Below are 72,089 nucleotides of genomic sequence, written 5' to 3' on the forward strand. Positions count from 1 at the left end.
ACCTATAAGCTCCCAGAGTTCCCAACTCCTTCAATGCTACTCTCGGATTGGCACCCATGCTTTCTCGTTCTTCTTCTTCTTCTTGATGGATTTCCTCTCTTGGGGGACTTGAGCTTGAGGAACGATTGGCAACCCTTATCCTTGTTATGGTCCTCTCAATTTCCGGATCTAATGGCACTAAATTTTGATCTTGTGCCCTATACATACATATCTCAAAGCAAAATATCAATATCATGGCTACAAATGTAGCCTAAAAGAAAGAAAATATTTTTGTATTTTTCAAATTAAATGGAATAGACTCAATCAATAATAGCAAATCACCATGCCATTCCCGGGCAACGGCGCCAATTTTTACGCGGGTGAAACCTAGGTCGTTGATTACTAAGATTCCCCTATCAAAACCAAATTTATAAAACCAAACCCAACCCTAAGTATAGGGATAAGTCCGGGTCGAACCCAAGGGAATGCGGTATTTACTAAGGTCTCAAGCTAAGCTATTCTGAAATCTTAAAACAATAGGGTTGGTCTAAGCTATGCTATCGAATCAACTCAATCAAAGCTAACAAATAGAATTCAAATATCAAAGCACTAGGGAATTTAGGATCTAGATGCACTCACAATAAACTTGCTAATTTGTTGGGAATTTGATCAATCAAGCAATGCGAGGGAAAACGATATTTGCAGTCAAAATCACTCAAAGAGCTATTTCCTAAGGTCAAGCTAGATCTCTCTACAAATAACTTCAAAGGAAAATCGCAAAATAAGATCAATCGATAATAATAGCTTCCAAATCAATTTTTTCGTGTCATTGAAAACTACTATGCAATCTAGCTTGATAATCAAGGTTACCTACTCCTCTTCAAATCAAACACATGCACAAATTTCATCAACTAATTTAATCACATCATCTAATCAATCAAAAACCCCAAATTAGCTATAGCTTATCATTCATAAATGCTTCACCACTTCCCTAGCAAAGGAACTACTCACTACACATTGTAAATTGAAAATCATAACAAAAATAATCATCAAATTTATCATCAACATTGCAATTCAAATATTAACAATCAAATCAAACAAACCATAGAAATTCAACTATATATCAAGAATCAAACATAAAATTGCATTGAAAAGGAAAGAATTCTTACAAAACTTTGATCAATATCAAAGAGAATGAAGATCAAATGTAGCAATCATCAATTACCAAGTTTCTCTCTCTAAAATCTAAGAACAAAGTTTCCAAAATCAAGAGCTTCTCTCTCTAAAATTCTAATCAAAATCTATTCAAAAACTAACTCTAATTAATTCTCTCTCTAGAAAATGAAGAAATTCTATGTATAGTAAAACTAACTAAGGAGAAGTTAGTTAGACGTCCAAAAAGAACCCCAAATGGCGCGGCCTCTCCTCTCAATGCGCGGCCGCAACAAAATGGGTACGAAATAGGGGGAAGCAGGCTGCGCGGCTGCTCCTCCCTCGTGTGCTCCCGCGCCTAGGAGCAGGGGAGTTTTCCTCGTGCGCTTGTTGATGCTCCCGTGCTCTCCACTTGATACATGTTGGGAGAGGCAGTCACTAGAGGCCTTCACAGTGGGTTCAACACCGACTTTGATGTCCACGCAGCATGAGAGCGCGGCCTTGAAGACTTGGCTTTAGCACTCCTTCACTTTTGAGCTTCAAGAGGATGAACCGGGTTGCATTTTAAGCTTTGTATACCTCGAGAGAACGCCAATGAGCTTCTCGAACATCACCAATCTCCTAAAATCAAAGAGAAGCAAACAAGTAAAGGAGAAAAGGCAAAATAAACTAAGAAATGCAAGAAAATGAGAAAACAACTAAGGAAAGCACAAACTAGAGAAATTACAAGTAAAACTAAAGAAAAAGAGATAAAAGAGATACAAAAGCAATGAAAAACATCCTAAAAGAGGCTAAATGAGTGCCATAAATGACACACATTAGCGCCACCTGCTGTTATAATGCCGCAAGCTATTTTTTTTTTTTTTTTTTTTTTTGAGATTTGGCTCATGGAGCGCTTGCGAATTGTTGATGAACCACAAAATCTTGAGGCTAAAGGAATAAGAACATTCCCTAGTCATCACATTCTTTACAAGCATAAGAATAAAGAAGAATGGACGTCCTTTTTCTGTCACGGGATTCCTAACATACACTTTGTGGTTCCTTGGTGGAACACAAGTAATATGATTGGGAATATTTCAATTGTCCCTATATCTGGCTTTTAGGCCTTTCTAGTACTACTTATATTTTTCCTTGCAGGGTTATGAGACAATACGAGATAAAGCAAAACATTCCTCCACAGAATTGTGATGCTCCCAAGGATGTGAATTTTAGGGCCGGAAAATTACTCGTTGGATTGAGTATTGGTCTAGTCTTCCCAAGTGGGTGGTACAAAATCCCACGGCAAGCATAGTGCTATCTTCCTTTTACAAGGCTTGGATGAATGCGGCCGACAAGAGAGAATTAAACAAGGCTCATCAACAAAATCAAGCCGCCTTGGCTCGCAATCCAACCAAGCCTTTGATGCAATCGGCCACCAATACTCTTCCTAGTGGCCAAAACAAAGGAATGAGAAGAAAATTAGACTTCTCCACACTCTAAGGCTCGTCCAAGAGAACCCAAAAGAAAGGTTGCTCCTAAACCCACGCAACAAGGCATAAAGATCAAGGAACCTTCATCAAATCCTTGCAATAAGGCTTCTTCAAGCTCTAAAGACAAAGGAAAAAGGGTTGAAAGGGCTCCTATTCCTAAATTGAAGAACAATGTAAGGGTCAAAAAGAAGGTAAATGGAGAAAGCAATAAGGTTTCCGAAAACACAGTAATGGAAACTACTCCTCCTTCGACTATGATGATTGAGGACATAGTAAAGCCTTAGGGTGTTACACAATAATAATTGTTTTTTTTTAATAAAGTGTAATCACTACTAGTTTTTTTTTATTATTTATTATCTAGTTCTACGATGCTCTTTCAAATAATATTAAGTTTGGAATAAAATAAGAGCTCTTTTATTTATAATATCGAATCAAAAAGATTGCCTACGTATTCGTATTATGAAATCAGGTCTTGCGTAGTTCTTTGCGAAAAAGTATTTTATTATATTTTTTATTATTTTTCTTTAATCCTACTTGTAGAAATTAAATGAAAAATTGATCAAACTTTGTTTAATAATTTAAATCAAAGTTTAATTTGTTGTTTTCCGAGTATAAGTAATGTTGGATACGCCCTTATTTTATCGCCAGTAAAAATCGAAATTTTATTCGAGCGTCAAAAATGTTAGGTTTGCAGTTCGTCATCAAGTGGCACGAGCAACATCAAAGGTTGCGCGTGCCTGTCGCGCACACCTCATTTGGATGTGTGCGACGTCCGTGCGCAACCCTTTTAGTTTCACTCGGCACCTGTGCCATGAGTGTAAATTTTTTTTTAGTCATTATTATTATTACCCCCCAAGTGTGAAGAGTTTTTCATGAGGTTCGAAAAAATTTGAACACTTTGAATGACATATTTTGTGGCTACCCCCCCCCCCCCCCAAGTGTTGTGAATTTTACCGTGGGATTTGGTAAAGTTCATAACACTTAGAATCTTTTATTTGGATGCTAAGAGACATGATTGTGAATTATGAATGAACGAGTTTATCCGGATTTTTATATGTAATATTTTTTTAAGTCGATCAATATTTATTAGTTGACGGATTTCATAGCCACCAATATCCATTAATCGAATGGCTCCTCCTAATAGGATTTCAATTACACGGTATGGTCCTATCCAATTAGATTTGAATTTTCCTCTTGGATCAGTTGGTGGACCCCTAACCTCTTTTAATATAAAGTCACCTTCTTTAATGTTACGGGCTCGTACCCGTTCGTTAAAGTGTCGCACAATGCGTTGTTGGTAGACTTGTACATGATGCAAAGCTTTTAATCGTCCTTCATCGAGAAATAAAAGCTCTTCATACCTGGATCGCACCCATTCGGCCTTCGGTAGCTTACTTTCGAGTACGATGCGTAGGGGTGGTATTTCCAGTTCAACTAGTTGAACTACGTCCATGCCAAAAACTAAGGAGTATGGAGTTACTCCTATTGATGTTCGTATGGATGTTCTATAACACCAGAGAGCGAAGTGTAGTTTGTTCGGCCAGTCTTTGTAATTTATCTCCATTTTCTTAATGATAGCTGTTATATTTTTATTTGCCGATTCTAATGCTCCATTCATTTGGGGTCGATATAGGGACGAATGATGATGTTTCACTTTATAACGAGCTAAGAGGGTCTTAACTTCTGCTTTGAATTAAGATCCCTGGTCACTAATTAGTTCATGTGGAACTCCATATCTACAAAATATGTTTTATTTGAGAAATTTTGCGACATGTTTAGAAGTGATGTTAACTTAAGAAGCGGCCTCGATCCACTTGGTAAAGTAGTCGATGGCTACTAATACGTACTCGTGTCCTCTTGCTCCTGTTGGAGAGATTTTACCAATTATGTCAATTCCTCAAGTCAAAAAGGGTCAAGGGGAAGTGAGATTATACAGTTCGGATGGTAGAAGGTGTTGTAAATTAGCGAACATTTGGCACTCCGGACGTTTCTTGACATATTAAATGCAATCATGTTCCATTGTTGACCAAAAGTACCTTTGTCGTGAAATTATTTTAGCAAGCATTTTTCCATTCATGTGAGGTCCACAAACACCTTTGTTAGTATCCTCCATAAGGCGTGTGTATTTGGGTTGGTCTACACAATAGGCTTTGACCATTAGGTCCCTTCTTGCATAATTAACCATTTACTAACCCATTTTGGGTTGCGAGCGTTCTCAGAGCATGCTGATCTTTTGAAGAAGTATTTGCAGGATATGTTCCATGGGTAATATATTGGAGGATATGATCATACCAAGGATTTTCTCCTTCAATGTCATTTATTTTTTCTATTGCGTTGCAATAAGCTGGTTCGTCTCTTCTGTCAACGCATAATGGCATCATATTTAAGTGATCAGGAATGTTGATCATCAAGGCTAATTTTGCTAGCGCGTCGGCAAATTGATTCTGAACCCTTGGGAGATATTTGCAGTCCATATAATCAAAGTGCTCGATGAGTTTCTCTAGGTGTGCTTGGTATAATATCATTGTGGGGTTTTTTATTTTCCATTTTTTGAGTATATGATTTATTATTAAATTGGAATCTCCATATACCTCTAATTTTTGCACACCTATGCTAGCTGTTGCTTCTAATCCAATAATGCACGCTTCATATTCAGCAGCATAATTAGTAGCCTCAAAGTCTAGTTTGACAGAGATTGGAGTATGTGCTCCCTCTGGACTTATGAGTAACACTCCTACGCCACATCCTTCTTTATTGAATGCACCGTCGAAGTACATTACCCATTTGTCATCTTGTGTCATGAGAATCTCCTCATCCGGAAATGAGTAGTTTCTGCATGACTTGTGTGAATAGGGTGTTGAGCCAAAAAATCGGATATTACTTTTCCTTTTATTGATTTTTCAGGAATATATTTCAATTTAAATTCGGCCAACATCACCAACCACTTGGATATTCTTCCTTGTATGGGTGGTTATTCAAACAAATACTTTATCGGATTATGTTGTGAAATCACATGAGTGGTGTGGGGAAGCATGTAATGTCGCAATTTTTAGTTGCCCACACTAATGCTAAGCTTGTTTTTTCCAAGGTGCTATATTTTGTTTCGTATTGAATAAATTTTGTACTTATATAGTATATTACACATTCTACTTTTTCTACCTCTTGTGCTAGCATGGTTCCCGTGGTCATATCTGTAACAGTGATGTATAGTCTAAGAGGTAGTTTGGGTACTGGTGGTCCTAAAACTAGCAGACTTTTGAGATAGACTTTGACTTTCTTAAAGGCCTCTTGCCATTGATCGCCTCATTCATGTTTTTCTTCCTTTTTTAGTTTTTTGAATATTGGCTCGCAAGTCATTGTCAATTTATTGATGAATCGACTAATGTACTGTAACTTGCCAAGGAATCCCCTAATTTGATTTTCTGTTTAAGGGGGAGGCATATCAACAATTGCCTTTATCTTAGAAGGATCGATCTCAATGCCATGTGTGCTTACTACGTATCCGAGTAACTTGCCAAAAGTTACTCCGAAAGCGCATTTTTGTGGGTTTAATCTCATTTTATATTCTTTTATACGAGTGAAGAATTTGTGTAAAGCTTTTATGTGTCCCATTCTATCTTTAGACTTCAAGATCATGTCATCCACATATACTTCTATTTCTTTATGCATCATATCGTGCAAGAGAGTCGTAGCCGTTCTTTGGTACGTAGCTCCCGCATTTTTTAGACCAAATGGCATGGCTATATAGCAATACGTACCCAAGGGGTAATAAAGCATGTCTTTTCTTCGTCTTCTTTTGCCATTAGAATTTGGTTGTAACCTGCGTATCCATCCATGAAATATAACATCGCATGTTCAGCCGTGTTATCTACCAATATGTAAATATGAAGTAGAGGGAAATAGTCTTTGGGACTAGCCTTGTTGAGGTCCCTAAAAGTCAACACACATGCGAACTCGTCCATCTATTTTAGGGACTAGGACGATGTTTACTACCCATTCTGGGTAATTACATACGCGAATGAAACCTGCGTCTAACTATTTTTGTACTTCTTTTATTTTCAAAGCGACGTCAAGTTTCATTCGTCGAAGTTTTTTTTTTTTTTACTGGTTTGGAGGTAGGGTTCAAGGGAATGGTATGTTCCGTAATTTCCCTATGTATTCCAAGAATGTCCTTGTATGACCAAGCAAACACGTCTTCAAATTCTTTAAAGCATCGATATGAGGATTGATTGCTTTTCCGGATTTAAGGTTAAGCCAATTTTGATTTCTTTCTTATTTTCATTAGTTCCTATATTGATTGTTTCAGTTTCTTCAATTGTAGGATTCTTTTGTTCTCGTTCATTCATTAATTCAACCAGTTTCTTAATGTTATCATCTTCATTGGACTGATTACTATAGCATTCAAAAGATTCAAGAGAAGGTATATACTTGGAAATAGAACTCATATTATTGAAATCAAAAGAAAGTACATCAAGAGAAGAATCCTTTTTGGGATCCTTGTCCTTAGAAATAGAAAAAAAGACTCAGTAATGGCCACAAAGGCTTAAATTTTTCTTCCTTAAAACCTAAACTAGACTCATCATCGGATTCTTCGAACATCTCTCCTTCGCCTGTGGTGATCTCCAGCTTGTCACCTTTATGGTCAATCCACTTGAAAGTCTTTCTCCATCCATGCTCGAAAGTTTCGTTGGAAGGGGTAATCAAAGAGGTTGGGTCGAAAGCTTCATTCTGGATGGCATTTTGATTGGCTATTGTAGCAACATGGTTTCGCTCTAGTCCAAATAGCAAGTTAAATTCTTGCCTATCATAGCACCCTGGAGTTGGGTATTTTGATTGAACGATTATGAAGTCGTCATTCAAGAAGTAGCAATCATGGAATATCTCAAATCCAGGCTTCTTGATACCTTCTAGAACTAATGGTTCTAGAAAGTCATAGCATAGGTAATTTTCTCCCTCCCTAACGAATTGCTTGTTGAGAGTTTGATTATCGGATGGGAGTAAAGTGATTATCCCTTTCTTGTTATTGTCTCTACGTGCTTTAATCTTAGCATCGTGAGACTTGAGTTCCTCTTTAGTTGGTTTATATCCCAATCCAAATGAAAAGCTTTTCTTTGGGATAGGAAGTAAAAGAGGTTTCTTCATTCCTATTCCCAAGGGCATCCCAGGAAAGTAACTACTCTTAAATGTGATGTTGTTTACTATTGGGGTGGAATATGGATCAACTTGAATTCTTCTTTAAGGCTTCCATCCATTTCTAGTGTGCAAATTGCCTCTGCGGCGAATCCCCACATGTCCTCTTCATCATTATCGTGGTTTATTTCTAAAAGGGATTGATCATTTATTGCGACTTTGATAGGAGAATCATGTATAGTTATAGAAAGACCTTGATAGTTCAACCTAATCATTTAGTGGAGTGAAGATGGTATTGCTCCAAGTTCATGTATCCAAGGACGTCCAAGAAGAAGGTTAAATGTAGTTTTAATGTCCATAACATGAAATTCAACAATCTTTTCTACTGGGCCTGTGGTAACTGGTAGCTTAACAGTTCCACACACCGATCTCCTTGAATTGTCGTAGGCCCTAATGCTTTGTGTTGTTGAATGAAAGTCTTTTTCTGGATCTAGGCCTAAATATGTCGCAGTTTGTAATGGGCATACATTCACGGCGGACCCATTGTCACCTAAATTAAGAGGGATGTTGTATCCCTTACACCCCACAGTTAAGTATAATGCGTTATTGTGGGTAGTGTCTTTGAAGGCAAATCATCACTAGTAAAGGTGATTGACTTGTTGGATTTTTCGCTAGTAAGCAAGCCAACAAGATCTTGTGGAGTTGTGTCCATACTTAAAAACAAAGCAGTTAGAGCATTGATTAGAGAATTCCTATGTTCTTTAGAAGTACTTAGGAGTTCCCAAATGCTAACATTCGCCTTAAATTGACGAAGTTGTTTGACTATTGGATCTTCTACCTCAGGTGGAGATGGTATTGTATTTTGAATTTGATTTTGATTAGTTGAAGATCCATTTGGTTGTGCTTGGTAAACTCGCCCAGAAAGAGACACCTCGTTTGGACTAGTTGTGGGGTTCATGAACCAACTTTCTTCTAAAGGCTTTGAATGTGCCTCAATTTTGAGATGTTCCATGCTTGTGATTTCCCCAAGAAATGATCCCGATCAAGCGTTCCACTTGTTTATTCTTGGAGACAAGGTGGAGGTGGGACAACAGCATACTTAGAGACATATAAGTCCTTGAAGTCGTTGTCCCATAACCCACACACTTCATTAGTTGATCCTATGAGTGTTGTGGTTAGAGGTTTCCCTATGGGAGTGATATAATGGACAGACTAAAATCGTATCACCTAATGAAAAGTAATTCCTAAAACCACTAACTAAAATAGATAAGGAAGTAGGGTCGAATCCACAGGGAAACAATGTCCTTTTATTTATAATTAATTATTATAATCTAAATTATCAAGACACGAGGAAGAATTGTGAGAATTATGCTATGACAATAATTAAACTAAGTGAATAAGCAATAATAAAAAGATCTAGGGTCATAAGTTCACCAATAATTAATACTTCGGGATAAAACATAACAATCAATTATTAATGCATAAATTAACCAGATTATAAAGGGCTTTCTCTACGTGTTATAATCACATAATTAATCTAGCGGTATTAAATCGTATCTCTCGAATCTTGACTTAACCATTTATAAATTAACTTGCCTATTGAAACTAGGCTTGAATATTAATTCTCATCTCTCGAATCTTGAATCAATATTGAGTAACTCATACAATTAAACCAGCGCTAATCTAATTGCATAGCATCATACACAATCAATAGAAAATTAACCCACAACATTAACAATCAACAATAATAAATCATTCCTTCATATTAATCATGGATCCCTAAGAACCCTAGAAATAAACTACTCACGTAAAATTAAATTTAAACTAATAAAAGCGATTAAAGAAAACATAATAAAAAGCAAGAATTAAAATAAAGAGAATAATAGTATTAAAGTAATAAGAAAACAAAATATTAAATCTTGATGTGAACAAAGAAACGTAGAAAAGAAAGCAAAACGAAAACTAAACTACGAAAAGCTAAGGGCTTGTTTGGCATCATTTTTGGTTTTCAGTTTCCTGTTTTTTTTTAAAACCAAAAACAGGAAACAAGAAAAAGGTATTTTAACTTTTCTGTTGTCAATTTTCAAAATTATCATAATTTTAATAAGTTTATATAATTTTTTATTCATTATGGGACATGTATCATATACTTTTAAAAAACAAAAAACCAAAAAATAGAAAACCACAGCAATGCCAAACGAACCCTAAACTAACAAACTAAAACTAATCTAATATAAACTCAAACTACCTCCTAAAAGCTACGTACTACTACATCCTTTTTATAAGGATTAGGAATCTTATCTTAATAATAAGCCTAGGAAAAACTAATCCCAACCAAACTAAAACTCTTAGACAAAACCCAAAAGCTGCGAAAAATCCCACCTAAAGGCTGCCAAATAATTGGGCCATTATAACAGCCCATTAAATACAAATCAGCTACTGCAACACAACAACAATATGCATGTCCCATCAGGATTGGGCCGCCCAGTTTCTTCTTTGAACGCTAATCAGATCATTGGGCTCAAATTTCTTCTTTGGTTCGTGGAACTTGTAAAATCTTGGACCTCCTCATGTATCGATCCCTTAATCACCGAAGTAAATTTCTTTAACTTAGTCTTGAGCTTTAAATATTCAGTCATAAAATGCGATCAAACTCCAATATTTTCGTAGTGGCTCAATAAGCTCGGGAATTATCATAAATCTGCAAATTCTTACAAAATAATACCAACTCTACAAAAACACTAGGAATCGTATATTAGTATTAAAAATAGATCCGTAGAGCTCAAATAAGCACATATATGACCATGAGACGGGTAATAAATATATGTATAAAATAGACTCATCAATAATCCTAAGGATCGAATGTATCACTTCTCATATGGTCCTCATCAATGTGAAATATTCCCAATGGGAAAATGTTATTATTGGGTTTAGGCGTGGGAATTTTCCCATCGTCTACTAAATCTTGAATTTTGTGTTTTAGGACAAAGCAACATTCAGTATCATGTCTTACACCTCTATGATAAGCACAATAGGCATTGCCATCCCATTGAGGATTTCTCTTTTCCGGGGAAGGGATTGGTGTTGGCCCTGTTGGTGTGAGCAATCCTTTTTCACTTAGTTTTTCCAATAATTCATTATAGCTCATAGGAAATTGCGTAAATCTTCTTTGATCACCTTTTCAGTGGGTCATTATTATTATATTGCATTATGCTATTATATTGCTGGAAGTCGCAAATACATCAATAGAGGATGAAATGTTATCATTCCCTTTTTTGTAGTTATTCTTAGGTTGATGATGATGAGGCTTGTTTGCCTTTTCTTTAGCAAGATCATCTTCAATCCTAGTAGCCACATAATAGACCTTTTGAAAATTGTCTAAACCAAGGTGGCGTAGATGTTTGTTATACTTTTCATGACAATTGTCAATGAATTTTTGTACCAATTCGAGTTCTTGTGGCCTTTGAGCAAGATGGGCCGCCTTTTCTCTCCATCTACCATAGAAAGCAAGGAACCTTCGTCGTCACCTTGCTTAAGCATTTCAAGTTCATGTAAAGTTGATTTGAACTCTACGTTACTCTCAAATTGGGTGATGAAAGCCGAGACTACATTTATCCATGTGCTTTTGAATTTGGCATCTAGCCCATAATACCACTCTCTCACGGCTGGGTCTAAAGATAAAGGAAATGCCAAAGCATAAAGCTTAGGATCAACTCCCTTTAAAGCTATGGTGCCAGTAAAACTCATTAGATGATTTTTTGGATTATTGGTCACCTTGAATATTGGTAAGTCCGTAGCTATGAACTTTTCTGGTAAAGTGAGTCCTGTAGGAAGAGCAAACTTTTCTGTGTCAAAGTACTTGTTCCCCATCATAGAATGAAGAACAAGCTTCTCTAACTACTTCTCTGGTATGGATAATTCATCCATCTTTTGTTGCAAAGCCAAAGCCTCGGCATTTTTCCTCTCAGTTTTTTTGAGTTTCTTGATTCTCCTCTCTTCAGCCTCTTGAGCCTTTTCCTCTCTCATGCGAACAATCTCTTCTTGGAGTTGTTCTATGGTTGACATTGTTGTTGGACTAGAATGAGTTGTCAAAGGGAGATGGTTTGAAAGGAGTGAATTGTTTGATGGTAAACGTAAAATGCGAGCGCCCAGGAGTCTTTGTTCCCAAGCTTGGAAATCAGCCCTAAAAGGAAGTACGAAGAGTTAAGAAAATTGATACGCTTGTTTATTTTTTAGAAAAAGAAAAAAAAAAGGAACGAAGAAAAAGATGCAAAATACATTCGAAAGAATATCATCACCTTTTAACAATTCATTAATAACGATATTATTTGCATGAGCCAATTATCCTTGAAGAATCAAAATGGCCTCGTAACAGAAGGCGCACGTAAGATACTAGGTCGCGTGCGGATGGCGCGCACAACCCTAGTACTTGCGTTGGGTGTCACTACTAAAAATGAAGGTTTTTGCGACTGTCGCAAACGATCGCTGAAAATAGGAAAAGCGGTCGCAAAAAAACAAAATAACGACCGGTTAACAGTCGCAGATTTTTTAGCGACCGTTTTCATTATTTTCAACGACCGGTTGCAAAACGATCACAATTTTTATTCATTGCAACCGTTTTTTTGACCGGTCGTAAAATTTTCAAATATGCGACTACCTTGGGCAGTCTCTAAAAAAAATAAAAAAAATATATATTGAATGCACCGCACTGCCCAGCCCATCCCACTGCTACATCCAACCAGAAAGTTCCACCACAATCGGCCTCTCACCCTTAAAAACCTCTACCCACCACCACCCTAAAAAACCCACAAAATCTAACAACAAAAAAAAAACAAAAACAAAAAAAATAAAACAAAACCCACATTGCACAAAAATCAAAAACAAAAATGCACAAAATCAAACAACAAAAACCAAACAATATCTCAACCAGGTATTAAACCAATTAAAAAGCATAAATCAAAAACAAAAAGAAACCAGAAAAGAAAAAAAATTAACAAAAATCAAAAAGAAAAAAGACCAGAACAAAAATTAACAAAAAATCAAACCTAAAAAAAAATATAACAAAAAATCAAAAATAAAAAAGAAATTAGAGGAAAAAAAATTAACATAAATCAAAAAGAAAAAAGACCAGGAAAAAAATAACAAAAAATCAAACCCAGAAAAAGAATTAACAAAAAATCAACAATAAAATCAAAAATTAAAAAAAAAAAACCAGAAAAAAAAATCAACAAAAAATTAAAACGAAAACCAAACCCAAATTGAACAAAAATCAAACATCAAAAAATCATGCTTCGAACAAGGTAATTCGAACAAAAACCCAAACAAAAGTTGAATAAACAATCAAATCAAATTCGAACAAAATAACTTATAAACACGAAAACGTACCTCAAACCCCGAATTGACTTCGAAATCACCTTGAATTTGGTTTAATAAGGCCAAATTTGACCATGAAAACTCTAGATCTAGAGTTTTCATGGTTGAATTCGACCTTAAAAACCATTAACTTGTTACAAAACCTACGCATCAAACCAAGCAAGAGAAAGGAGAAGAGGAAAGAGAAGGGAGAAGTTCCCAGACTTACCAACACAAAGAGAAGGAGAAGAGGTGAAATTCGTTGAAAGAGAAGGAGAATAGAGGAGAAAGATGAGAAGCGTGAGAAGAGAGAGAAAGAGAGAAGAAGAGGAGAAGGAAAGTGTGAGAATACAGAGAAATGAAAGAGAGGAGAGAGAAAGGAAAGAAGAGAGAGAAAGAAAAGAGTGAGAAAGAGCGGCTCTTCACTGAATTAGGGTTAGGATGCACATCTTTTATACCTTTATTTTTTGAATAAAAATAATAACAATTTTGCGACATCTTTTAGCGGTCGCAATTAATTTAATTTTGAATTATTTTTCATATGTATTTTATTTAAAAAAATGTTTAAACACCTTTGCGACCGTTTTATATCCCAAAAACGGTCGCAAATCTGTGACCGCTTTGAAAACGATCGCAAAATTGCGAATGTATAATAATCGGTCGCAGATTTTATATTTTGCTGTCGTTTTTGTAACGGTCGTAAAAAAACGGTCGCAATTTGACCGAATTTTAGTAGTGTGTGGTCGCGCAACTTAGTGAATTGCGCACGCCGCCACTTGTTCGTGCAGTTTTTTTTTTCGAACAATTTGTTTGTTTTTTTTTGGTCTTTTTTTGACTTTTTTTTTCTTTTTATGATATCCTTCGAATGTGACTCAAAATTACGAAGGGAAAATTTCGCAATTGGGAACCTAAATCAAAACTAGAAAGCTATCCTAAACACGTTACAAATAGTCATGTAATCATGTAAGCATAAAATAAAGCCATTGATCCACATAATGCCTTTCTAAGGTCGAAGCTTGGGTGTCCAATGGTACCATATCTTAAGAAACGATGCACAAATCAATTACTCAACGCGTTGACTCATGACATAGTCCTCCCAAGATTTTGTTGGCGAAATCGGTGGGATGATTGTTATTGATTTCGGGATAGAAGCCTAGTGTTGCCAACCCCCAGTCAATGAGCCAATCCCCAAGGGTTATAGTGTGCTATGATTATGCATGATGCAATGTTGCTTGTTTGGTTTTTACTTTTGTGAAAAAGGAAGATATTATGCGTTCAAGTCTGGCTCTCTAACTAGAGATTATCCAAGTTAGTTCCCGTTACAACCCATAGACAACCTAGTGTTGGAAACCTTGGACCGTAACTAAAAACTAATCTTGTAACCTCTAAGGCCCCAGTGGAGTCGCCACTGTAAGGAGGGTGTGCCCATTGTAGGGGATCCTTCTCCTTTATGCCCATGGCCCTTTAAAAGCCTAGGACTTTACATTTTTGAAGGTGTATTAGGATTTTAATTCCCGACTGTTTGGGAGACCTTGAATTAGAGTTGATCCTATCATTATGCTTTTTTGTAAGAAACTAGTAAGGAGTCGCCAATGAGTTTTAGGAAAACTCATAAACCTCGTTTATGCCTTTCTCCCAATTAGAGTTCAAGGGATATTTAGCATGAATCATAATAAGTTTACCCATGCCCAAATTGGTCTACTTGTACCAGAAATCAGTTCGGGAGCGAGGGTACTAAAATAACGTTCCTTTTAGGGAGGAGTCGCTATTCTAGCCCTAGTGCTGCCTCTGCTAGCTCTGGACAAACAATTCATGCAACGTGATACCTAAAACTAAGTTAGTTGATTTTATTTACAAACATTAATCACGTAGGAATTACATTGCAAAGTCATTATTCTTTATTAAATTCAAATTCGTGAAAAAGAACGATAAATAAACAAGATTCGCCTTGACTTAGGTGATAAAATAACAATTAATTATTCCAATTCTAGTCTTGATTAACGCAAGAAGCTATTTGAAATTAATTAATTAAAAGTTTATTAAAAGTGATCAAACAACACTAATTAATTGATTTAAAGTTATTTAAACAATAAAAAGAAAGTGATTTATCTAAGTGATTGGGAAACTAACCACTTTTCTTTGCTAGATCTTCATTTAGAACACTTATGGACTCGTTCTTGTTCGGGAACCTCCACCGTAAGGACAAGTAATAAGAGGGGTGGGTGTTTAGGACAAGAGAGTTGGTAGTACACATGTTCACAAAGTTCCTCCAGTTTTTAGGGTTAATTTCTGTGTGGTTAAGCTTCGTATTAAGCCCCTACTTATAAGTAATGAGTGCATTTAGGGTTTTAAGCATTCTGCCGCAGCAGGTCGTGCACGCATCGCAGAAGGTCGAGTGCGCCTGCCGTGCGCAAGTGATTTGGATGTGCTGATAAGGGCAACACAACTAATTTTCATACGCGCGATATTATGGTAAGATTCGATTCAGTATTTTCACAAAATTCTGAATCTTCCATGAGCGCATCACTGGAGGTTGTGCTGGGTGCCATGCGTAACCTTGTGAGTTGTGTGCGCTAGGCCAACATGACTCGTTGAGTTGTGCGCGGATTTTCCTGCGGCAGCTTTGGTTTTTAACCTAGGGACCCCTAAGTCGGTCAAAATTAGGTTTTAACTTCGGGTTTAAGCCTAATTATTGATCGGGCTTAGTTAATTGGACTTTGGTTCATTTCATTTCGGTCAGGCTAGTCGTTTTGTATTTTTATGACTTAATTTGTAGTCCGATCTTATTAAAAATTAATAATAATCTTATTAAAAATTAATATTTAATAATTAATAATAATAAATAAATAATATTTAATAATTAATATTGAATTATAATAATAATAATAATAAATATTTAATAATAATAATAATAAATAAATAATTAATATTTAATAATTATAATATTAATATTAATAATTAATATTTAATGATTATAATATTAATAATAATAATAATAATTAATATTTAATAATAATAATAATAGTAATAATAATAGTAATAATAATAGTAATAATAATAATGATAATAATAGTAATAATAATACTTAATAATAAAATAATAATAATAATAATAATAATTGATTTTTTATAATAAAAATTAATATTTAAAGATAATAACTAATATTTAAAGATAATAATAATTATTAATTTTTAATAATAATAATAATAAAAATAATAAATATTAATTTTTAATAATAATAAAAATAATAATTAAATAATGTGTAATAATAATTATAATAATAATTAATATTTAATAATAATATTTAATGATTATAATAATAAATCGATAACATTAATAATAGTAATAACAATAGTAGTAGTAGTAGTAGTAGTAATAATAATAATAATAATAATAGCTATTATTACTATTATTATTATAGTATTATTAGTAGTAGTAGTAGTAATAATAATAATAGTAGTAGTAATGATAATAATAGTAATAATAATAGTAATAATAACAATAAAGATAATAATAATAATAGTAATAGTAGTAGTAGTAGTAGTAGTAATAATAATAATAATAATAATAATAACCTTATGGTCTTATCAGGGGGTGCAACAGGGTGATCCTCTTGGCCCTTTGCTTTTTGCTTTGGTTCTCCAACCGTTAGTGTGCCGAATTAGGGATTCTTTTGACTTATGTTTACATGCTTGGTATTTGGATGACGACACTATTATTGGTGACACCTTGGTGGTAGGAAAGGTTATGGATTTGATCTTGGCGGAGGGACCTCGTCTCGGCCTTCATGTCAACGTTGAGAAAACGGAAGTTTTCTGGCCCACGGAGGACCCTCGTAGCCGTCTCATAGGTGTCTTTCCTCCGGATATTGCTCGTCCTGTGCATGGTGTTACGCTGCTTGGTGGTCCTGTCAGTGCTGACTCCGCTTTCTGTGGTGAGCTTGTTTCGAAGAGAGTATCGAAGACTTTTGTGCTACTGGATGCTGTTGCTAAGCTCGATGATCCCCAATGTGAGTTGTTACTTCTTCGTGCGTGTACTGGGGTTTCCAAACTCTCCTTTGCTATGCGCACTTGTCCCCCTCGTCTTTTTGAAGCGGCCCAAATTTCTTTTGATGTGGCTCTTCGAGCATCTTTAGAGCGCATTGTGACTGCTTCAGGTCCTGGTTTTGGTGATTGGCAATGGCGACTTGCAACCTTGCCCTTTGCTTATGGTGGATTGGGTGTTTATTCAGCGGGTGATGTTCGACACTATGCTTTCCTTGCGTCGCGTTTGCAGTCTATTGGTCTTCAAGCTACCCTTCTTCGTGATTCTGCTTATGGTGGATTGGGTGTTTATTCAGCGGATGATGCTCTATGTCTTTTTAATGGAACCGTGGAGACTGACCTTATGCGTAACCCTAGTAAGATCGCTGCCCCCAAACTCATGAAGAAATTGGCAGATATATATTTTACGAAGGTTACTGCTTCTACAACATCCACTTTCTCCTTATCTCCGCGTCAGGTTGCCTTATGGAAGTCCCAGCAGAGGGATCACACTTCGGCCTGGTTGCGAGTCGTCCCAATATCGGGGTTGGGTCAGACTATGAACGGTAAGACTTACCGTTCTGTTCTTTGTTATAGATTGGGCGTTCCATTATTCTCCGTTTTGGCACCGTGTTCCTCTTGCTCAAGGGTTTTCGACGGGGATATTTTTGGGGATCATGCAGTGTCCTGTGCTGGAATGGTGGGTATTAAATATCGGCACAATGTTGTTCGTGATACCCTTGTCGATATTTGTTTTCGCTCTGGGATTTCTGCGAGAAAGGAGGTTAACGTTGGGTTAACGGGAGGACATGACGGGGCTCTTTGACCAGCAAATGTGTTGCTTTATTCCTGGGACAGAGGCCTTGATGTATGTGTTGACTTGATGGGGTCTTCTCCATTGACACAATCAGGATTGTCTGACTTCGTTCCTGGTCGCGTTGTGTCGGTTGCGGCTCAGCGGAAGCGGGACAAGTATGGCACGCGTTGCAGGGCTATTGGCTATGGGTTTCTTCCTTTCTCCTTTTCTTATTTGGGGGAATTAGAGAAGGATGCTGTTGCGTTGCTGAAGAGGATTCAGGCGTTCACAAAGACTCAGGATATTATTGGTGCTCGTGCAGCTGCTCACATCTTCAATAGGATTGGATTCGCTATAGCTAGAGGAGTGGGGGCCCAGATTGTATCTCGGCTCCCCACTAATTTCTTGTAATTTGATTGACTTTGTAGGTTTTGTTTTTAATAATAATAATAATAATAATTATAATAATAATAATAATAATAATAAATAATAATAATAATAATAATAATAATAATAATAATAATAATAATAATAATAATAATAATAATAATAATAATAATAATGAAATCTGCTATGCTCGGCTCGGCTCTGCTCTGCTGTGCTCTGCTGACACCTGCTCTGCTCTGCCCAAAAGCTCAAAAGAACAGGGCCTAAAAGCATTTTTACCAAACCTAAAATTATTTTTCCTATCTAAAACTTATTTTCACTTATTCCTATTATTTTTGTAAATAAGTTAGATATAAATGATAAATGGATCGTATTTTAAAGAACTTTTTAAAATAAATTTTAGGACGAAAATAGTATCGAGTTATAAGACATTTATTAAAAGTTATGATTAATTTTGTATGTATGAATTAGAAGTATATTGATAATAAAACTCTATACAACATTTTTATCTTTAAAAATCTATCAAAACTTCGCTTTCCTAGTATCATATGTGTCAAAATAATACCTATTTGTCGCCTACGTGGCGTGACACTTGGCAAAAAATTGAAATGCCAAGTGTAGCTGTCTCATGACTTGGCTACGAGACTGGCTTTATGTATTAGTGATATGATAAGATATAATTTAATTAGAATTAGGAAAAAAATGATAGTTTGTCTGGTTATTTTGAATTAATTAGTAGATTTGCTTATTTTGGGAATACCAAGCAAAGATCAACTTATTTATAACTATTTTTTTTAAGGAGATTTCTAAATTAAAAAGATGTCAAACAAGCTATTATTACCTAGTTTTGATACTATTAACTCTTCCAAAAACTAATAAACCCCAAAACAAGAAAAATAAAAGCAAAACGAAACGCCTATAGAGGAAGATGGCGGCGAGATTATCTGCTCTTCGGTCATCGGTGCTGCGGCCATTGCTACGCCGGCAACAACTTCAATCATTGTCATCTCTAATTGCTCCCCAGAATTCTTCACTCTCTTCTATTTCTCAATTCACTCATCCCATCCCAATCTCCAACCTCATCATTCCTGCCGCTGCATGTGTCTTCTCATCCTTCTCTTTGGGTTCTAGAACCTACTCTTCCGACTCAGGTACTCCTCTTTCTCATTATTATGCATATATTACAAAAAATGATTTACACTTTGTTTGGATTGAAGGAATCAGAGGGAAAGGAAGGGAAGAGAAATTGAGGGATAGATAATCTCTCATTTGGATAGCAAATGAGGAAGGAAGAGAATTGGAGGGGAAAGAAATAGAGGGATAGAATAGCAAGAAATTGATCTCTCCAACAATGGAGAGATTTGGAAGGAAAACTCTTCATTCTTCCCTTTTTCCCTTCCCACCCCTTCTCTTCCTTCCCCCTAATCTATCCAAACACATTCTTATTGTTTATGTTGTAAATTTGTGTATTTGTGATTTGTTGCCAAAATATAATACGGGTATTTAGAAATTTAAATAAAAGTTAAAGATTTACACCATTGAGGAGAAAAATGTGGATGTCCATGGATTGGGTCGGTTTGGGGCTGAATTGGGTTTTTTTTTTAGGATGAGTCGTGGGTTGCTGCAGTTCTTGCGGCTGCTTGTGAGCCAAATTGGTTGTGCTGATGTTTGATTCAGCGTGGGAGGTGCTGCAGGTGAAGGAGGGTGCGGTTGGTGGGGGTTGCGGCTGCTAAATGGAAAGGTGCGTTGCTATGGGTGTTGTGTGGTGGGCGAGTGGCTGTTGTCGCCCTTGTCGGTAAGTCGCTGCTGTTGTGTGGCTGCTTGCGGCTGCATTTGAAGTGGGTTCCGGGCGCTATTATTGGCGTGGGTTTGTGAGATAGTTGTGGCTGGTGGTGCATGCGTGTGACTGGTTTTGGTGAGTTGAGTTGCTGTGGGTCTGTCGGTGGGTGCTGCTCCGTGGTGCTGATTGTGCTGCTGTGGTGGTAGTGAGGTGGTGGAGTTATTGTTGGTGGAACAGGGGAGCAGGGGATGGTGATGTTGGTTAGTGTTGGGAGCAGGGGAGATGTGGTTGTGGGTAAAGGCACTTGCAAACTACTTGGAGTGACACATTTGACTCAAACCCGGAACACTGAACACGACCTACAACAAAAACACAATAAAACTTGGGAATCATCAGGAAAATAAATAGAATAAAGAGGAACAAAATATAAATAAAATGAAAAGCTATAACACATCAAAAACTTAAATAAAGTAACATATAAAATAGAGAGAGACGAGAGAAAAAAATTATTAACTAAAACTAAGACTTAAAACATTAGAAATTAAGAAACATAAATAAAATACGACATAAAATTCACTAAAAAAATACCAAAATACTCAAATTAAACGATAAAAGACGAGAATAAGAAAATAAGAGTTTAAACGAGGGAAATTATAGGAAAAATAACTAGAAAATAACCCTCAAAATACTCCTAAAAGTGACATAAATGTCTCTTATCGTAGGGTTACTTCAAAGTTGAGTCATGCTAAATTATTGTGTCCGTATGAGTCAATCCTCATCTCACTTAGCTTAAGTATATTTAAGCCTCTTTTTGTTGTTTCTATGTGTGTGCCTGCACTTTATATGGAAGATGAAGCTGCGTTGTGTTGTGTGTATGTGTTTGCCCACACTTTATTTGGAAGATGTATTCATTATTGAATTAGAAGGGAGGGAGTGAGAGAGCTAATTAAGATAGATTTGACAATTTTAAGGGCATTAGCTGCATTACATCAAGACGAGATTATACTTGGATGCATATTAACAAAATATGGTAGATTAAGCAATTTATGCTAATTGCCTCTATAAGAAAGAAGACAAGGGACTCATAGTAAACTAATGGACTACCAATTTGTTTTAACTTCACTACAACAAATTGAGTTAATTGACCTTTGTGCCATGACAAAAATCTTGGCACAAGTTTATAATTTCCGTGGCTAAGCAATTTTGCCACGGGAATATTGAATTTACGAGAGGTTTTGGCTAGGAATTTGCCACAGGAAAATGGATGGTGTGACAAATTGATTTTTCTGCCGTGGGAATTGACGTGGCAAACAAATTCTCTTACCACGAATACTAGTGTGGATAACAAATTTTTTTGCCACAAATACAACTATTGCTAATAAACTTTGTTGCTACAAACATTACCGTGGCTAATAAACTTTTTTTTCCACATATACAGTCGTGGCAAATACCATTGATACTATACTTCCGTGGCTAACAAAATCCCTTGCCACAAATACTACCGTGGCTACCCAATTTGCTAGTTATAAGCTTTGTTGTGGCAAAAAAAAAAGTACACATGTAGCTAATATTTAAAACGACATTTTTTTTGCTTAAATATGTCGCATCTGTTATTATTGAAATAAATATATAACACCTAATAAATTTGGAATAATACACATTTGATATCCATACAGGCATACATACAAACATACTTGAAATTAGTATGTCTCAATGTCTCATCACTATTTACACACACACAAAAAAAAAAAAAAAAAAAAAAAAAAGAGAGAGAGAGAGAGAGAACACATAAATCCTTTTGCTGAAGGAAAATAAATAATTAACATTGAAGTTTTATAAAAGCATATAAATATGTCTTGTGCTCTAGAATCTCCTTTATACCTACAAGAAATCTCGTTATAAAAAATCAATAAATTACAAAATAGATAGGGAATAATAAGAACCCAGAGTTATATGAACATAAACTTGAATAAAGTAGTATTCGGCTAAGTCCTTAATGTTTAACCCTCCATTACCTTCATTTCAGACATATTTAAACTTGGAGACATTTCAACTTTGCCGAGATAGCTAAATAAATAATAAGACTTTTATTAATTAAGTAAAATAATTTAGATGCATATTTCATATTCAACATGTAATTTAGCAAAGTAAAAGCATATCAAAAGATTTAAATTAATGTTTAAGACCAAGATTGTAAGTCATATATATGTAACTAAACACATTTACTATTGAAAACAAAGTGTTAAGTAAATTTAAATTTTGTTTATCTTAATCAGTAAATTCCCCCCTGCTGCCAATAGCTCCGCAACAGTAAGGCACTGTAAACCTACTGGCAACAGCACTAGCAACAGTAGAGTGCATGTATCTTGTAACTAAGCCTAACTCTATGAATAAAGCCATTGCATTGCTAATGGGATTAGGTTGTGTAGGGAAATTTAAGTCATACCTGCTGAATTGTTAAGAACCTCTTCCTCTACTATAATCATGAGAGATCATTCCATGTCACTAAGCCTAGGCAAAAGCAAAATAGTCAAACTTCGTCATGGCATGGGAACTAAACCACCCTCCCTGCTGTTGTCTCTGCACCTGCAAGCTTCTGTTGCCTGCACAGTGCACACCGCTCCCCCTCTCCCTTCACGCCACTGCTTCCTCCCCTGCCATTGCGCACCAGTGCCCGCCCTCCCCTGCAATTGAACACCAATGCCCCCTTCCCTGCCTGCACACCACCCTCCTTCCCTGCCTGCACACCACCCTCCTTCCCTGCCTGCACACCTTCCCTGTCCCTGCCTGCACATACCTGCCCCCTCCTTGCTTGCACTATTTTCAGAGTATGTTTATTGTTTGCGATATCTCAGATAAGGCCGGCCAAAAATTGTAGTTGATGGCACTAGAAAGTGTAGAGCATAGATAATAATATAAATAATTTTGATGTAAAAAATAGAGGTAATGCTATAGGCATGAGAAAATTCAGTGATGTGGTATGAGAATTTAGGAATGGAAACTGTTTAGTAGTGAATAGTATTATAAAAATTCAATTCTAGGTTGGCAAATATGAGAGTTCCCAAATTCGAGTTACATAATGTATGATGGATTCAATCCCATGATATCCCCATCTCCCTTCAAAGACTCTACCAATTAAGGACGATTTCTTTTAATTGTAGGATTATGTTAGCTGACACAATCTAATATTCTATACTAAGGAAAGCAAATCAAAGTTATCCAAATGTGGCACATGAGGGTCGTATTGATAACCTAGTCTAAGTCACCTAAAGTGACTCCTCTTACGACATTTATACATCAAAAGCCAAATAATAAACAAAGTAAGACATGATGCAGTTTAATAGTTCATCATTTCATTCATTAAATCATTTTCTAAGAGGTGGGCCAAAAAGAAAATAACATAGCAAAATTAAATGAAAGATGAATAAAGTCTTTAAATAAACTAACCAGATTTAATTTTTGTACCAGATAAAAATCCAAGACTAATAATCTGACAGTCGAGTTTCATTTGATGCTAAAGCTATATTCAACTATTAAATAACTCTTGCTCAATTGTCAAATAAGAATGTTAATTGCTACCTGTAATTAGGAGACCTTAATCTCATAAATCCAATGGAAGTTCACAGTTCAACTACAAAACTGTAACTAATTTAATGTGAACATTGCAACTAGCTAGAATTTTCAATTTTGCCTTTGGTGCATGTAAACTGCTAACGAGTGTCAATTTGTTGTAGTGTTATGAAATAAACATTACAAGGAAATGGAGGAAATTAAAAAACTTTGAAAGTTGGGGGCAAGGGGGAATTTTGTGTGAATAAAGGGAAACATAGAATATAATTAGTATCTATAATAATCAAATATTAAGTGGATGTTAGCATTTGAGTTAACGAAAAAAAGGTAGCGTAAAACTCCAAAAACTTATTAACACCAATATGTTAAGTTAATAATAGTTTCTTCCACCGTGTCAAATATCTTACTCTATTACATCCCTGATTTCGTGCTTATATAGTTTTCTTAATGTTTGAACTAGTTTATTCCCTTATGCCTTGAGGGTCATGGTAATTTCTGGATTGTGAATGATTATTAGGATTAACTTGAATGACAAAATTGGTATCCTGTTTATGGACATTAATTTTATTTTTGAACCCTATTATTGGTTTTTTAAAATTTTTTGAATACAGAATCATATTCAAATGTGGTCGTCGTCCAGTCTGATGATCAATTGAATGACTTTCTTAAGAAGGCAGAAGGTATTTCATTTTATAAGCCCTCTCTCTTCCACACCTCTCCACCTTTATTTATTTTATGAATATTCATGCTGAAATTGTGCATTTTTTCTAGATGAATCTTCGCAGGCAATCTTCTACTTCACAGCAGTATGGTGTGGTCCATGTAAGTTAGAGTATTGTCTAAACATTTTCATTTAATTTGTATGGATTTTGAATTGTTATAGATTTGGGATATTTATTTAATAGGGATGAGTCAGATTTTAGTGTGTGAATGTTTTGAATCAAACTAGTTGTTGGCTCGTGCACCAACGTTGTGCAATCCTTTAAGTTTGTGGGGCATAGTAACTAGCAAGAACAGCTTGAACAAAAGAAAGTTCACTTCTTTAAATATCTACTCTTCCTATAATCATATAGAGCATAATGTTTGTGGATTCTTTTTTCAATATTTTGCCTACCATATCACTGTTCATGAAGGTTCTTTTACCATGAAAATACGTGCATATTTGTTGATTTCAAATCTTTCTCTATAGTCATAAAACAATAATGAAATATTTTTGGTAAGGCTGCTGTTTTTATTGTATTTTTTATTTTTATTATTATCATCAAAATTTATTTTTAAACATTTATAAAAATCATACTTCAAAACTGCACATTTCTAATTACATCAAGAGGTTAAGATGTCCTCACAAATCTACTAAAAATCACAATTCATCTTAGTCCAATTCCTTTGTATCTCCCCAAGAGAATAGTTTGGGTAGCCCCAACTGCCTTTGCCCATAAAGAAGCTAATGGGTTGACTTTATACCACAGCAAATCATTGGGTTATCATTTCCATCAAAGATTTACTGATTTTGCTATAGCTTGATACCCAGATACTCCAAACAATAGCCAGCATTGAATTTCACTATATCAACTTCTTCTCCTTTTCCCTACTAAACCCCATATAACAAATCTATAATAACTTTATTGTGTTCAAAAGATTTACCCAAGCCTCACTAAGACACCACAGAAAGTCTTCTCTAAGTGACAAGCCATATCACAATAAAGAAAACACATGTGATCATGTAAACATGACTTACCATTAGCTCAGCAAAGCGCCAAAGCACATAAGTCTCCACATACTTTGATCACGGGGACAAAACTACTGCTGAACTTAATACTTTGAGGATCAAACTGGTCTGCTTAGCTTTTGTGTACTTGGTTGAGGTTGCCTATCCTAATGCATTTTTTTTCTAGGATGATAATTATTTTGCATTTGTTAATTTGTATACAACTCTGGAGTAATGCTGCCAAACTTCTTTTGTGCTCTTGAATCTTGATATATATTCACCTGTTGTGGTTGTTTCATGGTTGTGTCTCTTGGAAATTGGAATGCCTCTACTCATGAATTTCACAGTACGCGAAGAAAAGAATCAAGCCATTTACCAATATTTTGTATAGGTTGGACTGTTGGAGTATTAATTTTTATGATTTGCCTTAAAAGATTGAAATGCCACTTATTCACCTGTTCTTTAAGACACTAAACCTGATTTTGCCTTTGTTTAAACTTTAAAGGCAAAGCTGCTAAGCAATTCAATTAGAACTCCAATTGATGGAAGAAACACCATACATATCCCAAACTCCTTGGCCCCACAACCTTTTCAAATGGTTTCTTTGTGAAATTATTTAGTAGGAGAATGTCGTAATCTATATGATTTGGGCTTATTAGCTTTCAGAATGCTGATTGGTTAGAATTGGTCTTGAATATGTTTTGCAGGTCAATTTCTGTGGCCAGATATGAAAAAGCTGACTGATGGTTTGCCTAATGTAAAGTTTTATAAGATTGATATTGATGAGGTAATGATACATATGTATAACTCCTTTTTGTGAGCTTTACTGTGATGAATGGTAATAATTAGGTTCTTTGCATACAGTCTGTGGAAAGGAACATGGATCCTTTTGTCACCTTATGATGTGTCACACACATGTATTATACAAGTCGATATATATGAGATTCGAAATTTGTGAGTCTTGTGACTTATTTCGAAGAACATTAAGTGTTGGAAAATGATTTAGGTATATCATGATATGTGCAGTGATGTGTTTGAGCAAATGTTCGATTCGTTTTGTAATTAGATTCTATTTAATATGTTTTAATGTTTTTTTGCATGCTTACTTGGAAATAATATTATGTTTTGTGTACAGTTCACTCATCTTAGCTCACCTAACAATGATTTTAGATTTTCAGTGGGTTTAATTTTGCATGGTTAAATGATAGTAAATATTCGTTATGACTTGTTAAGAGCATACTGTTAGTCCGTTAGTAACTATTCATCAAATAGCAAGTGAGGCTACATAATCCTTAATTAGGAAATAATTCTGAGTGGGTTGCAAAAGTTGTGTCAATTTCTGTCTTTCTAGTCTAGCAAAATATGTAAAATTTTCATACTATGCACCTAGTACAAACTTTTTTTCTAGGGGATCAAGCAGTAGCTAATGCATTATGTATCATCAATAATGCAATTGTAGCATACTAAAAACTCCAGGTTTTGCAATGTTGAATGCTTGGTTGGCCTTACCGAGAGCTGAAAAACAGTTCCTTGAGTATAGCATGTGACATATGTATAGGGAGCTAGGCAGGGTTAAGGCAAAGTAATGCAGAAGAAGAGGAAGCCAAGAGTGATAGGACATGGTAGCTAAAAGAGAAACTAGTGAGGTGAGCAGGAGATAAGAGAGATGTTTAGACTACAGAGAGATTTAGAGAGAAAATTAAAGCATTGAGGAGAGACAAGAGAGTAGAAGCAGAAAAGCGTGAAGGGGGGGGGGGGATTTTAACTAATCTAGAAATACATCAAGTCAAGATAATCCTCATCTTCTTGGGAGGATAATATTCTTAATTTCTACTAGTAGCTTGCATGTATTATGAACATCGTTTATTTCACTGCAAGGCCGTATAGTGAGAGAAATAAATGGTTGTGTTTTAAAGAACTTGGTACTCCGTCCCATAATATAGTTCCTATTTGTGTTTTGTCACGGTATTTAAGAAGTAGGAGGAGAAAGTAGATGAAATACATTAATAAAAGTGAAAAGTACAATTATACACAAAAGTTAAACAGAGAAAGTGGAAAAAAGTACAAGGCATGTTTAAAATTCAAGGGTAATGTAGGAAGTATAATGAATAAATTAAAAAAAAAGACGGTTTAATGGTCTTTACATACTATCCAAAAATAGAAAGAGGAACAATATTTTGGGTCTCCAAAATAGGAAAAAAGGAACTATATTATGGGACGGAGGGAGTATATGTTTAACCCTTGGACTCGCCTCCAACCACATCAATTTTCCACTTACATTTATCTACACCTATAGCAAAGTTATCAAAATCTCTACTATTGAGATTCTACTCTGAATCGTAAAGGTCTTTTAGAATCAAATCGTAAAATCTTGAGTAACACTCAAATTTCATTGAATGTATTTATATTATGGGGGTGTTTGGTTAGTTGTTTTTTGGAGCTAAATGATTTTTTTTTGGTGTAAATGAGTTATTTAATCATTTCAAAAAGCTCATTGGGGTGTTTGGTAAGGAGCTTTTTGAAAGAGCTTTTAGTTTTTTTTTTTTTAATTAGTTTTTTCACACACTAAAACAACTAATAACTAACCACTATTTACCAAACACTTTAACACAAACTGTAATTTGTAATAGACTAGAATTTTCAGATTATAAGTTCTACTAAACAAGAAATTTTATTACTAAAAGCTTGAGTCTTTGATTGATAATGGCAGAAATTTGGATACAAAAGTGATAGGTTAATAGCTCTAGGCTATTACTCTCATTGATGACTTTAGGTTATTACTCTCTTAGTAACTTGAGGTAACCATTTTCTCTCATTTCCTCAATACAAATCTCATACCTTCTATTGTTATGCTACTACTCCATATATAATCAAGCAAGTTACACTAGACAATGAGGATAACCTAATATTAACTTTGTTACTATGTTACAAAGTATCAAAACAGCAGGCTTTTGTTACTCCTCCCCTAAGCGTTTCATTGATGAGTTTTGTCCACTAGTGCCTTGCTGTCCTATGCTTCCCCTTACACTTAGGGGGAAGCCACATTGAGTGCTGCACATTACTCACCACCAGAAGTTTCACCTTGTCCTCAAGGTGGATTATAATCGGCACTCGATTCTCGACCTCGGCAACAATGATTACTAAACTGATTCTTGAATAGGCCAAAACTGAGGACGGGCAGCAATGATCTCTAAAGTAGTTATAAATCAATTAGTCAAAATAGTTTATACAAACAGCTTGATCAATGTTTCCAAACAGGGCATAAAAGTTAAAAAATCTAATTATTGATAGAAAATAGTTCTTGACCCACTAAGCAACCAATAATTGACAATATATTTATTAATAACTTTGTAGGCATGTTTTAAATTTGTAAGGTTTTCTCTAGGTAGGATAAATATGTAAAATCGGGTAGAATTGTGAATTGAATTGTATGACCATGCATAAATCGTAAATTTCTATGATTCAAAGATTTGAATCGCGATTTTAATAACAATGACCAATAGTTAGACTCCTAGACAAATGTTACACTTTATCTCACAAGACTCACAAAGTGTCTTTGCCCACGACCTTGCATGCGATGAACCTACCCTTATGTCATTGCAAATATCCCCGCCCCCCCCCCCCCCCCCCCCCCCCCCTGTTTCTGGTATTAACTAATTGACATTTTCAGCATCAAAATTTTGTTTATTTCTAGAATTAAGCTATTGAAATTTGATAGGCAAACTATTATATCTTTATTTCAATGTAGTGATACTTGCATAATTATAATTAAGTCCTCTTTTTGTTTTCTCGTAGCAGCAGTGAGTTTTAGATATATGAATTTTCTTGGTTATCATTTATGGCTAGGATGTTATTTATGGTTGATATTTGTTTTTAGGTGGGAACTGGACCTACAATAAGCAAGTTAAATATATGCTCTGTGGTAAGATTTCTGTCCCTTCTGGTTCCTTTACTTTGTATTTATTTGCTGGTATTATCGAATTAGTTTATTGTGTTCCTTTACTTTATTGTGGTCTGTACATAACCACTAATTTTATCATTGGAATTTGATACCAATTGACACATATGGATATGGGGTCACTTTAATTAATCTAGGAAGAACTTGAATGGAATATTTTTATTTTGAAGTATGGGATTATAGGCATCACTGAAGCCATTGGTTTGATTCCTAACCCTACAGCTTATAGCAGAAGGTGATCCAAACTCACTTTTTGTGGATCTCTTGGATTAAAATTTCTAATTCAAACTCTTTCTTTGGTTTGATTTTGAGTAGCATCAAGTGGGTCCTTAAACAAGAAAAAAGGTACTTTGTGCATATTAAATTGGTCTATTATGCAATGTTACTCGGACTTGTCTCTAAGTGTCGTGTCCGACAAGGTGTCAGAGTGTTCGATACCTCAGTCCTAAATTTTGGTCGACACTTCGACACGGTCAAGGGAGTGTCTTGACTAATATTTAGGATACAACTACTGTATAAAGTGTCCAAAAAATTTAATCCGACACTTAAATAATAATAAAGTAATTAGATTTAAAAAAAAAAGTTTAAAAAAGGTATAGTACGTTAATAGGGAGAAGTTACCAGTGACAAAAACAACTTTCAATTAAAAATAAAAAATAAAGTAGAAAAGAAAGGATGAGAATGAGAAGTCAAAAGTAAAAAAAATACTCCACCACATAAAGATGACAGTTGTCCACCTTTCTTTATTTGATAATAGCTGTCTCATATTTCCACCAACCTCGTTATTATCAGCGAACCTTTCATTTTCTGGCTTATTTGCCTCTTTCTCTCCCTATTTCCCTATTATGTAGCTGTTACATGCCGGAAACAATGGAGTTTACCACTAAAATTCGACCGACTCACGGCCGTAACGACACTTATTTCAGACGCTTTTTCGATCCCCGAGTCGACACTTTCCTGGAGCCGTGTCAAGGGCCGTGTCGCGTGTCGTGTCGTGTCGACACGCGACACCCATGGCTAAGGAAGGTGTCAGAGTAATAGTGCTATTATGTTTTGGTGAATTGATTACTTATGTTTTAACATCTATAAAAGATATCAGTTCAAATTCTTCATTAGTGTTCCGACCTTGCTCTCACCAATTTAGAGGAGCATTTTGTACTTGTGAGTTGTACATGTTTTGTGCTTATCATATGCTTTTGGAAATTAACTAATGTAATATTAGTTGCACAAATCCAAAACAATGTGAAATACAACGAGAGAGATTTAAAGCATTTTGATTGAATAAGAACATATTTTATTGGCTTACAACAGATATTGTGGTTTGATTGATTGATTAAGACTTTGATTGATTGTTTGTTTGATAGATAATAGATTTTGGGTCAGGGTTTTGTAATACTTCCTTTGTTTCTTTTTAACGTGATCTATAGTCCCATGGCACACAATTTAAGGAAAAAATAAGATAAATAATTTTTTTAATACAAAAACATATAACCACCAATAAGAGGGATGGATATATTGGGGTTTTATAGTATTAGTTTATTTTTATTTAGTGTATGTTTTTTTTTCTTTAATCTCTTCCTTGTTGGGTGCCAAAGGGCTATAGTCCTAGTTAATAAAAATGGAGGAAGTAAATAGTACACTTTCGTGCTCGGAACAAGTACAAGACAACAATAAACTACCTAAACATGTTAAATTAGCCTAAAAATGTTCTAGTCTACCAATATTTGCATTTGAATATGTGCCATACCAATACATAATTCGCGTGAGGGTTGGAGGACTGGAGTATTAGGTATATTAGGTACCTCTGGTGGCAACACCTAAAATCTTATTTCGAGGTTGAGACATTTTAAAAGTACTAAGAAGATGCACTCTAGAGTGGAAGATTTTGTTAAAGAGGTAGAAGATCAGGTTCCAATCCTTCCAAAATTTAAGATGAGCGTTGACAAGTTGTCGTAGACAATTAACGTTACTATGGGTTTTTGGGATAACGTTAACTTTTGAAACTTTAAAGACATGTTTCTTTAATCCTTTAGGGTTTTTAAAATTTCAATGATATGAACGTACTATGTATCATACTTTAGTTACTGGAGTTATTGCATACATTAGAATCAATAACTATATACTAAAAGACACACCAGTAATGACACGTGTCAATTTTTGGTGTCTTTAATTTTTTTTTTTTTTTTTTTTTTTTTTTAAAAAAAACACTCCTTTTATAAAACTTTTAGTTTAAGAAATCATTACATAATAATAATTGTTTACATTGGAATTAATAACTATATATTAAAAGACACATTAGCAATGACACGTGTCAATTTTTAGTGTGTTTCTAGTTTTTTGTTTAGGAAATCATTAAAAAAAACTCCTTTTATAAGACTTTTGGTTTAGAAATTCATTACATAATAATAATTGTCTTAATTGTATAAAATAAGTAATGATCTTTTACATTTTATGGATGGATATGCAACTACCTAAGGTATGTGTTTTGGGACTTTTGGCAACATAAAATTGCTTAATCTTTGAGAATTTTTTTTAAGAATATAATCTTCATGTATGTAACAAGAATCACGCACAAAAAATCTTACAGTATTTGTACCTTCTTCTACTATTTACTATTTTTTTAATTTTAAATTTTTTTTTTTTAAGGAAACTTTTTCTACTATATATTTATTATGCAACAAAAGAAGGAAAATTTTGCATCAATAAACAAAAGATGGAAAATTAAATCGCAAAAGATTAATGATATTTAATCATACTCCATCCGTCCTTTAATACAAAGCCTCTTTCGAGCATTTATTACTCACATAATAAAGAGAAAGAGGCTTTGTATTAAGGGACGGAGGGAGTAATATGACTACCCGACTACTCTTCTAAAAAAAAATGTTACTGTAGGAAAAGAATCCAAAATGGGAATTTACAAAACAAAATTGCATAATATATAAAGAATAATTGCAAAACAATTAACTTTAAATATTGAAATTTTTTAAAGAAAAAATCAGAGACATTAATTAATGAATAACATATGAGTTGTTATTGTGAAAAGCTATTTTGACCACATGAGGTATATATTGCTCTTGGTTGTGATTAAATACTTGGTGTTGAGTAAGCAACATATAACCTTAAATGATCTCAAGAAAATGGGGTTATATTAAACTACTCCTTTGATTTGTAGTAAGAAAAATAATACATCAATAAATGAAAATTGTTATACATAGCCGGCTATATATAAGAAACTTAAAATGGTTTAAACAAATGAAAATATAACATTATTTACACTGATTTACGTGTGATTTTGTCATGCATTTCTAAATTAATACCAAATTAGAAAAGATATTAAATACTTATTCTTAGCTTTAAGGGTTACATATAACATTACCCAATAAATGGAACATGTATACATAATCCTTTATAAGGAGCTAAAAATGGAAAAAAACAAATGAAAATTTAACATTAATTACACTAATTTGTGTGTGATTTTGTCCTGCATTCCTAAATTTATACCAAATTGGAAAAGATATTAAATGCTTATTCTTAACCCTAAGGGCTACATATAGCGTTACCCTTAGGGCTAAGATTAATATCAAAATGGGTAATGCTATATGTAGCCCTTCAGGCTAAGAATAATCATTTAAAATATTTTCCAGTTTGGTATTAATTTAGGAATGCATGACAAAAATCAAGCATAAATCACTGTAGGTTATGTTATATTTAATTTTAAAATACTCCTTTGATTTATAGTAAGAAAAACAATACATCAATTTGTCTTTGAAAATTTAAAATTACCCATATAATCTACGACATGATTTAAAATACTCATTCAACCAAACAAATCTTTCACATGATATTCTATGTTTAATTTTTTTGTAGAGACCTGAAATAAGAAGAAAATAAGGTCAAAATTTGTTTACAATTTTAGATAATTTTTATTTATTTTTTTAATTAAATATAATGCTAAATTGAGTGCTTTCCCCCAATTATGCTCTAATTTATAGCAATTCAAAAAAAAAAAAAAAAAGGTTCAGTATAAATCCTCCACCACTTGAGTTAGCGATTTCCAATCAAGAGAAAACCGCTAATTGAGAGGTTGCGGTTTTCCATTTTTTTTTTAAAAAAAAAATAAACTAATTGAGTCATCAAATCAAAGTAATTATACAGAGTACAAATCATAGGGTGAATACCGTGAATTGAAATGATCAAGGAAAGGTTGATAATACTCTAAAGTCCAAATCTATTAACTATTACTAAAACAGAAGTTGCTGACATCATCATTGCCCATGTGTCGCTTTCTCAAAAGAAAAATTTCCGCCTAAATGCATTGATGATGTCATTTTTTTTTTTTTGAAAGCTATCATATTTAACATTTTTGAAATTTAAATATTGGAAGCTTCTACATTACAACTAAAATATATCAATTTATCGTAGGAAATTAAAACAATTTTAAATAGCACACTAATAAATGCCTTCCTACATTGAACTATGAATTAGAAAATGTTGAACAGATACTATATCATAATTTTGATTAAAATAAAAAATTTTAAAATTACAAAATATATGTAATTCTTATATATATTCATGTATAATAGCGATTTATTTTTAAAATGTACAAATTAAAAATAGGCTTTTTATAAACCGTGCATCGCACGGTTTCTAACCTAGTCTATACTAATATTTTATGCGAGTCATACATAGTGCTACGTGGCATTTACCTAATATCCATTTGTAGTTAAATGTTTTTATATTTTTTATTACTTTAAAAGAAACCTTTTCAAGTTTTCATTCATGTCTTTTTATCATATAGTTTCCTATTTTCTTGAAGAATTGTACTCTTTCAATGCTTACTCCTATTATAGTTATCGAAAACTTCAGTTTCTAATTCTCATCCCAAATGATACTCGTTATAAATTAGAAATTCTCTTTCTTTCCTCCATTTTATTTTCATGTCTAAAATTTATTTTACTTCCTTCTTATTTTTCTAATTTGAATTATACAACCTTACACCCAATTATGTTGATTTCCTTCCTTCCTCAAATTTGAATTAAACAATCTTATACCGCAATTGAGTCAATTTCATAGTTTTGTAAGACAATTTGGCGAGATTTTGTCTTCAGTTTCATACTTTCATCAAATTTGTCACAAAAGGGTTTGTTTTCTCTAAGTTTAACCTTTTTTTTTTTTTTATTTTTTTTTATTTTTTTTTTTAATTTGCTATTTTACAATTTTAATATAAAAAAAAAAAAATTGTGATAAATTAAACTATCTGTAGGGAGTATTAAAAATTTATGACAAAATGATATTATTGTTCAATAAAAATTGAATATTGGTTGGGTCTTTAAAAGGTGAATACTAATTTTACAAAATCAATCATGTGCATTATATTTTTGGAAAATTCTTTAATACTGTTTCGCATATAGCCAAAATTCCTAAATACTACTTCGTATATAGTAGTTGGTCAAATCAATTATCCTGCTTTTGCAATTTGAAATTTTAAAATTTGTGGGTTTTCAAGTTTTTGTTTTATTTTATTGGTTGTTAGATTTTTGATTTTTTTTTTTTTTTTTTTTTTTTTTTGGGAGTTCAAATTTGCGAACTATTTCAAATTTCAGTTTCTATTCATTATTCTACATTGACAGAGCTAATTTTTTTTTTTTTTTTTTTTCAAAAAAAAACCTTTCACCTCTTGGTTGTCCTCTATGTCCCAACGTTTCTGATTTTTTTAGTTTTTAAATATTATTTTTGCAAAAATTTGAAAAAAATCTGCGAAATAAAATTTTATTTATTGGCAGATGTATTTTTTTTCTACTTGATGCAATTTGTATTACTTAATGTTATATAAGATATGATGCATTTTTTCCCCCATTAAGAATATATTGCATTACATTTACGTATGTAGTATTACATTTTTATGTACTAAAAATATGCACTTTATATTTACAAAACTTTTTATTTAAAAAATTAAATTTAAATACATAAATTTAGACAAAAAAATTATTCTGTGCATGGCACGAGCTAAAAATTACAAATGAACTGATAATTTACAAAAATACATACACATAATTTTAGTGTTTTTGAAATTACATTAATGCCCTCCAAAATTTACAAAAATAATTAAAGTTGTAATAATACATGAGAATTACATAAAGTTAACCAAATACAAAACATAGGAACTTAAACCCGTGCGATGAAATGTTTTGGCTAATAAATCTTAATTTACTTAGATTTGAATTACATACTTTCTGAAAAAAAAAAGATATGTACAAACTTGTGACGAAAAGGTAGCGGAGATGGTGGTGACGGCAGAAGCTCGACGACGACGCGATCTATGATCCCAAATAATCTGAATAAAAAAAAAATAGATTCCCAAACTTAATTCATCCATCCACCAAGCTTTGACTCTTTGAGGATGATGGACAATGAATAATGAAATTTGAAGAATGAATGAGAGGAATTTGATTGAAATCTAAAGCTTGAGTGTGAATTAACAATGGAGAAAGGGGACTTTGGTTTGAACGACAATACCGAGGAAAAGAAGAGAGAGAAAGCTAAGAAAGTCGGATTTTTTTTGTATGAAGTAGCGGTTTTCCAAAAATAATCGGAAAAAAATAAATGATGATGTGGACGGTAGATTGAGAATTTATTAAGAAGTAACTGTAATTATGGAATTGCAGCTCTTTTCAACATCATTTAGGGAAAGCACTTTGCTAAATTAACAATTAATATTAAAATATACGGTGCATGGCACGGCACCTAACCTAATATTTAGGTAAAATCAAAACATAAAAATTTCTTTTTGAAAAAAACATATATATCTTTAAAAAACATAAAATATATCTTTAAAAAACATAAAATTTATAAAAACTGGGTTATCAGTCCGGTCCGGATTCTTCTGGGTTTAGACCTGATGTGACCGAAACTTGAAATTAAAAATTTTACGACCCAGAGACCGACTGGTTTCAAAAGGGTCTGTCTATTTTACCGGTCTGAACAACCCTAGCAGTGCTGCCATTTTTTTTTTTTATTTTACCTTTGTCACATGAACGCCTCCATTTAACTTACATCATAATCATCAATTAAAGTTTAGGGTATGAGGTATGTTGGTAATATTCTATACTTGCCATACTCCGACTGCTCTATTAGAGTATTAGTTGTTCTTCAATTTATTGTGAAAGATTCATGAATATTGTTGACATTTTGAACTGGGAAATTTCCTTGATTATTTTATAGCAAAAATTGTCTATTTCCTTGCGTTTTCATAATTTTCACCTTGGTTTCTTGCTTTCCCATCTTTAGCCAACACTCTACTTTTTTAAGAATGGAAAGAAGGCTGCAGAAGTGATTGGTGCTGATATTAGGAAGATTAAGGATTTATCTTCAACATTGTACAAGTAAGGATCATCTTTTCTCTTGCACCCATGTTATGTCTGTTATGATTCATCTTAGTTGGCATGCTTGAGTGCTCTTTTTGATTCTGAAAAGAAGATCAATTTCTTACCTACTGTGCAATAACACTAGGCGCTGTGGTCATTGGTGTTGTTTGTTTCATGACATGTAGAATATAACTATTGTGAAGTTATTTACAGACTTTTCAGCTGAATCTTATGCCTTCTGCTTGGCAAGGGCGCTTGTTGAGAAAAATTGTGACCTTGGTCTATGCTGATCCATGGTATTTACTGCCACCTACAAATTTATTGAAATTTTATGTCAAATGAGCAAAATTAGTTATACTTTCTAAATACCTAAAACTATTAGTGTTCATTTTATTCTTTACAATTATTGAAGTGCATGTTCCTAGGTTAGCAGTAGAAGGTCCAGGCTTCCCTTGAGAAGATAACTCCATAGTATTCAAAAATCGAACTTAATTTCGTCAAGTTAATTTTATAGTAAACATGATTAAGTTGCACTTGTTCAATATAGTTTTCTTCTCATGTTCTCATTTTTTTCTATCCACACACACATATAGGGAGTGGATGCAGGGAGTACATACATTATCCATAACAAAGCTTAACCCTTTATAATTAAATCAACTAAGCTTCAGAAAATATGAGCCTTTTAGCACAACAAAGATTTTAAGTTCAAAAAAAAAAAAAAAAAAAAAAAAAAAACTCAGAAATTGACTTTCAGAGCAAAAGAAAATGAACCCTTATTTTAAAGTTAAATAAATTATGATTCAAAAACTATGAACTTGGATTTCATAAAAACTGAACTGCCTCAAAAATATGAATTAAATATGATTCTTCAATAGAAAAGGAACACATTTAATTTTATAAGGTGTTTCATGAAACTTGAATTCAAGAAATGTGGTATTCTTGAAAATGTATCGAACTCTTATCTACAATTGCTACTCCCTCTTTCGCCTTGCTTCGCCATTGCCCATCTGAAGGTAGAGAGCCGGGACTCTCAATTTTTCGCACATGAGGACGAGTTCAAGATTGTATACTCAAAGCTGCATTTTGGTTTTATTGCATGGAGGATGTATAGTGTGGCATATTACATGGAAAGATTGGAAACACACTTGACGTCCATCTAACTTATTTTCAGATTTTGTTTTCCATACTATTCATTTGTTAGGGTTGTGTAGGTATAGATTAAAATGAACGTTAGCATCTGTTGAGTGACATTATTAAAATGTTGTAATGTTATGGCTCTTGTGAGAATGGCAGTGCTCAACTACCATATATTAGGGTATGGTAAAATCTCTAGGTGGTGCATCTTTCACTTGATGCTAAATTTCTGTGGATGATTGTACACGAGTGAGGTTATTTTGGCAAACATCCATGGGTTTAGAGTGCATGAATTGGAAATTCTAAGGTTCTTATTTGACATAGTACAGTAATGATTTGATTGGAAGGAATTCTAAGGTTATAATTTGAGTTATTTGACATAGTTCAGTAATGATTTGATTAGAATCCATTGTAAAACTCTCATGTTCATATTTTTTGTTTACTTCAGGAATGAGTAGAAAAGATCTCTTACTATGTGCAATGTATCCATGATGCTTGAGACTGGATATGGATTGTGGTGTTGTCTTGTCAGATAAATGCACGAGTTTTACGTACTTTCTGAAGATCTTTTCGCATATGAAGAAGTTTATTGATAATGTCTTGATTAAGTGGACAGCCAACAACATATGTCATTGCATCCTCTATTTTATGTACATAGAAATTCAAGGCAGGTGTTCATATAGTACTTAAATGAGTGCATTCAGTCAATTTGTCAAATGTAAGTTTACAGTTTGAACCTACCAAGCCATGATGCGTTGAGGCTCTACCTGCTAATGTTCGTCCATCTTCAAAGTGATGTTTTGTGTATGCTGCAGATAGCAAGAGGTCGAAATCAGGTTGAGCAAGCTTCGATTTGCCTATATTATGCAAAAAATCCGGAAAATAAAAAAAAAAAAAAAATGAACTGAAAATTGCTGTTAAGTGAAATAAAATAGTAGGATAAATATTCATAAAACCTATTCATCGACTATCATCAAAATTTCGTAAATAATCCTACTAACTTGTTAATATTTACGATAAGTTGTAGTTGTTTTACAACAAAGGATTTCAAAAAGATTATACGATGAGTAAGAGATGAACAGTGTTTGCTCGATATTCCGATAATTACGATGTATATTTCCTTCAGATTATGTGGGGATTTATAGTACCGCTGCATGAACAGTGTTTGCTCGACATATTAAACAAGAAGTTTAATGTCTAATCGAGTATGAGGTTATGAGCGGCAATATTTACTCTTGCATGAGATGCTAAGCGGTGATGTTTGGCGGCATTCTGAATCCATTCATATTATGCATACGATGAGTATTACAACACTTCTTCTTGAACGGATTTCTATAGGATGACTACTATCTAAAATTTACGTTTATGTGAAAACAAATATTAATGCTATTGTACCCATATGTTTATTTGCCTCATTAAAACCTTGCCAAGAAAAACCATGTGGGATAAAAACCTGACGAAGGAAAAAGAGTACAACACATATAGAGCTCCCCCCTAAGTTTAAGATAGATCACAAAGACGATGCATGTTGGCCATATGCACGAGTTATTAAAATTTGCTAGGTGGTACTGCCTTTGTGAATAGATCAGCTAAGCTGTTGCATGACTGGATTTGATTGACATTAATTTTTCCTTCTTTTTCCAAGTCGAGTAAAAAAGAACTTGGGGTCGATGTGTTTTGTTCTATCACCTTTGATGTAGCCTCCTTTAATTTGTAAAATGCAAGTAGTGTTGTCTACAAAAATTGTAGTTGGGCCTTCTTCGATTGTTTTGATGCCGCTTTCTTTGAGTATATGTTGGGTCACGGATCGGAACCATATACTTTCCCTACCAGTTTCATAAAGGGCAATCAATTCAGCTTAATTTGATAAAGCGCTGTTAGTGCCTGCTTTGTTAACTTCCTAAGAGATCGCTGTATTGCCATAGCTGAAAAGATAACCTGTTTGTGATTTTAATTTTACTGAATCTGATAGGTAACCTGCATCAGTATATCCAACGAGAGTAGGATTTTCATTTCTTGGGTAGAAGAGCCCTAAATCGATTGTTCCACACATATAGCGAAATAGGTGTTTCACTCCATTCCAGTGTCTGCTTGTAGGTTCAGAGCTATACCTTGTTAACAAGTTCACCCAAAATGCAATGTCTGGCCTAGTGTTGATGGCCAGGTACATCAAAGCTCCTATTGCACTTAGGCATGGCACCTCTAGACCAAGTACAGTTTCACCTTCTTCTCGAGGTCGAAATGGATCATCTTTGATGTCTAGAGCACGAACAATCATTGGTGAATTCTGTTGGGTTTCGATGAGTCCGACTCACCGCGAAAATAAAACCCGAGCCTAAGAACAAACTCACAATTAATATAACAAAATGCATAAATAACAAGAATAGAGAAAAGAATAAATTACCCTTGTAGTGTGCTTCGCTCAACCGGATGAAGCTCTTACTTGAGAAAAGCCGAGCCTCACAAATGGCGAGGACCTCTGACGAAGTCCACCCACAACGCGACCCGACCGGTCTACTACTTGGAGGTTAGCCAAGTCCGACCAAAAAGACTACTCGAGTAATTAATGAGCATATAGGTTTTCTCTCAAGTGGAGATGCCTAATTGAGCTCTTACTCAAGTGAACAATCCTAAGGTATGGCTTGGCTATTTATAAGGAGTGCTTCCTTGTTAATTCCACTCATCTTTCAATGTGGGACTTTTTCACAAAAAGATCCCACATGGAAAGAATGTTGAATTCAATTCCTAGTTAAATAAACCAAGGAATAACTAAGTAACAAGTGTCACATGGTTAGGTGAGGACCACTTCCTCACTTGCTCCCCAAGGCCACTCACATCCATTGTGAGCTAACCATATGGCACCCAACCTTGAGCCCCAAGATGGGTTCGGTTGCGCCGCCACCTTTCGGCTCGCGTCCATGACCCGTCACCCGGGTCCGTGGCGCGCTGCCACCGTGGCACGCTGCCAACGTGGCGCGCTGCCACTTAGTGGCTGCCGACATGGCACGCTGCCACATGGCACTGCCACATGGCACACTTCTATTTGGCGCGCTTCCCTATCCTTTCGCGTGTCTAGAGTTTTTACTTGTTACTTGAAGCATTTTCTCGTCTAGCCAATTCCTAAATGTTGGCTCGACTTTTAAGATTCGGTTCCGACGCTCTAAGCTCGGAATCCGACGGCTTTGTTCACAATAGTGACTCATTAATTCCTTTCGAATTAATTCATCATGTCGGATCGTTAGTTGCTTGGGTGTGACCCGAAGGGTTTAATCAAGATTAAGCTGTAATATTAATTATACATTAATATTACTGATCGGAAGCGGCCTCCTAGGCATTCCGATCACTTGAATTTACTGAATAAATAGCTTTTCAATAGCTCCGAACCCTCTGTCGGAATAATACACTTGTTCGAAGGACACCATTCCTTTCAATCTCCCACTTGTCCTTTCGGACAAGTGCGCTTTTAGTGTAGAGCCTTTTTCCTATGTCACTTAATGTCTCTTCATGAACTATAAGATAAGATTATTCATCATCCTTATTACGTCCAGAAGTATTTCTCGAAATCCGAGTTTGACTGTCAATAAACAGGTGATTTCTAAAATCCATCCGAGCACGGCCATGCATTTTCACAGTCTCGCTCTTCGAGAGGCCTTGTAAACAACAAAGACATGTTCCCTATTATTAGTAGGGGGACATTCCCAGTCTTGTAATGTAAGCTTTTCATACTAAGTGGATCTAGCCGCCTGAGTGTTGCCGTTATAACCCATGTACAGCAGACGTTTAACGAACATCAAAGCAGACTAGTACTCAAACAAGAGAACTCACAATACTCATGGTCGAGGAAAGAGGTTCCGATAGCCATAATGAGAAGTATACTTATGACGATTTTTAAATCTCTTAAAGTATTTTCATAGGTCGATCCAGTATGGTTCTAAACTAATACCTGTCCAAATGATTTACGACAATCATGTCCTTGGAGCACAAGAAACGGTGCTATAAATCAAACTACACACTAATCTCAAGCGGTCATTAATCGTCCATACGTTAAATGACCTCGATTAGGGATAATTTTCGATTAAAATATTCAATATTCACTTAATAGGTGTTTCTTTATCTAAGACTGGTCTTGATACCCTATTTTGAATATTCTCAAAATCGAATAGACTCATAATTTAATTCTAAACCACAATTAAATAGAACCGGAGTGATAAAATTGTATGAAATTAAATTACTCCAAAACCTGAATGGTTCATCTTATGATAAATGGTTTTTCCAAATGTTTTAAGAGTAATACTCTTTATAAAACATTTATAGAAATCACACCCATATTTAATATGCTTGATTTCTTTCGTGCAATTGTGAATGTTGTCATTCACTTATTGCATAGGTCTAGTTATAATTACTTTGCAAATTTTAGCATCTTCATTATTGATCACTTTCATAATAAGATGATAAAATTTGAGAGTGTCATGGATTATATGTGATTTAGGATTTATTGTCCAAGTGATGGCTCCCACTCATTTTCATGATCCGAGATCTTCAACTTGACAACCTACAATCATTAATGTTCAACAACGAACTTTCCATAGAAAAACTTTCTTATTATTATTGCCTTTAAGGCAACAACAATATTCTCAACATATATTTTAGTAGACTTCCTGATGATGCTTTGCTTGGGTTTCACTGCAAACGACTCACAATAATTTGGGATATCCTAATCACTTGTTATCATGGAAATTTACCTTAAATTCCCGCATATTACACATGGATGTACGTCCATGTTACCATTCTCAAGCCACGACTCATTTCTAGCTCGTGCTTATAAATGACTTCCTTGTTAAGGATCTTATCCTTGTTAAGGTTTGTGCTTGCAACATCAACTCTCAAATTACATTTGTTTTCATGCGTCAAGAACCCATCCCTTTTACTTATCCAAGTACTTTGAATGTTCTTGATCATAATCTAACGGTCCATGACTTAGATTTATTTTGATTGGTACTTTATTCTTCTCATGCTCTAAACATGTAAATTGTGTGACGACTCCATAGGATACACAATGGTTTCAATTGTAGAATTATTCTCAATTTTATTCCATTCATGTAACCTTTTAGCTCATCCAGTTCACCGAGTCTTGCTAAACTGTTTGCTATGTGATATGGTTGAAAGTCTCTACTAGAGTCTTTCTTGTTTGACTTAGTATTTAGCCTAGCTTATACTTAGTTCAAACAGTTACTTAGTTTTATACATATGGGTCGAAAGCCTTTTAAGTCCTTCAATTCATGTTTAACATGGTAAATTCCTTTACTCGTTCAAACATTTTATTAAGTCTATACAATAGATCTTAATTCCCAATATGTACTAAGTATCGTCTTTTGCTTGGTCCATTGTCGAAAATACTTTCAAATCTAAGCATTTAGCATTTGATAGTTAATTTACAACAGAGTTCGTAAACTTCTTGTTGGACCTTACAAGATTGACTCTTACTCCCACTAAACTTCTTATCCATAAGAATTTCTATGTTTCTTCATAAGTCAATCTTGTAATTAACTCTATGAGAAAACACGTTCCAATTCCTTTATGCAATGCTACCTTCAATCTTATAATGGATTTCTTGAGCTTGCTTTCAAATCTAGCACTATTTAGATTTTCAAAACCCTTAAACTATTTTCATAGTCACTTCCAAAATCCTATTTTAGGAAGGCGGTTTTGGTATCTATTTTGCCATATATCATATGTGCAATTTTGCTAGAATAATCACGAAAAGACTTGAGCATTCCGATTGGTGAATAGGTTTTTATTAAAATCAACTCCGTGAATTTAATTATATCCTTTCAACCAATCTAACTATGTATGCATATACATTTCCACATTTGTTAGTTTTCTCCTTGAAAACTTATTTGCGATCGATGGGTCTTTCACCCTTCATGCAAACATGGAGTCTATTTCGGATTTTATGGCCTCTAACCATTATTCGGAATTGGGATTTGTCGTAGCTATCTTGCAAGGCATTATTCCATTACTATCTAATAGTAAATAGTATGCTTGTAAGTCTAAGGTTTATTTCTAACTTAATAGAAAATTTATAGGATCCAACCCAAACCTTTGGTGAATTCTATACCTACACTGGGTAATTGCATCAAACACTGAGTTTCAAGGCGCTTTCAAAGCCCTTTCATTATGTTGATCTTACTCCAACTTTTCAGAAGTTTTGTGAGTAATGAATTCTTTTTTAAGGCACTTGTAAAGTCCTTTTGAGTATTCTCGATCAAGTATTCTCACGAAACCCTTTTAAGGTCTTCCAAGATTCTCAGTTTTATTTTGTTGCTGATCTTGATGGTCATCGAGTTCATTTTTCTCCCACTTGTCATTCTGGAAATGTGTTACTTTCCAGAAAGACACCACTTAGAGCAATAAAAATTATGTTCTTAATTAGGTTGTGGAGGTAATGCCCGTAGTCTCACTTGAATGCTTATAAAGAGACATGTCTATAGTCTTTGGGTAAAAGTTCGTTGTGAAACAAACAATCAGCTCCCACTTGAGCTATCTTAGCCTTTAATGAGCCATTAACCTCCCAATGAGCCACCTAGCTCTTGCTAAGCAGGTGAGATCCCACTGAGTCACTTAGCTCCCACTGAGCCAGTGAGCTCCTACTGAGGCTAAGAGCCTTAAACATATACTTGAAAAGACATTTAGAAGTTAATTATATCCATAATTGAATATGGTGTCCTTTCTTAGCTCCGACATTTTGTTTAGTGTAACATTAGTCATTTGTGCAAATCTATAAGAGTTTTATAAGAAGGGATGTGATCCATCATCGTTCGAGTCATTTTCAAATGGCATCGAGGTCTCCATGAAGACACACTATGTTCTTTGTGGAGTTATTTATGAAAATTTCAATTCATAACTTTGTGATGGTCACGCTTGGCTCAAGCAAACATTGCTCCATCTAATCTAGACGTTGTTTGATATCTTGCCAAGTTGATTCTATACTTCACTGAACCTTTGAGCTACTCAAGGTCAACTTTGTTCACATATGATGAAAATAGCCATATTCTTTCAAATTCTTCGTGAAACATTGAAGTAATTGAATCCTCTTTAGCTTTCGGAGTCAATTGTCTATGTCAAGAACAATAGCTCTTTGCTTTGTTGGTTTTTAACAAGTAAGACTTGCTTGTCTTAGAACGATTCCGAATAGATTAACTGTCAAGAGCCTATATAGCCTTGATTACGTCCTTGTTAATGTGACATTGCTAAAGATGTTCAAAACACAAATCATGCCTATGATTTGAACTTTGTGAGTTATTTATGTTAGAGAAATGTTTGTTTATAATCAAGCATTCTTGACTCATGGTTTAGACAACCATGCCATTCAAAAAAAAAAAAAATAAAAATAAAAAAAATAAAAGAAAAAACAAATTCGCAACTATTGCTCTTTACTTTGAATGTGAGTCTTTCCACGTGTAAACGGATTATTTGCTAATTATGGAACATAATAATAACCATTATTTGTTCCAGCCTTAGTCTTTAAAAGGTCTTTAAACAAAGCATATGACCTTACAACTGATGTGGCTCTTCTTGTAGGAGTTTATAGGTACGAATGCGGAAAACATGAATCATATTCATATAGCACCTAATCCCAAGATCATGCATAGCACATAAAGAATTAGAATTAATACCTTTGAAGCGTGATTTCACAAGTGATCGAGCAAGAACAAAGGGAGATAAAGAACCCCAAGCGTGATTCCTCTACTTGGTCCACGAGCACGGATCAAACCTCCACTAATGCTAGTTAGTTGTGATCGAACACTTTAATCAACCTTTGACGGAGATGTGAGTCATGAGCACGCCACAAACCACCCACGACACCACCACACGCGCCACCCAAAGAGGTGTGGCCGTACGGACAGGGAGGAGAGAGAGATAGCCAAATAGAGAGAGAGAGAATTAGGGTTTTGGTCTTGGTTGCTTGATTTACAATTAACTGTTAATTGTTGTGTGTCATACAACCCTAGGTATGGATTATATTTATAGATCACATCTCTAAATAAATCCACATCAAGCCCAAAACATATTAAGCCCTTCTAACTATTCTAGCCCTACAATCAATGTAGCATGTCATAAACTCATGAGACCCAATAATGGGCTTCTAACTTGGTTGACCCAATACTCTTGTGTGTGACCTCATAGGATCCATTCTAGCGGACTTTGGATTATTTGACTAGCCCAAAGATCATTGATCATAGTCTAGCAACAGATAATGACGACCCAAAAGAATGAACTTATTATCTCCATAATAGTGATCATTGATATATCTAGTAATTGCACTTATCGAAGACATAATTCCTTTACTTCTTGCTTCATTCTAAGCTTGTAAGTCAATAACTTAGCTTAACTTCAATAGTTTGAGGTCACTTTCAAAGTGGAACACTCCAGCAGTATCTGATATTTGTGAAGACAATAAGTTGCTAAGTTAACTCTAATAACATGAACTCTTTAGTAAAAATGGAATCTTATTCCTTTTCTTTATTCCTTGTTCCTATATTTCTTATCATACTTCATCTCATAATCTTTAAGAACCATTTCTTTAAGAGATTTGCCTTTTATACTTTGTTAGGCATAATTAAGCATCTAGTGCGCCGTATAACAAAGTCCCATATTTTCCTTAATTCGTACTTGAATTAATACATCAATGAGTTGTACTCACTAGTGTATAAAGCGAAAAGATATGTTCGTTGACAATTTGAGTTTTGAACTCAATACTTCACGTTCATCAAAATTACCTAATATTTTGAATACATGATGTCCAACCATCCTTTCGGACTTATAAAAGTCATTTATGAGAATTGAATTTTAGAAATGCCTTTCCTTTCTTTGAGAACTATTCTCAATGATTTCCTTTACCAATCATGGAAAACAATATAGTTTGATTTGGAATTCCACAAATATTAGTGCAAAGTATAACCATTTATCAAGAAAATAACATAATAAACTTGAAATTTAAAAGCATTCATGCAAACTTTCAATCTTATTAAGCGTCTTATCCACGCATTAAATTTGTCCCCATTTGGCGAGAATATGGCGATTCCAAGATCCAAAGAATCAATGAGTGATTAAGCATGCTTTGGCTTGTCTTAACACTTATTTCTCTAAGGTAAGTAACTCTTTATTAATGGCTCCAAGCCACTCTTGGTTAGATAAATCTTCGCATCTAATGCTCTCTCAAAAATTTATCCCCTTTGCCACGACATGTTAGGATTCCATCACTCATATCGTTGAGTATAACTAAAACCAGCATGTATGCGATGTCTTGCTTTGGCAAACCCATTAACATACCTTATGTATCCTGGGGAAAAATAGTGATGCCTCGCTTTGGCGTAGCTCATCACTACTCCCAATAGGTCGATAAGTGTTGTTTTGGAATGACAAGTTTTACTCAATATTTTAGGGACCTAGGGTTTCTATGTTGGTTGATTTAAGTGAACTTAATTAATCATCACAAAATTCGAAATCCTAGACATGCATCTAAAATATTATTCATATATATATGCATAAATATAAATCGAAACATGAGTAAATGATGCATTTGGCAATTAGCATGACCCCTTGAGTCTTCAAATCTTCAAGGGTCGTCATTTGCAACTTCATGGCTTCTTCTTCCAAGAACCTCTGTCTTCAAGACATAACCAAAATAATGCAAGTACTAGTATCTACGATTAGGACTAATCTAAATATTAAGGTACAAAAATACTGAACGGTTCGCATATTGTATTTAGATTTACAAAAATACAAGACGAAATGCAGTTCGTATTTTCTATCCTAATCGGGCCTTACTAGTTGCCATTTTTATAAAATCTGCGGGAGAATATACATTCCATTCATCCATTCACTATTTGTGAATGACCCATGCATTTTATAACGATAAACAAGTAACAATGCACAAACACTTGTAAACTAGTAACTAATTTCAGTAGTTAATCCGATTAACGCACCTAATTAAAACTAGTCAAAGTTGTTTAATCGATTATGTAATTTAGTGCAATTAAAGTTCAAGTTCCCACTAAATTCCGCATCCATCTTAATTAATCCAATTAATTAAGTCGGTAAAACCAAAATTTTGCCAAAATAAAATTTTGCAAATGCCGCTCTGAACCGAGGCCTAGCCTCCAAAATTAACTAAAATAATTAAAATAAATAAAACGGCCAAAACCGCAAAATTAGCATAGCCTTAAAACCCTGGGCTAAAGTGCCAAGTGTGGGGTTGTGCGCATCGTGCCGCAAGCACGCAGCACACCCCACATGCACTCCCCGCAACAGCACCAAGCGCTGCACGCACACACTGCCCGCACCAAGGCAACAGCCACGCATCTTGGTGTATGGTGCGCACCAAGCGCACGAATCCTTGGCAGCCACATGTGGGTTGCTTAGCAGCCCAGCTGGCCGAGGGTGGTGTGCCCTTGGTTTGCGTGCCACACTCTCGGGGTTAAATTCGAATATTTGTGTGACTTTATTAATTAATTCCAAATTGATTTTGGAATTAATTTAATGAGCAAAAAGAAAAATTATAACAAGTCCAACTTAAATAAAATTCATCAAAGTTGCACAAAACCAAAATTATTCCCAAGAACTATTCTTTAATAAAATTGGTTCAACTTGATGCAATAAAATAAATAAGGCTATTCTCACTACTAATTTAATTAATATAAATTAATCATGAGATTTGACAAAATAAAGGGGAGTTGGAATTATGAACATAAAATTCAAATAAAGATTCCAACTTTAACTTGTGAATCCTTGAAAAATTATATCTTCCAATATGAAGATAAATGAAATTTCTATCACAAGATTGAAACTTTATGATTCCAATCAACTTAATACATGATTAAATCAAAGTTCAACAAAAATTCATGGAATTTAGTAACTCAAAGTTCCAACCACTTAAAACAATTAAAGATTGGATCTTTAGTACTTAGAAGCCTTAAAGAACAAATTTTTCACACTTAATGCAATGGATTTGCAATTATGTGAAAATTTAACCAATCTTTCAAGCACTAATTACTACAAAGTAACCATGCTTAAAGAGGTAAAAAATGCAGAAACATTAAGGAAAGAACCATAACCATAGTCACCATAAATATGCCATTAAGATTCAAGGTTAAAAGATTAAAAAATTTTCTTCAAAAATGAAAGACCCTCGAAAAAAGCCATTTCTGGTCGGATTTTGGCCTTTTTTACAGTGCTGAAAGGGTTAAAACGTTTCCATAACGCTGTTTCCACCCAAAATTCACTATTTTTGGGCGAAAATATGGGTTCGGAGCCAAAAATTAGCTTTAAAATGGGTTTAAAATTAATAAAACCGAGCTACTAATCTAATTAGTAACATAAACCAGAAAAATAAATCATAAAAAACACCTTGAAAATTATTTGTTATAAAAATAAATGAGCAAGGCTCCGATACCGCTGTTGGGTTTCGATGAGTCCGACTCACCGCGGAAATATAACCCGAGCCCAAGAACAAACTCACAATTAATATAACAAAATGCATAAATAACAAGAATAGAGAAAAGACTAAATTACCCTTGTAGCGTGCTTCGCTCAACCGGATGGAGCTCTTACTTGAGAAAAGCCGAGCCTCACAAATGGCGAGGACCTCCGACGAAGTCCACCCACAACGCGACCCGACCGGTCTACTAGTTGGAGGTTAGCCAAGTTAGACCAAAAAGACTACTCGAGTAATAAATGAGCTTATAGGTTTTCTCTCAAGTGGAGATGCCTAATTAAGCTCTTATTCAAGTGAACAATCCTAAGGTATGGCTTGGCTATTTATAAGGAGTGCTTCCTTGTTAATTCCACTCATCTTTCAATATGGGACTTTTTCACAAAAAGATCCCACATGGAAAGAATGTTGAATTCAATTCCTAGTTAAATAAAGCAAGGAATAACTAAGTAACAAGTGTCACATGGTTAAGTGAGGACCACTTCCTCACTTGCTCCCCAAGGCCACTCACATCCATTGTGAGCTAACCATATGGTACCCAACCTTGAGCCCCAAGATGGGTTCGGTTGGGCCAACACCTTTCGGCCCGCGTCCATGACCCGTCACTCGGGTCCGCGACCCTTGCCACATGGCACTACCAACGTGGCGCGCTGCCACTTTGGCACGCTGCCACTGTGGCACGCTGCCACATGGCGCGCTGCCAACGTGACGCGCTGCCACATGGTGGCTGCCACGTGGCGCTACCACGTTGCACACTTCTATTTGGCGCGCTTCCCTAGCCTTTTACGCGGCTAGAGTTTTTACTTGTTACTGGAAGCATTTTCCCATCTCGCCAATTCCTAAATGTTGGCTCGACTTTTAAGATTCGGTTCCGATGCTCTAAGCTCGGAATCTGACGTCTTTGTTTACAATACTCGAGTAACTCATTAATTCTTTTCGGATTAATTCGTCATGTCAGATCTTTCTTACTTGAGTGTGACCCGAAGGGTTCAGTCAAGATTAAGCTGTAATATTAATTATACATTAATATTACTGATAGGAAGCGGCCTCCATCTAGGCATTCCGATCACTTGAACTTACCGAATAAATAGCTTTTCAATAGCTCTGAACCCTCTATCGGAATACACTTGTTCGAAGGACACCATTCCTTTCTAATTCAATTGGCGTGCTTTGTCCATATAGAATCATTTTAACACTTTCTCGGCATAATTGGATTGATGAATTAAGATACCATCTCTTAGATGTAATTTTTATTTTGAGACAAAATTTTGTTCTTCCAAGTTCTTTCATTTCAAATTTTTTCATCATACATTTAGCGGTTGCTTCGATTTCATTAGGTGTCCTAATGATGTTTAAATCATCAACATACACCGCTATTATGACAAGACCATTTTTGGTCCTTTTGATGAATACACATGGACAAATTTGGTCGTTCTTATACCCTCCTTTGAGAAGGTACTCACTTAAACGGTTAAACCACATCCTCCTTAGATATCTTTAAACCATATAGTGATTTTTTCAATTTTATGGAATGTAGCTTTCGAGGTTGTGACCTTAAAGGTTCAGGTAGTTCAAGTCCTTTAAGGATTCTCATATAAATGTCAACATCAAGTGACCCATAAAGGTATGCAGTCACAACATCCGTCAAACGCATTTGTAGTCTTTTGCATGCTGATTCACTTAAGAGGAACCTTAGTGTTATGGCATCTACCACAGGTGAATATGTTTCCTCATAGTCGATTCCCGGTCTCTAAGAGAAAACTTGGGCTACAAGTCTAGCCTTGTATCTTACAGTTCCGTACTTTTCATTTATTTTTCGTATGAACACCCATCTATACCCGACGGGTTTCACTCCTTTTGTAGTCTAGATTGCAAGACTGAAAAATTTGTGTTTTGCGAGAAATTTTAATTCAACCTGAATGGCTTCTTTCCATTTTGGCCAATCACTCCTTCGTCGACATTCATCTACCGATGATGGCTCGGTGTCCTCAACATCAGTGATACATTCTATGGCATTTGAGTATGCGAATACATCATTGACATAGGTTTTTACTATATCCCACTGTTTTCTAGTATGGACGTAATTTATTGAAATTTCCTGATTGTCGATAATTTTGTTTTCACGCTCCCCCTCAGATGTACCATCCGACTCTTTAGATTCATCTTGGGGGTTGATGATGTTTTCATCATTTTGTATTTGATCCACTTCATTTGAGGAGTTTTCACCCATTTTATTCCTCATTTCCACTATTTTGGATTTTCTTGGCTTTAGATATTTAGCTCCGAGGGGTCTGCCACGTCTTTTGCGTACTGCAAATTTTTTTAACAGTAGATTATCCATTTTCTTTGATGGGATTTAAACCCTAGAAGGAGCATTCACTGCTGGTATATGTGACTTTGTCACTCCTTTTGTATCAGTGAATGCGTCTGACAATTGATTTGCGATATTTTGCAAATGTATTATTTTTTGCACTTCTTGTTTACACGCATTTGACCTTGGATCAAGGTATGATAAATTTTGGGCATTCAATGATATTTCTTTCCAGCATGGGCCCTCTTTATCTCCCTATAAGGTTGGGAAGACTGTCTGATTAAAGTGATAATTGGCGAACCAAGCCGTGAAAAGATCACCAGTCAATGGATCGAGATATCGTATGATGGAAGGTGATTCATAGCCAACATAGATTCCCATCCTTCTTTGTGGGCCCATTTTAGTACATTGTGATGGTGTTATGGGAACATAGACTGCACATCCGAATGTTTTTAGATGTGCCAGGCTAGGTTTCTTTCCAAATACTAGTTGCATTAGAGATAACTTATGCATCGCGCTCGATCTTAGTCGTAGCAAAGCGACATCTGTATTATTGCATGTCCCCATGCAGAAGATGGTAGTCTTGATTTCATGAGTAATGGCCTAGCGACTAATTGTAATCGCTTTATGAATGCTTCTGCAAGGCCATTTTGTGTATGAATATGGGCTACTGGGCGTTCCACGTTTATCCCAATTGACATACAATAGTCTTTAAATGATCGAGATGTAAATTCTTCAGTATTATTTAGCTAATCCTTTTGATCGGATAATCCGGGAATTGAGCCCTTAAACGTGTGATTTGCGCAAGAAGTTTTGCAAACGCAACATTTCTGGTGGAGAGAAGACTAACATGTAACCAACGTGTTGAGGCATCAATTAACACGAGGAAATATCTGAACGGTCCACATATTAGGTGTATTGGCCTGCAAATGTCTTCTTCTATTCTTTCTAGAAATGCAAGATTTCAACTTCAAGTTTACCTTTTGAAGGTCTAATGATTAGTTTGCCAAGTGAACAAGCTTTATAGTGAAGTTCATTTGATTGTGGGACCCGTATATTATTTAATGGATGTCCATTTGAACTTCTAATGATTTTTATCATCATGCTTGTTCTAGGATGACCCAAGCAGTCATGCCATATATTAAACATTTTACCCCATAGTGGAGCGGCCGCTCTCCCCTTCTGCCAAATTTGATTCGAAATTTTACATGAATGGAGCGGGCGCTCCTCTCCTTTGGAGCGGCCGCTCCTCTACAGTGCTCAAGGAGTTTTAATTTGCTCAATTTCCTTTATTTAGCCACATTTCTCAATCCAACTTCCACCCTGCAAAAACAAATAACACAAATTCATATAATCAAAGTCCAAATTAATCCAAACTAACAAAACATAAAATTCAAAGCAAAAGAAACTCGGGTTACCTCCCGGAAATGATTCTTTATGAGGTCATTAGCTTGACCATAAGGAAACTGATAAGAATGGTGTCCTTCGATCAAGTGTATTATTTCGATAGAGGGTTCGGAGCTATTGAATAGCTATTTATTCAATAAGTTCAAGTGATCGGAATGCCTAGGTGGAAGCCGCTTTCGATCAGTAATATTAATGTATATTTAATATTACCGCTTAATCTTAACTGAACCCTTAGGGTCACACCCAAGCAGCTAACGATCCGACACGACGAATTAATCTGAGAGGAATTTATGAGTCACTCAAGCATTGTGAACAAAGACATCGAATTCCGAGCTTAGAACGTCAAAATTTAGAAATTGGCGAGATGGGAGAATGCTTCAAGTAACAAGTAAAACCCTAGCCGCGCGAAAGTCTAGGGAAGCGCGCCAAATAGAAGTGCTCCACGTGGAAGCGCACATGGCAGCACATGTGGAAACCATGTTGGCAGCACGACACGTTGGCAGCCACCAAGTGACAGCGTACCACGGTGGCGGTGCACCACGTTGGCAGCGTGCCATGTGGCAAGGGCCACGGACCCACAAACATTTCCATGAGAGAATCTATTCTAAAAAGAAAAGAAAATGAAAGCAATAAAACACGGGTTACTTCCCGAGAAAGGCTTGCTTAAGGTCCAAGCTTGACTGCTCTAGTAAATAATATTGCAACGATCGCAAGAGCTTGTCAAATGAACTACTACACATTTCGTAACATAACAAGTAGGAAAATGAGGGGAAGAGGGCATGCAACAAGCTTAGTACACACCCATGAGGAGAGAGATGCCAAGAAAAAGAAGAAGAATCAAAAGAAATTTCAACATAATGAGAAAAGGAAGAAGAAGAAGAAAAAGAAGGATAAGGCAAACTCTCCTCAAAATGTTTTTGGGTGGAAAAATCACCCTTTTCCTCAATAATAGACGAATGAGGGACATGTAATTCATCATAGAATAGGGGGTATCCAATAGGCTTATTGACAAAAGAGTGGAGGGACATAGGATAGTAGGGGATATGGTTAAATTTTCTTGAAAAAGGGACCTAAGAGGAGGGAATATGGGTAATGGTCTCATGAATGAACTCTTTCTCACCACCATGCCTCAAATCACTTATAAGAGCATGGAAATCAATCATAGAATCCTCTAAAGAAGAACACTCATAATCTCCATCTCCCTCAAACATCCAACTTCCAAGAGGAACTACATAATCCCCTCCATCACAACAATGAACAACATCTCCCTCAACATCCTTAAAGCCCAAAGTCTCAAAGCCATGCATGAATGGATGCAAATTCATTTCAAACTCATCTCTCTCCCATGAAGAATCCTCAATGAACTTATTCAAAAGGCTATGGGTTTTCATTTGACTCTTAAAGAACACATTGGACATAACCTCAAACGAGTCCAAATACTCATGGATAAAAGAGTCACAATCATGCACTAGAGACTCATCATGATGGGAGAAGGGGTTGGGTGATGAATCCCTTTTATATAGGATTTATAGGCACGCTTATGCTTGTTTTATAGTTGCATTTAGGGTCTTTTTTTGCTTTTAGGTCGCAAATGCATATGTTTTCCATTTTGTACTCTATCACAATTTTGTGTTTCCTTAATGTTTCAGGCAATTTCTATAACTATTTGGACGCTTTCGGAGTAGTTTTGGAAGCATCGGACAATGAAAAGATGAAAATTCGATGAATCCGGGCCGCTCAATAAAGGATATGCATTTGTGGAAACCTAGTATGAGATTAATATGCGTGAGGAATGAATATAGAATCTACAAGGGTTGTTATGCATCTTTCGAAAATCAATTTGAGTTCTACAGATCGGATTAAAGTGATACAAGTTGCGTTACAAACTAGACTTGCAAAGATTTCCAATGATAGGTCACACTCCCCAAGAAGCTTCCTAGAACAGAAGTTATAGGCATTTGAATCCAAGTGATACAGTTGGCCACCTTTGGGATCTTGCTGCGGGGTTGTCCTACGGCCACTCGACAGTTGCTGCTTCTACTTCCAGGGCACGACCACCAGTGCTGCACCCGCGGGTTCAGTGAAGTGGTGAGCAGCCCTTGAAGCCACAATCAGCCTTAAATTCTCAGGTCATTTCACGCCATCGATCCACCGACCTTATTTGTGTGTCATGTCATCTTCTATCATCCAATAATTGACGTGTGGTGATCTAGGTCGTTGAAAACTAAAGCACCACCAATCAAACAATTAAGAAAATCAAACTTATTCCTAGTATAGGACAAGTTCGAGTCGAACCACGAGGAATGAGAGGGAGATTGCTATAGTCTATGGTCAAGCTACTTCGAAAAATGAGAGGTAAGGTGAATTGAATTGTAACTAAAGTATCAACTAGCTAATTAAGCCAAAGAAAATCAATATGCTAAACACTAGGGATATAGGTTCCACATGCAAGCTCAATGATTATGCTAATCGATGGATGACTCAATTGATTTAAACATTGCAAAGGACAAACAATAGTTACAATTAATAGAATCCAAAAGCTATATCCTATAAGCCAAGCTAGGATTCACTAAGAATGACTAACAAGGAGAATCACAATCGAATTCAACCAATTAAAGCAATTCTCAAATCAAGGGTTAATGTCATTGAAATTTGCTATTCAATCTAGATTAATCTTATTGGTTGATCACTCCTAATCTAATTAATCACATGCACAAATATGTCAACCAATTTAATTGCAACAATTCAATCAACCAAGAATCATCAACTAGCAATAATCATCAATCAAACATGCTTCCCCTTCTCCCTAGCTACTAATCTACTCAATAATCATTGTGGAATTGAAAAAAAAAGCTAATTGAATCATAAACATCATCATTTCAAGCTTAATCAAAAAGAAAATCAAACTCAACAAATTCTCAAACCAAAGATCAACAATCAAATCAAACATTCAAGAATTAAAGGAAAGAGCAAGCAAAAGTAAATTCAAAGAAAGAAATTCTCACTAATATTCATTGATTGAGGAAGAAATCTAAGCTCAAAGATGTAATTTGAAGTACAAAACAAGTAATCTAAAGTTTCTCACTCTACATTCTCTCTCTACTAAATCTGGAAATAAGTCTCAAGTACAAGTGAAAACATCCTCCCCTAAAAAAGGAAAAGTCAAGGCTATTTATAATAAATCGAGCAAAGGGAGGCGGAGCAGGCCGTGTGCACGCACCACCCCCGTGCGCACGCACAGAGGGGCCTGCGCGTGCTCACCCCTGCTGTGGTGTTGCGTCTGCTTTGCTTCCCTTGCTTGCTCGTAGATCCTTGCGCAAAGCCTTTGCTCCTAGCGCTCTCGTGCATCCCCATTGCTGGTGCTCTCAAGGTGATGCCCGCGAGGAGGGCAACCTTTGATCTTCAAAAATTTACACATTCCTGACCTAAAATCAATGAGAAAACATCCGTAAGAGAGCGGCAAATAAGATTTCAAAACTTCACTTGTAAGAATTCAAGTAAAAGTAAGTGAGAAAGCAAAAAGAATAGAAATTAAACTAAAATAGCTAAATAAGAACAAATATTATGAAAAACTCATAAAAGTGAACGAAAAACCAAAATGAGCTATGAAGATGGAAATAAAAGAAAACTAGAAAGATTATAAGAAAATAAAGCGAGAAAGTAAAGAAAAAGGAATCAAAAACTACTCTATTGAGCGCCATAAATGACGCTCATCAAATTCCCCCAAGCTAGACTTTTGCTCGTCCTCGAGCAAAACAAAATCAAACCCAAGGAAAGATGATGACATTATTTAAGAAAAGCAAGAAACAAGAAAACAAGAGAATATGAGAATGTACACTAACTCACTTTCGTAGGAATCACGGTCAATTTTAGCAATAAAAGGCAAGCCATTTAAACCTCTAGATCGCTCTAGAGGACGAGTAATGCTCTTGTAAGGGTTTCCTAAGAGAATAACCCATAACTCTCAAGTAAAATGAGGCAAAGCACAAAAGGAGAAAAGAGAAAGTTAAAACCAAAAGGAAGAAAAATGCTCTTACAATGGACTTTTGCAAGTAGACAAACACAAGTAGATACCAAGCTTCCTAAACAAACAATGGTAAGCACGTTCCAAGATATCTAGGGTTGATTGAAACATAGGACATGCTAAGTATAGAGAACTTTCAAGACACAATTTACTTTTATCTCAAAACATTTTTAGCACATTCTCCCAATTAGCTTGAAATCTACTTTTAGCAAGCATCTCAATTGTTCCTCGAAGGAACCGGAAAAAGAAAGAGATGTGAGGCTACTCGACGTCTCAACTATTGCACACCGCTCTATAAGCTTGACCTACATCTCCCTCCACCGACTAGTGACTCAACCACAAAGGTCAAAAGGTCTTGGAAAAAGGTTGTAATGTAAAGGCGAGAAGGGTGAGGGAAGGCTAAAATTTGAAATTTGGTGGTATACCTAAATTGTGAAGAAAAGATTGGAAAAATCTTAGCACCAAAACTAAGCAAACACCAAACAAAAACACAACACCCCCAAGCTTATTCAAAGCCAAGAATCACAAACATATGTACAAAAAGCGTAAGGACGCTTCCCCCCAAGCTTGAACAAAGCATTGTCCTCAATGCTTAAAATAGGAGAAAGAAACTTACAACAAAATATTTTTTGAAATTTTCATTTTTCACTTTTTATCACTTTTTGCCAAAGCTTTTGAATTTGCTTTGCTTTCTCATTTTTCCATTTTTCACATTATTTCATGTCCTCGCCTCTTTTAACTATGGACAACTTTTTCAATTTTGCATTTTCTTTTTATTCACAAAATATTTACAACACAAACTTGCTTTCATTATAAGAACCAAACAATCGATTTCATACACCAAAACTCCAATAATAGAGACCAAATGATTCACAAAAACCAATGATGGGAACAAGAATGAAACAAAAGGCTCAAAAGCTAAAGATGTGGTTTGAAAAGAAGGGTTATGGCTCAAATGGTTAGCAAGTAGGCAAATGAAAACCCAAAATAAAGATAAGAAAAACTATCCTAGAAAAAGAAAAATTACCACCCCGAAAAGATGCCTTTGTCCTTCCTAAATGGCTCGGTCGCGATCTCGGGAGATGAAAGGCAAATTCTAGATAAAGTATACAATAGCCAAGGATCCATGTGTCGCTCATGCAAGATATGTAGAAGGCTTGAAAAGAATGAAACCTCACATGGTTGTAGCAAAAACTCACTATTAGTTTCAAATTCACCAAAAGGGAGCAATTGTAAATTTTTAAAAACAATAGAATTCGGCTTCACGGTCCCAAAAGTTCCAAAGATACTACCTTAGCATACTCTATCCTAGAATCAACCAAAGATACTCTCAAACCGTGCGAACCATTGTCCTTAGGAAGGGTGATAGCCAAAATTGTAAGTCCAAGTGGTACTAAGTCCAAAGCAAAAGCAAAACAATAAGAAATAAGAGCAATGCCTCAAAAAGTTAGGTTTTTTTTTATTATTTTTTTATGTTGCAAAAAGCAAATCGAAATGAAAAGAAAAGAGATAAGGATAAGAAAAAGTAAAAGTAAAACAAAAAGAAATAGAAAAAGAGGAAAAAGAAATGAAAAAGAAAGAAAGGAAATGAAAGAGGAATAGAAAGTCACAAGGAAGCGAGCCAAACACATAATGTCCCAATCGACAAACAAATGGTCATTCAGCTACAACGTTAACGACCCCAAACATGCTAAGGTGTTAAAAGCAAGCAACCTCGAACCGTTCAACTTCTCCTAATCTAAACCTAAACTATGCATACACTAGGTAAAGAAAAAGAGCGGAAAATAGAAAGATCTCACCCAATAGTCGTGATACGAAATAACATGTACGATAAAAGGGAATTCGTTACCAAATTCCAAATGTCGAATGCTCTCATCGGGAACCTAAAGGGTGAGAGATAAAGAAAAAGAAAAAGAAATATCTATAGGAAAGAATGTTAGTAACTTCTTGATAAAAGAAAAGAAAGAAATAAAAGAGATACAGGTACTCAAAAGGGATACAGTAATTCAGGATAGCAGCAGAAACATTAGGAACAAAATCAGAAAGCGATATCAGGAAGAAAAAAGCAGACACTCATTAGGAAGCATAGTCATCAGGAAGCAGAAAAACACATCACACAGTAATCAGGAAAACAAGAAACAATACCAGGAACTGGAGTAGAGAATCCATTAGCAAGAAAAACATCATCAGCCATGCAGAGTTCAAAGAAGCATGAGACAAACAATGATCAACACCAGCAAGAAAAAGAGACCCAGAGTGAACCATAAAAGCAAAGGGGGGAACAGTGAAGCACACAAACAACAAAAATCACCCCCAAGCTTGTAATGAACTACCCCCCAAACTCAAATCCTAATAATCATATAGGCATAAAGAGAACAACATATAAAGCAAATAAGTAAGGGGGTAGACATGATGGTATCACTCGGCAGTATGGTAAGGGGTAGAATGATTACTCCCCTCACCGGTCTCCAAAACTACATGACTCGAGCTAGCCATTTCACTCACCTCTATGGGTGCCTTGCCCCTTAACCTACCCTCTCTCCTAGCACGATCCACCGTGAAGAAATGAGACCAGTCATCCAAGAGCGGCTCGCCTAACAAGCCCCACCAACCAAAAGTCTTGGGGTTCGGGAAAGGCAAAGGGTTCTCGGGATCATAAGTGTAGTCGCACCTACCGGACCGCCTATAATCGTAAGTGGCCGGGGTGATGCCAACTATAGGACTAGGGTGGATATGAGGACCCTCCCAATAGGGGTAACAAGGTCTAGGTCCAATGGATGGGTCAAAGGGTTCCCATTGAGGGATAGGTCCTTGTTAGACCAGGAGGTACGGATAGTTCAAGTAAGGTTCAAACTCCCCCCTCCTAACATGGAAATCGTACACTTAACTAGCATGGAAATCTTAACCAAGAGAGAAATCCCGCCCCAAAGGCATAGAATACAAGACATTAGCAATGGAATCTATCTTGGCATACAAGGTGGATAAGTTAAGTGAAGTAGAAGAAGTAGAGGAAGGGATAGGAGTACCTCCCTGTTCAACCGGGGGCAAGGACTGAAAATCCGCCGAAAGAACATCATCAGAATTGGTTCTTGTATGGTTTGTCTTCCGTCGAAGAGAAGGATCAATATTGCACCTTGGAGGTCTCCAAGTAAGGGAATTCTTCTTCGTTTAACGGTCGGTGGCTCCTTTGCTAGGAATCAAGAACCAATCCTTGACACGAGAGACCTTCCAAATGTAAAGATCTTGTGTCTTGGTACGCTCGATAAACTTTTGGTTGACAAGAGCATAAATGTTGAGGTAGTGGGAAGGCGTTTTCTATCGAGGATCAACTATTGGCGGAAGCTTCAAAGCAAATCCTTGTAGGAATCATCAATGTAAAGGGCAAGAATAGAGATCATGCCCCCAATTTAAATGCTCCCCGAGAGTGAAAGGCCGTCTCTAATATCAAGAAATCGGTTGATCAAGTGTTAAGTAAAATCAACAAGCTCAAGCTCTCCTTGCTCGTGATCGGCTATCCAAAGCCAACATAACTCCTCACGGGAAATGGCTCCCAATGAGTCTTTAGAACATAGGGCATAGGTGAGAATACGATTGAAGTATCTCATAGCCGGATGGATGATAGATGCGGCCTTTGAAGTTTGAGGCTAATATTTCCCTTCATTTGAGATTCGCCGCCACCACTTGAGCTCATCATACTCATGATCATCACTCATCTTAACATTGGCCGGATATACAATGTGATCTTCATCGACGGCCCAAGGAAATCACAAGTATGAGCAAAGTTGAGACTCCGAAATCCGATGATCATTGTTAAACAATTGGAAAGTCAACGTCCTCGAAGAATCACCATTAGTCTCACGAATCACTTCAAGGGACGAAAGAAATTCATATGTTACTCTAGCATAAGTGGGCGCATTCAAATCCAAAAACTCCAAAAGGCCTATATTCTTAGCAAGTAGACGAACATCTTCATCAATTCCAAGCAATTTGGTAGTCGCTTGATTATAAAACCGGGTGGATTTAAGCTTCCTCTTTATCAATTGGATGAATCTATCCCAATTATTTCTTTAGAGAATTCAACGCCATATGTTTCAACCACCTCGGGAGGAGGTGGAACAACATGCCGGGATTTACTTGTGCTTGTTCTAGCCCGCTTCTTTCGACGAATAAAGGTCATCTACAAGAAGAAAAGCCAAACATGAGCAATTCATCAAGAAATTGGTTCAAAAATACAAGAGCATAAAAGATAGAATCATCACCAAATAATCATAGAGAATTGCTCAAGAATTTCCAAGCACAAAGATAATCCAATTATGAATGTAACAAGAATTGGTCACAAAGAACTAATGCCATGAATATAGAAGCAACCATAGAAATATTCAATGAAAAATAAGGAGCAACTAATCATAAATCAAAGGAAAAAGTTTGACATGAAAGACCAAAATCATGAATCATCATAGGCAAAATAATCCAAAAACATTGAATAATAAAAGAAATAAAGCTACCATGAACAAAACCCATGAGAGAGAAAGATGACCAACAATGGTGGTTTCAAGAATTCAAGCACGGTAAACAATTTCATCATGAAAAAGCTTCAAAGTATCATTAAATAACATCATTCATCAAAAAATACAAGCAAAAAGAACCAACCATGGAGTTCTACCATTAAAGTCCAAACAAGGGTTTCAAGCTTCAAAAATGAGGAAGAAGATGACTAGAAAGTGAGAAATCATACCTTAATGAAGCCTTAAAACACTTGAAAATGGAACAAATGAAGATTATAAACCAATTAAAACACCAAGAAATAAGTTCCAAACACAAAATCAAACACCTAAGAATTCGAAATTTTTACCTAAATTTTCGAAAATAAGTTCGAAAATTTGCAGATTTTCGTGAATGATTTTGTTAAATTGTTGTTGTAATTCGTGATTGATGTAATTAAGATGATTAAATTGATTGATTTTATGATGATTTTTAAAGAGGAAGAAGAAAAATAGTGAAAGGGAAATGAGGGAGGAAGAATCGGGGAGAGAGAAAGAATAGGGGGGGGGGGCTGCTTTGATTTGCCACGAAAATGAGGGTAATCTGGCCTGCCCAGCTGGTGCGTGCGCGCACACCCAGCTTTGCGTGCGCACTAGCTATCGGCTAGGGGGGAAGGATTGCGCGCACCAAGCTCGTGCTCGCGCTCTCGTCGACGCTCTCGAGCATCATGCTCGAGTGATACCCATGAGGGGAGTGGACCAAAAATCACATAAATTTTTCAAAAATCACTTGTTCATGATTAAAAATCATGAGAGCGCAAGCATGAGAGCGCACTTGCATATCAAAATTTCTCCTTCACCTTAATTCAACTCTAACCTTTTGAAACTATCAATTGACACCAAAATTGTCGGAAATCTTAATCAACTCAATCCCAAGGTACCTAAAATCAAGAAAACAAAGAAAGATAAGAAAATTTCACAAAAATAAAAGAAAATAAAAAGAATGAAAAATCAAAAGAAAGGTTTAGAAAACCGGGTTGCCTCCAGGGAAGCGCTTGTTTAACGTCATAGCTCGACGTTCTCCACCTATCAAGGTGGTTGCCGGAGAGCCATTTTGTGAACTAGGCCAATGAAAGCACCATCGAAGTACTTCTTGAGTCGATGGCCATTGACCTTGAACGGAGATGATGAATCTAACATAGAAATTTCCACAACACCACTAGGAAAGACACCTTGAACCAAATAAGGACCACTCCACTTTGACATGAGCTTTCCAGGGAACAACTTCATCTTAGAATTATAAAGAAGAACTTTGTCACCTACACAAAACTCCTTTTTCTCAATGAGTTTTTCATGAGCATCCTTAGATCGAGCTTTGTAGGTACTTGCACAATCATAAGCATCAAGCCTAAGTTCTTCTAATTCATGAAGATCCAACCACCTTTGCTCTCCCGCACTCGCTAAATCAAAGTTTATTTTCTTGATTGCCAAGTGAGCGCGGTGCTCAAGCTCTACTGGAAGATGACAAGATTTTCCATAAAGAAGGCGGTATGGAGTGGTGCCTATGGAGTCTTGAAATCCGTTCAATGTGCCCATAAAGCATCATCAAGCTTATCCGCCCAATCTTTCCTATTCCTAGCAACCGTCTTCTCAAAGATCAACTTTATTTGACGGTTGGACACCTCAACTTGTCCATTAGTTTGAGGGTGGTAGGGAAGACCGAAACGTTGATGAACGCCATGCTTTCTCAACAACTTTTGAAAAGCATTATGTACAAAATGCGATCCATTGTCACTTATTACCGCCTTGGGCATACCGAACCTCGGAAAAATGATCTATTTGAATAGCTTCATCACCACCTTGTGGTCGTTTGTAGGGGAGGCAATGGCCTCAACCTATTTAGAAACATAATCGAGTGCCACAAGGATGTATTGGTTTCTAAAAGAAGAAGGGAAGCCAAGATCCCCTTATTATTTACCATGCCTTCTTGTGATGTGCTTCGTTCCCTTAATAACGAATCTCAAGTTTTTGATTGTGCCATCACTCCCCAATGTGATGTATATGCTCATGATCTTAATTTTGATTCTTCCAATCTTTGTTGTAACTCTTCTTCACTTATTGAGCCTCAACCTTCTATACCTTTTGAATCTCTAGTTGATATATTCGAGTCTCAAATTAGGAGCATTGAGCTTGATAATGATCTTGGGCCTACTAAGGAGATGATTCTTAAATATATGAGAGGTAAATTAGAGATAATGAAAAATAATGAGGAGCGTCTTGAGGAGGAAAAGAGAAGAAGAGATGAGTTAGAAAGCCAATTGTCATCGTTGATGCTTGTATGTGAAAAACCCCAATCTAATGTGTGTGTTGAGGATGATGATGATGATTTTGAGTAACCAAGAGAGTGTGAGGATCCCGTTGGTGAGCATTTGAGTGATGGTAAAGGAGTTGAGAATAAGGAGAGTTTTGATCTTGAAAACCTTGACCCCCTCTACCATCTTGATGAGTCTCAAGTGTATGTTTGTGACCCTTTAATTTATGAGTATATAGACTCTTTTAAGATAATGTCCCATTTGTTTTTTGAGAGTCATATGAGGACTTATAGATTTTTGGATGATTTCATTGAGAACGCTTCTTGGGATTTAGATGAGTCTGAGATGAATCTACCTCCATTCATGCACGATTTTAAGGCTTTGGGTTTTGAGATTGTTGAAGGAAAGGTCATTTATTGTGGTGGAAAGGAGCTTGAGGTTGATTCCCTTAGAGTTTTTGAGCTTGAGGGAGGTGTAGATTGTGAGAGTTCTTCATTTGAGGACTTTATGATTGATTTTTATGCCCTCGTTGGCGATGTGAGAACTTGTGGTGAGGGAGTAGCTACCCCTTTACCCATTTCTCATACCCCTTTTTCTCAAAGGTTCGACCACATCCCTCCTTTCCCTATTTCTCTCCCTTCCTATCTCAAAGAACCTATTGGGGAGCCATCTTCTATGGATGATTTTCATGTCCCTTAATCCATCATTGTTGAGGAAGAAAGGAAGTATGCCAACAAAAAATTTAGTGAGGAGGATTTGCCTTTTTCTTTTTCTTTCCATTCTTCTTTTCCCCCTTCTACTTCTTATTTTCTTGAATTTCCTTTTGGTCCCTCTTCTTCTTTCTTTTGGCATCTCCCTTCTCACTTGTGTGCAATGATCTTGTTGCACGGTCTCTTTTTGTCATGTGCCTAATTATTATCTTATGAAATGTGTAGTAGTGCATTTGACAAGCTCTTGCGTTTGTTGCAATATTATTTTCTAGAGCGGTCAAGCTTGGACCTTAAGCAAGCCTTTCTCGGGAAGTGACCCGTGTTTTATTGCTTTCATTTTCTTTTTCTTTTTAGAATAGATTTTCTCTCATGGAAATTTTTGTGCCTTTTGCTAGGTACATGACTCGATATACTTTGGTGCATTGGTTTGGATCAAGAATCAAGTAATTTTGACTCCTATTTTTGCTAGCAAATGGAAAACAAGATTCAATGATAGAGGAAATTGGCTTTGAAGGGTTAAATTAGGTCATTTGCGGGTATTTACACCCACCAAAATCCGGTAATATCTTTCCTTGCTCTTTATCTAATAATGGTTGATGACTTGTTGGACATGTGTTGGTTTATTGGATTGATCTCTTTGTTTTTCCCTCCCATGGATTCTATGATTTATGTTTGAGCATGTTGTCTCATTTAAGCTTGGGGGAGGGTATTCTATCATGTTTGGTGGGATGTTGATTCATATATGCCATGCACATTTGTATATACATTTTCATGCTCTTTATTTTAAAAAAACTCCAAAAATATTTTTGTTTCTATTAAGGCAAATTTGCAATGTGTTTTGTTTTGTTCTTGCTTTGGACATAATACTTTTGGACTTGTATAGTTGAATGCTTTTCTTCTTAAATGATAATAGTGTGCACGGTTTGAGAGTATCTTTTGTTGATTCTAGGATAGAGTATGCTAAGTTAGTATCTTTAGAACTTTTGGGACCTTGAAGACAGATTCTATTTGTTTTTGAAAATTTGCAATTGCTCCCTTTTGGTGAATTTGAAACTAATAGTGAGTTATTGCTACAACCATGTGAGGTTTCTTTCTTTTCAAGCCTTCTACATATCTTGCATGAGCGGCACATGGATCCTTGATTATTGTATGCTTTATTTAGAATTTGACTTTCATCTCCTGAGATCGCGACCGAGGCATTTAGGAAGGACAAAGGCATCTTTTCGGGGTGGTAATTTTTCATTTTCTAGGATAGTTTTCTTATCTTTTTTTTGGGTTTTCATTTGCCTAATTGCTAACCATTTGAGCCTTATACCCTTCTTTTCAAGCCATATCTTTAGATTTTGAGCCTTTTGTTTCATTCTTGTTCCCATCATTGGTTTTTGTGAAGCATTTGGTCTCTATTGTTGGAGTTTTGGTGTATGAAATGGATTGTTTGGTTCTTATAATGAAGGTAAGTTTGTGTTGTAAATATTTTGTGAATAAAAAGCAAATGCAAAGTTGAAAAAGCTGTCCATAGTTAAAAGAGGCGAGGATATGAAATAATGTGAAAAATGAAAAAATGAGAAAAAGCAAAGCAAATTCAAAAGCTTTGGCGAAAATTGAAAACAGTGAAAAATGAAAAATTTAAAAAATATTTTGATGTAATTGTCTTTCTCCCTATTATAAGCATTGAGGACAGTGCTTTGTTCAAGCTTGGGGGGAAGCGTTCTTACGCTTTTTGTACATATGTTTGTGATTTTGGCTTTGAATAAGCTTGGGGGTGTTGTGTTTTTGTTTGGTGATTACTTTGTTTTGGTGTTGAGATTTGGCCAATCTTTGCTTCACAATTTAGGTATACCACCAAATTTCAAATTTTAGCCTACCTTCACCCTTTTCGCCCTTACATTACAACCCTTTCCAAGACCTTTTGACCTTTGTTGTTGAGTCGCAAGTCGGTGGAGGGAAATGTAGGTCAAGCTTGTAGAGCGGTATGCAATAGTTGAGACGTCGAGTAGCCTCAAATCTCTTTCTTTTTCTGGTACCTTCAAGGAACCATTGAGATGCTCATTAAAGGTAGATTAGAAGCTAATTGGGAGAATGTGTTGAAAATGTTTTGAGATGAAAGTGAATTGTGTTTCATTAGTTCTCTATGCTTAGCATATTCTATGTTTCAATCAATCTTAGATATCTTGAAACGTGAACTCCCTTACTTGTTTAGGAAGAATTGCATCCATTTATGCTTGTTCATTTGCAAAAGTCCACTCATGAACATTTGTTTTCTTTCCTTTTCTTTTTGCTTCTTTTTTATGCTTTCCCTTATTTGTTTGGTTTGTGAGAGTTATGGGTTAATCTCTTAGGAAACCCTTACGAGAGAATCACTCGTCCTCTAGGGCAATCTAGGGGTTTAAATGGCTTGTCTTTAGTTGCTAAAATTAACCGTGATTTCTACGAAAGTGAGTTAGTGTATATTCTCATCCTTTCTAGTTTTCTTGTTTCTTTTTTTGCTTGAATAATGTCATCATTTTCCCTTGGGTTGGATTTTGTTTTGCTCGAGGACGAGCAAAAGTTTAGCTTGGGGGAATGATGAGCGTAATTTATGGCGCTCAAAAGAATAAGATTTAGGTTCATTTTCTATATTTTCTTTCATTATTTTCATATAATTTTCCTAGTTTTATTTAGTTTTCCATTTTAATAATTCATTTTGGTTTTCGATTAGTTTTTACGAGTTTTTCATATTTTTAGATGACAATTCGTAGTTTTAGTTTATGTTATTTTATTTTGTTTTCTCCCTTAGTTTTATTTGTGTTTTGTAGGTGAATAATCAAAGTTCAAGTTGCCGCGCTCTCGTGATTGCGCTTTCATCGTTGTTGGTGATGAACAAGTCAATTTGCTCATTTTGGGGCTGCCATGCTCGTGGGCATCACACGATCTTGATGCTCGAGAGCGCAGACGAGCCGCAGCCACAAATAGGCCACCATTGTACCGCAACAACAACCGCAGCTGCTGCCCCTTGTAACCACCACCTATTCCGCCACTTTCCTCTGCTTTCCAACCAGCAACAACCACCTCCAACCGCACCATAGAACAGCCGCAGCTGCTGTCCCCTGCTCCAGCCACCAATGCTACCTTCTACCTCCACGCAAACCGCATAACTGCTACCCCTGTTCCAGCCTTAAAACCGCCATTTTCCCCTGCTCCAGCCACACCAATTCATCACCGTTTTGCTTCCAACAACAGCCGCACAAATCAGCCATCTTCACCACCTTATCTCGCAACTATTGCGCCACCATACAAGCAACAAACTTCAGCAAACCACCCGCCACATAGCAGCCTCGCAACAACCGCAACTAGAAGATGGTGCGTGCGTGAAAACCCACTTGTGCGTGCGCACTTCTGGGTTCAAGCTTCGGCCGTTGATCTTGATTAAATTGGTGATCGAATGGTTGTGATGGTGTGTGATGATGATGTGTGAAGCATGGGATTAATTCCCTTATATTGGAGCAGCAAAAATCGATGTGCGGTGATGATTTGTGGAAGTTCACTTCGATTCTTCTTTCTTTTAATTCCCTTTTTAATTTCCCTTTTATTTTCTATTTCATTTTCCTTTTACTTTCTTTATCTTTTCTTATTTATTTTATTTTACGTTTCCTTTTCTTTTATTTTTCTTTTATTTTCTTTTTTCTTTTATTTTCTTTTATCCTAGTATTATAAATACCCATTTTTGGGGTAAAATTAAGAGAACAATTTTTAGAACAATTAGAATCCAATTTTTATCTCATATTTTTAGCTTAGGTTGAGAGCTTCTCTCTCTAGATCTAGGGTTAGTTTCGGAGTAGTTTTAGAGAGAGAAAGTGAGGGATTTCAATGGTTATTTGAGAGATTGAAGATTCAAGATGACAATTGTATTGAAGATCTACAATATCAATCAATGAGGATTTCTCACTCTCTCTCCTCTTTATTGCTTTGTTTAATTTCATGTTTGTTTGGTTTAATTTTGATGTTTGATTCTTGATTAGTGTAATTGTTCTTGATATTTTGTTGATTCTTGATTTCTCTAGTTGTTTGTTGATATATAATGATTCTTGAGTAGTTGTTTGGCTAGGAATTGGGTGAAACTTGTATAATTGATTGATTGTGATTAATTTGGGAATTGTGTTGATTGATTGTTGAAAAGTGATTAATGAAGTTTTGCATGTGTGTAATTCAATTAGGCCTTGAGAATTATGCTAGATTGCATTGTAATTGCTAATGACACGACCAATTGATTTAGGAATTGCAATTATCGATTGGTTTGGATTGTGATTCTCTTAGTTTGTTATTCATAGTGAACCCTAGATTAACGATTAGGAGATAGCTCTTTGATTCCAATTGATAGCTCTTATCATTAGTCTTCACAACCTTTGATTGGCATGATCTTCCCAAGTTTTTGCAATTGTCATGATTACTTATTGATCCCCATTCGCAGTGTTTTATTTGTTTGGTTGTTTGTTTTGTTGGTTGTTTATGTTACCTCTTCCCTTTGACTTCGACCTAGTTTAGGCGCATAATTGAGAGTGCTTGAACATTACCGTTCTTTTGGGTTCGACCCTTGACTTACCACTATACTCGTATTTAGGTTTGTTAAGTGTTTATAAATTTGTTTGGCTCTAGGGAAGATTAGATAACGACCTACATTTTCCCTACGTCAAAATGATGCCGTTGCCGGGGAATTGTGGTGATCTAGGTCGTTGAAAACTAAAGCACCACCAATCAAATAATTAAGAAAATCAAACTTATTCCTAGTATAGGACAAGTCCGAGTCGAACCACGAGGAATGAGAGGGAGATTGTTATAGTCTATGGTCAAGCTACTTCGAAGAATGAGAGGTAAGGTGAATTGAATTGTAACTAAAGTATCAACTAGCTAATCAAGCCAAAGAAAATCAATATGCTAAACACTAGGGATATAGATTCCACATGCAAGCTCAATGATTATACTAATCGATGGATGACTCAATTGATTTAAACATTGCAAAGGATAAATAATAGTTGCAATTAATAGAATCCAAAAGCTATCTCCTATAAGCCAAGCTAGGGTTCACTAAGAATGACTAACAAGGAGAATCACAATCGAATTCAACCAATTAAAGCAATTCTCAAATCAAGGGTTCATGTCATTGAAATTTGCTATGCAATCTAGATTAATCTTATAGGTTGATCACTCCTAATCTAATTAATCACATGCACAATTATGTCAACCAATTTAATTGCAACAATTCAATCAACCAAGAATCATCAAGTAGCAATAATCATCAATAAAACATGCTTCCCCTTCTCCCTAGCTACTAAGCTACTCACTAATCATGGTAGAATTAAAAACAAAGCTAATTGAATCATAAACATCATCATTTCAAGCTTAATCAAAAAGAAAATCAAACTCAACAAATTCTCAAACCAAAGATCAACAATCAAATCAAACACTCAAGAATTAAAGGAAAGAGCAAGTAAAAGTAAATTCAAAGAAAGAAATTCTCACTAATTTTCATTGATTGAAGAAAAAATCCATGCTCAAAGATGTAATTTGAAGTATAAAACAAATAATCTAAAGTTTCTCACTCTACTTTCTCTCTCTACTATATCTGGAAATAAGTCTCAAGTACAAGTGAAAACGTCATCCCCTAAAAAAGGAAAAGTCAAGGCTATTTATAATAAATCGAGCGAAGGGAGGCGGAGCAGGCTCGTGCGCACGCACCCCCCCCCCGGTGCGCATGCACAGCAGGGTGTGCGCGAACATAGATGGGCCTGCGCGCGCACACCCCTGCTGTGGTGTTGCGTGTGCTAGGCTTCCCTTGCTCGCTTGTAGATCCTTACGGAAAGCCTTTGCTCCTAGCTCTCTCGTGCATCCCCATCGTCGGTGCTCTCTAGGTGATGCCCGCAAGGAGGTCAGCCTTTGATCTTCAAAAATTTGCACATTCCTGACCTAAAATCAATGAGAAAACATCCGCAAGAGAGCGGCAAATAAGATTTCAAAACTTCACTTGCAAGAATTCAAGTAAAAGTAAGAGAGAAAGCAAAAAGAATAGAAATTAAACTAAAATATCTAAATAAGAAAAAAAAATTATGAAAAACTCATAAAAGTGAACGAAAAACCAGAATGAGCTATAAAGAAGGAAAATAAAAGAAAACTAGAAAGATTATAAGAAAATAAAGCGAGAAAGTAAAGAAAAAGGAATAAAAAAACTACTCTATTGAGCGCCATAAATGACGGTCATCAATAATATTATTGCAACTTATGTAATTTATATTTCTTTCTTTTCTTTAATTAGTTTTAGATATGTTTTAGGATATTATAAATACTCCAACAAATTTTAATTTTCCCTTATGCCTTTTTATGCCTTTTATTATTTTACGTTATTTTTAGTTTTCTCTCTAACCCTAGTTTCTCATGGCATCTATATGGATTCTTCCATGGACGATTCTTCGGTTTATTATTTTAATTCATAGAGGTATTTTTATTTCTATCTCCTTCTTTTGATTATGTTTTATTCCTTAGATTTAGTTTTAATTATTTATTTAATGTTAGAGTAGTTTATTTCTAGGGTTTCGGAATCCATGTTTATATGATGAATCTTGATTGATAGTTTTAATATTTTGATTATTGATTTCTCTAATTGATAGTGCTTTATTGTTAATCTTGCAACCTGATCAATTGTTTGATTAATTATTGTTGATAAGAGTTTGAATCGAAAGATCTTAATATTTAGAGGCTTATCTACAATTAGCAATTCTGATTATGTTAGTGACTGAACTATATATGTTTAATTGAGAGCGTTAAGACCCGACTGTAGGCTTAGAAATTGCTCTAGATAATTGATTGATTGAATTGTTATTGATATTTGATAGATTTAGAACTATAAACATGGTGAACCATAACCTTAGGTCTTTTTTTATTAATTGTTTTATTTCTTATTTTAATTTAGACTATTTTTCTATCCCAATTCGTGACATAGTTTAGTTTCTCCATACCATGAAAGCTACATTGAATAGCCATGTCTCTGTGGATTCAAACCTACTTACCCTACTACATTATTAGTTAGTGTTGTTAGGAATTTATTTTTGATAGGTGTACGACAACCTATCAAATTTTGGTGCCGTAGCTGGGAAAATGGCTTAATTGATTTAACTTTTATTTTTTGTTAAACTAAACTTATACACACACACACACACACACACACACACACACACACACACACACACACACACACACACACATATATATATATATATATATATATATATATATATATATATATATATATATATATATATATATATATATATATATATATATATATAATTTTGTATATACTTCTTGTTTGTTTTACTCTTTTTATGTTGTCATGGAGTGGTATGATTATAATTCGTATGGGATGAATCATCTTAATTATCAGGGGCAATATGATTATAATTCCGGGTATTGTAATGCTAATGTTTCTATGTTTGATGCATCATATGATCATCAGAATTTACAAAATACATGCATGAATTCCTGTGAGAATTCTTATTACCTTGGTGAGTCTTATATGACT

At 35.4% G+C, this 72,089-nt stretch overlaps 1 protein-coding gene and 1 pseudogene across 3 annotated transcripts; one reads left to right on the top strand and one right to left on the bottom strand.

Moving 5' to 3' along the window:
• Positions 1-19,117: 19,117 nt before the first annotated feature.
• Positions 19,118-38,597, top strand: LOC145572221 (thioredoxin O2, mitochondrial-like). 3 transcript variants are annotated; one of them, XR_014096726.1, is made up of 8 exons: positions 19,118-19,438; positions 24,249-24,317; positions 24,409-24,459; positions 26,053-26,132; positions 29,223-29,267; positions 36,591-36,685; positions 36,881-36,963; positions 38,250-38,597. XR_014096726.1 is itself a non-coding variant. In XM_081631222.1 (7 exons), the coding sequence occupies exons 1-7, from the start codon at positions 19,216-19,218 to the stop codon at positions 38,257-38,259; spliced, it is 573 nt and encodes a 190-aa protein (XP_081487348.1). In that variant the 5' UTR covers positions 19,118-19,215; the 3' UTR covers positions 38,260-38,597. The 3 variants fall into 3 exon arrangements, 2 of the variants coding, with proteins under 2 accessions (XP_081487348.1, XP_081487349.1); XM_081631222.1 differs by lacking the exon at positions 36,881-36,963; XM_081631223.1 differs by lacking the exons at positions 36,881-36,963; positions 38,250-38,597 and adding an exon at positions 36,853-36,874.
• A 1,104-nt stretch (positions 38,598-39,701) lies between these two features.
• LOC145571059 (secreted RxLR effector protein 161 pseudogene) lies at positions 39,702-40,079 on the bottom strand (annotated as a pseudogene).
• Between the last annotated feature and the right edge of the window lie 32,010 nt (positions 40,080-72,089).

Source organism: Chenopodium album, chromosome 12, assembly GCF_948465745.1.
Source record: "Chenopodium album chromosome 12, dcCheAlbu1.1, whole genome shotgun sequence".
Lineage (NCBI taxonomy): Eukaryota > Viridiplantae > Streptophyta > Magnoliopsida > Caryophyllales > Amaranthaceae > Chenopodium > Chenopodium album.

Excerpts from the sequence above, each read along its gene's own strand:
- LOC145572221 (XM_081631222.1), top strand. The coding sequence starts at position 19,216 with ATGGCGGCGAGATTATCTGCTCTTCGGTCATCGGTGCTGCGGCCATTG. Across the intron at positions 19,439-24,248 it reads AACCTACTCTTCCGACTCAG|AATCATATTCAAATGTGGTC; the intron begins GTACTCCTCTTT and ends TTTTGAATACAG. Across the intron at positions 29,268-36,590 it reads AGTTAAATATATGCTCTGTG|CCAACACTCTACTTTTTTAA; the intron begins GTAAGATTTCTG and ends TCCCATCTTTAG.